Source organism: Peromyscus californicus, unplaced genomic scaffold (assembly GCF_007827085.1).
Source record: "Peromyscus californicus insignis strain IS unplaced genomic scaffold, ASM782708v3 Scaffold_13__1_contigs__length_99412109, whole genome shotgun sequence".
In the NCBI taxonomy this organism is placed as follows: Eukaryota; Metazoa; Chordata; class Mammalia; order Rodentia; family Cricetidae; genus Peromyscus; species Peromyscus californicus.
In genome coordinates, this window is record NW_026294424.1 from 85,189,060 (window position 1) to 85,260,083 (window position 71,024).

General features: G+C 44.9%; 3 protein-coding genes and 1 non-coding gene across 5 annotated transcripts in view; 2 read left to right on the forward strand and 2 right to left on the reverse strand.

Annotated features, from left to right (window-relative positions):
• The first annotated feature begins 2,397 nt into the window (after positions 1-2,397).
• On the forward strand, positions 2,398-39,075 carry Art3 (ADP-ribosyltransferase 3 (inactive)). Its single transcript, XM_052735837.1, has 12 exons — positions 2,398-2,482; positions 8,710-8,789; positions 9,928-10,005; positions 15,564-16,272; positions 27,251-27,283; positions 28,883-28,915; positions 29,642-29,671; positions 33,110-33,142; positions 33,681-33,713; positions 34,777-34,830; positions 35,909-35,941; positions 37,787-39,075. The coding sequence occupies exons 1-12, from the start codon at positions 2,398-2,400 to the stop codon at positions 37,918-37,920; spliced, it is 1,335 nt and encodes a 444-aa protein (XP_052591797.1). The 3' UTR covers positions 37,921-39,075.
• Positions 39,076-39,186: 111 nt separating this feature from the next.
• On the reverse strand, positions 39,187-59,159 carry Nup54 (nucleoporin 54). Of its 2 annotated transcripts, XM_052735375.1 has the most exons (13): positions 58,984-59,159; positions 58,215-58,376; positions 55,296-55,379; positions 55,067-55,216; positions 52,066-52,292; positions 49,301-49,488; positions 48,166-48,362; positions 46,718-46,772; positions 46,241-46,334; positions 43,441-43,548; positions 41,634-41,753; positions 41,236-41,346; positions 39,187-39,974 (listed from the first exon to the last, which is right to left on the reverse strand). In XM_052735375.1, the coding sequence occupies exons 1-13, from the start codon at positions 59,048-59,050 to the stop codon at positions 39,846-39,848; spliced, it is 1,692 nt and encodes a 563-aa protein (XP_052591335.1). In that variant the 5' UTR covers positions 59,051-59,159; the 3' UTR covers positions 39,187-39,845. The 2 variants fall into 2 exon arrangements, with proteins under 2 accessions (XP_052591335.1, XP_052591336.1); XM_052735376.1 differs by lacking the exon at positions 58,215-58,376.
• On the forward strand, positions 54,123-54,262 carry LOC128109188 (small Cajal body-specific RNA 4). Its single transcript, XR_008217728.1, has one exon. It is a non-coding gene; the product is annotated as a small Cajal body-specific RNA 4 (non-coding RNA).
• A 5,809-nt stretch (positions 59,160-64,968) lies between the features above and the next one.
• Positions 64,969-71,024, reverse strand: part of Scarb2 (scavenger receptor class B member 2) — a 57,145-nt gene continuing 51,089 nt past the window's right edge. The window contains exons 11-12 of the mRNA XM_052735378.1: positions 70,122-70,280; positions 64,969-68,170 (exon numbers count right to left, since the gene is read on the reverse strand). Coding sequence (XP_052591338.1) covers positions 68,132-68,170; positions 70,122-70,280 — 198 coding nt within the window. The 3' untranslated portion in view covers positions 64,969-68,131. The remainder of the gene's footprint in view (positions 68,171-70,121; positions 70,281-71,024) is intronic.

Below are 71,024 nucleotides of genomic sequence, written 5' to 3' on the forward strand. Positions count from 1 at the left end.
TTTATTGAGACTTGTTTTGTGTCCAAGTATGTGGTCAGGTTTGGAGAAAGGTCCATGAGGTGCTGAGAAAACAGTATATTCTTTTGTGTGGGTTACCTGTTCTGTAAGTATGTTAGGTCCATTTGGTTTATCACACTGGTTAACTCCAGCGTTTCTCTGTTTAGTTTTTTTCTGGATGACCTGTCTATTGGCAAGATTGCGGTAGTGAAGTCTCCCACTATCAGTGTGCGAGGGACAATATGTGATTTTTAGCTGTAGTAGTAGTGTTTTTTGTTTGTTTGTTGTTTTTTTATTGACATGGATGCCCTTGCGTTTGGTGCATCCAGGTTGAAAATTCACTGTCCTCTTGGTGGATTTTTTATTTGAGGAGTATGTAGAGTCCTTTCTCATTACTTCTGATTACTTTTGGTTTGAAGTCTATTTTGTTAGATATTAAAATGGCTACACCAATGTGTTTCTTGGGTTTGTTTGTTAGGATTATCTTTTTCCATCCTTTTACGCTGATGACCTGTCCTTGATGTTAAGGTTTTGTATCTTGGATGCAGCAGAAGGAAGGGTCCTGTTTGAATCCAGTCTGTTAGTCTGTGTCTTTTCATTGGGGCATTGAGACAGCGATGGTGAGTTGTCAGTGTTTTCTAACTTCTCTTGCTTTGTTGTGGTGGTGTGGATTTTCCTCTCTTTCTTTTGGCTTGCCAGTCTGAGATTATTTATTCCTTGTGCTTTCTTGGGTGTGGTTAGCCTCTTCAGGTTGAAGTTTTCACTCTAGTGTCTTTTGTAGGCCTGGATTTGTAGATAAATACTGCTTAAATTTGGTTTTGTCTTGGAATATTTTTCTTTCTCCATCTATTGTGATTGAAAGTTTTCCTGGATATAGTAGCTTGGGTTGGCATCTGTGGTCTCTTAGAGTCTATAGAACATCTGTCCAGGCTCTCCTGGCTTTTAGAGTCTCCAGTGAGAGGCCAGGTGTCTCTCTAAGAGGTCTGCCTACATATGTTACTTGGTCTTTTTCCTTGCAGCTTTAAATATTCTTTCTTTGTTCTGTACATCTAATGTTTTGGTTATTTATGTGACAAGAGGAATTTATTTTCTGGTTTAGTCTATTTGGTGTTCTCTATATCTCTTGTATCTCAATAGGCATCTCCTTCTTTATGTTGGGGAAATTTTCTTCTACGATTTTGTTGAAAATATTTTCCTGTGCCTCTGACCTGAGTTTCTTCTCCTTCCTCTCTCTCTGTTATCCTTAGATTTGTCTTTTCATGGTTTCCCAAATTTCCTAGATGTTTACTGCCAGGAGTTTTTACAGTTTAACATTTTCTTTGACTGAAGTATCCATGTCTCCTACCTTGTCTTCAAAGTCTGAGATTTTCTCTTCCATCCCTTGTTTTTGTTGGCGAGGCTTGCCTCTGAGGTTCCTGTTCAAATTCCTGAAGTTTTCGTGTCCGGTTTTCCCTCAGTTTGGGTTGTCTTTATTGAACTCTGTCTCCCTTGCAGGTCTTACACTGTTCTCCTCATTCTGTGGCAGTGCTCGTTTGTGTTTTCATGGAGTTCTCTAAGGGATTCGTTCCCTCTTCTCTAAGGACCTCTAACATATTCCTGAAGGCTCTTTTGAAGTCCGTGTCCGGTTCTTCAGCTAATCAGCCCTTCCCAGGACCTCCTGTGAGTTGCCTGGCTCTAGTGGAGACGTATTGTCCTGAGTGATTTACCCTGGAGTCTAGGCATCTGGGTTTGGGAAGATGGCAATTCTAGTGCCACTGTCTGCCCTTGTCCTTGTTGGGTGTGTGCTCTGTTCCCTGGTTTCTGTTGCCCTCTCCAGGTCTTAGGAGAGTGTGGTGGCTGTGGGCTGCCTGGTAGGGAGTGCTTCTGAGGCCTTGCCAGGTGTGGCCACTGGGGGTTCCAGTTAGAATGTGTTTCTTGATATTGGGAGCTGACACTTAGGAATGGCTATGAGCTAGAAGGAGGTGGCTGAGGGTGTCAATAGGAAGGGAGAGAGCAGGGGGTGCCATCAGGATCTGCTAATTCCCCTGGGTTTGGGGGCAGGAAGGAAGGAGAGGCCACAGCTGGTAGTCTGCTACAGAGCTGGGGATGAGACTGGGGGATTGGGTTTGGAGGAGTGGAGGGACAGTGAAGACAAGAATATTGCCTAACTGCTTTCCTGGCTGGTGTGGCTAGCTGTTGAGGCTGGCTGGTGTGGCTGGCTGGTATGACTGGCTGGTGTGGCTGATTGATGTGCTGGCTGGTGTGGCTGGCTGGTGTGGCTGGCTGCTATGGCTGGCTGGTTCCCAGAGAATTCTTGCAGGAGTTAGCAGTTGAGACAAAGGGATGGGGTGATGGCGGCGAGGGAGCCTGTAGGAGAAGATCTGTGTGATCTGCTGGCAGCAAGCAGGGGGAGGCCATAACATGGTCTGCTACAGAGCTGGCTTGAGACTGGGGGATCAGAAGGAGAGTGAAGATTGCCAGCCTGTTTCCATGGTCAGCGTGGCTGGTGGGTTCCCAGGGAGTCTCTGTGAGAGTGAGCCTAGGAAAGCTGACCGGCAGAGCCAGCTTCCAATCTTCTGTGAGAAGACGGCCAGCAAGGGAAGGGAACTGCATAGAGCTCGTGGGAAAGCCACCTGATAATGAGGTTGAGGGGAACGTGAGAGACGGTTTCACTTCGAGTTCCCAGTGGGGGAGGCTGTGATGAGGGGACGTACAGGAGGGTGTCCATGAATCTGTAGAAACATTAAGACGTTGAGCCGTCCATTAAACATCACCAGTGCAGAGATAGGCTAACATTCCAACTACCAGGAAACAAAGTACCGTTTTCCCTGTATCAGAGATGTGCAGGGTGATGGGGGAGCTCTTATGCAAAATGGCAACTGTTTCTCCCTGTTGAAATGAGCTCAGTTCAGAAGCCTCCCCGTCCACTCATGCTAAAAAACATGCATTTTTACAACGAAAATGGAGTTTGGTGAAGCAACCTTCTTTGACTATGACTTAACTTCAGAGTTCTTTTCTGCCCTAAGAGTAGAGCCTAAGAGTCCAGCCACTGGAGTGGAGAGAGTGTGTTCTGGTGCTGCCTTCTGGTGGCCACAGGTCTTCACAGCGCCATTTGGTCTGGCACGCTCTTCCCAGGAGGAACTTCCTTTCTTCAGGGCAGCGTTCTGCTTTGCCATCTCTTAGATTGGTGTGTTCTTCGGTCACCTCATCATAACCGCAGGGTCCCCCAGGTCCCCCAGGCTCTTCTCTGGGCTACTGCAGTATTGCAGGTGCCTGACTGGGGTAGTGTTTTGTGTATCTGTGTGGGTACCAAAGGAATTTCAAGGAGTACCCGAGCAAGACCTTGGCTTTTTTGTTGTTCTTGTCTGTTTAAAAGGATCTGAGCCGGGCGGTGGTGGCGCACGCCTTTAATCCCAGCACTCGGGAGGCAGAGCCAGGCGGATCTCTGTGAGTTCGAGGCCAGCCTGGGCTACCAAGTGAGTTCCAGGAAAAGGCGCAAAGCTACACAGAGAAACCCTGTCTCGAAAAACCAAAAAAAAAAAAAAAAAAAAAAAAAAGGATCTGAATTTGGATTTGCTCTGCATCAGTAAAATTCATAAGTTGATTGTAAGCTCTACGACTTTTGACAAATGCATATTATTGTGTAGCCGCCACTGGAGTTATGATTTAAACATGGCGGAGAGAATCTAACGCTTCTCTCCTTACCAGCCCTTAAAAGTAAAACCAATATAACATGCCAGGGAGATGTGTCAGTAAGTAAAGTACTTGGTGGGTAAGTCTGACACCCCAAGTTCAGTCCCCAGAATCCACAGAAGAAGCCAGATGTGATGGGTGCATCTGTAATCCTCAAACTTCTACAGCAAGATGAAATTCCAGAGACAGGACAGCCATATGGAAGCTCCCAGGCCAGTCAGCCGGGAGAATACAGACATCGGCACAAACAACAGAGACCCCACGTCAACAACTCCCCAGAGTTGTCCTTGAACTGACGTAGGTACATGCCACGACATACCCATGTGTGTGTGCTCACACACTAATACTAAATAAAATAAGTACAGATTTTATTTTAAACATCTTTTTATTTGAGATAGTATTCACATACCATAAAATTTACCTAATTAAAATGCATAGTTCTTAGCTGGGCATAGCTGGGCATTTGCCTGTAAACCCAGCACTCAGGGGATCGAGGCAGGAGGATTATGAATTTGAGGCCAGCCTGGGCTACAAAGTGCATTTGAGACCATTGCTGCCGTCATTTTTAGAGGCACATGACGTGTGCATTTCAAAGCATTATGTGTGCTAGGAAGCCAATCACCACAGACCACACACTGGTCCTGTGATCATATTTGACACAGAGAAAGGCAAGGCTGTGATGACAGGAAGGAGGTGAGTGATTGGCAGGCCGAGGTGGAGGGAGGGGGCAGAGGGAGGAGGTGGATGCAGAGTTCCTGGAACTTCTTCCATGCTGCTTCCTTGCTCTGGAAAGGAAGCCGCATCAACAGCAGTCTCACGCCTTTAGAAACAGTGTCTTCCCGTCTCTCTGCTTGGTTACTGCAGCACACAGTGTGAATATATCAGTACTTCCTATTTTTAACAGTAGAATAATACTCTATTTATCCATTCATTAGAGGATGGATGTGGAGCTGAAATCTAGAATTATAAATAACATTTATTATAAATAACTGCTATTAAGAGAGGGGAATGAGGGTGAATAGGAATGAGGTACATTATGTACACTTAGGAATGTGTCATAGTGAAGCCAGTTATTTTGTGTAGTTCATATAGCTACAAAAATAGTCTGAACATTTTTTTAAAGCCTATGTAACATTTTACTACCCCCTAGATTTTGAATAAAGCCCACCAAGAAAAGCCCAACTGGTGTGTGCATGTGCGTGCGTGTGCATGTGTGTGTGTGTGTGTGTGTGTGTGTGTGTGTGTGTGTGTGTGTGTGTCAAGGGGAGAGAGAGAGAGAGAGAGAGAGAGAGAGAGAGAGAGAGAGAGAGAGAGATTTTATTGGCCTCAGCAACCGTCTTTTGAAGAGCCTGCCTTCCCCCTGAGTGCGTACTTTAGTTTACAGCAAAGACCCTCCTCTCTGGGCACGGTGGCTCATCGTATTTGTACATGTGTCTCTCCAGCATCCCTCTCACATAACCATCTTCACACATGCCTCATTTGGGAGCCGAGGGCTTATTATTGTAATGTCCTTAGTGTTTGCAGGCTGAGGTGCGCCCTTTGGTTTCTGGACAAGGTCTGAAGTTACACCAAATGTGGGACTGGCGGGTGACAGAGATTTGTCCTGACCGTGTGCCAGGCAGGACCAGGAAAACTCTAGCTACAGTGTGTTGTTGGCATCTTCTTTTGAACTGATACCTTAGCCTGTGTAGAGTGTTATGGTATGAATCATCCCATTTTAATAGCAGCAAAAGCTATTTGAACATTAGATTTACAGAACACACAGCTAATTAAATTCCTCAGTGAAAAAGAAATCAACTGTGAAGGACTTAGAGTTGGCTCAAGAGGTCCCCCTGCAGGTCACAGTCGGAAGCAGGCAGAGGCCCCTTTGCTCTGCGCTGCGTGAGCCCTACCTTTCCTAAATTGCTCCTAGGGACAGCCCTCAAGTTTCTGAAAGTAAGTCTATGTTCTAACCAGAATACCAATCACACCATGGACAAAAGAGCTCAGACGTACCCTGGTGCCACAGATGAGCAGAGCAGTTTGTATGTGGTCACAGGTCACAAATCAGGAATAGGAAATTAAGGTAGCAAGCGTACAAAGTCTGAATCAGTGCATGAGGAAAAAAGCTAACATCAAATAAAAAGCAGGGTGCAAATTTAGTGCCATTATATACTCCTCAATTTTCCTGTGCTCTAGACAAAACTAAGTAATAAAACTATAAATAATAGTGCTGATCAGTAATTTAAAGACCAATTTTTGGTTGTTTTTTTTCCCCATTTTTTCTTTTATGTGTATGGATGTTTTGCTCGCATGTATGACTGTGTAACACATGTGTGCAGTGCCCTTGGAGGCCAAAAGAGGGTGTCAGATGCCCTGACTTGAGTTACAAATGGTTGTGAGCATCTATCTTAGTTACATTTTTACTACAGTAACAAGACATCATGACCTGGGCAACTTACAAAACATTTAATCTGGGGCTCATGGTTCCAGAGGGCTAGAGATGACGGCAGCAGGCAGGCATGACATGGGAGCAGTAGCTAAGAGCTTATAGCTGATCCACCAGCATGAAACAGGCAGAGAGACTGGGCCTAGTGTGGGCTTTTGAAACCTCAAAGCCTATCCCCAGTGACACACCTCCTCCAATAAGGCCACACCTCCTAGTCCTTCCCAAACAGTTCCACCAACTGGGGACCAAGCATATTTATTTTTATTTTATGTGTATTGGTGTCTCACCTGTCTGTGTGTCTGTGTGAGGGTGTCAGATCCCCTAGAACTGGAGTTACAGACAGTTGTGAGCTGCCATTTGGGTACTGAGAATTGAACCTGGGTCCTCTGGAAGAGCAGCCAGTGCTCTTAACCACTGAGCCATCTCTCCAGCCCGAGACATATTTTCTAACCAAGCACTTGAAGAACATGTCATGATAATTCTTAGTGTTTCATTGAAGTAGCATGTATGTTACAGAAAAATACATGTAAGCATATAACCTGGTAATTTTCACAAACTGAATAATAATGCAGTATGATTTGTTCCCAGAACTAAACCCAAAACCTAGCTATCACACCAGAAAACATCTATGCCATTAGAAGTCAGATATCTTCTTTGATTTTTTTAAATTAAGAAATATTGTCTAGCTGGGCAATGGTGGTGCATGCCTTTAATCCCAGCACAGAGGCAAGTGGGTCTCTGAGTTCGAGGTCAGCCTGGTCTACAGAGTGAGTTCCATCACAGCTGGGACTACACAGAGAAACCCTGTCTCAAAAAACACAAAACAAAACAAAACAGAAGGAAGGAAGGAAGAAATATTGTCTCTATGTCCGCAATTTTCACAGCCAATGTGAATTGCACTGATTTTTTTAAAGAATTTTTTATGTATATGTGTGTGTAACCAAGTATATGTATGTGCACCACATACTTACAGGAACCCACAGAGGTCAGAAGAAGGCATTAGATCCCCCGGAACTGCATTGTACAGGCAGTTTTGAGCCACCATATGGGTGCTGGGAATTGAACTTGGGTCCTCTGCAAGAGCAGTAAGAACCCTTAACCACTGAGCCATCTTTCCAGACTAGTTCCCCCTGACTTTTGAACTCTATATAAGTCATATAATGTGTACATGCTTGTGTCTCATTTAAAATTTTGTTTGTGAGATTTACCCTTATAGTTATATAATGTTAGAGTTTATTCATTTTGAATACTAAGTAAAATTTCAGCATATAAACATATTTCACAGTTTATTCCATTTGGAGATATTCTGAGTAGTTATTATCAGCTTTCTATTCATGTATCTTGATGTAAATATACAATAATGTCTAGTGATATCTGTATTGGATGGTTTTATGCCAACTTGACACAAGCATTTCCTCAATTAGTGATACCAGTGTAGGTGGGGCCACCCCTGGTTTCAACCTGCTTTCTTATAGAACCCAAGAACACCAGCCTAGGGATGGCAACACTCCCCCATCAATCACTCATTAAGAAAATGCCCTAGAGCAGGATTTTATACAGGCATTTTCTCACTTGGGGTTCCCTCCTCTCATATGACTATCGCTTGTGTCAAGGTGACAGAAATCTTTCCAGCACCCGTGCCTTACTCAAGAGTTATAGATGCAGGCATTTCCAGCATTCCCAGCTCCCTTCTGTAATCAGACATTTCCTGTCCCAACAGCCCAGTCCCAAATAAACACACAGAGGCTTGTATGAATTATAAATGCTTGACCAATAGCTCAGGCTTATTACTAACTAGCTCTTACATTTTAAGTTAACCCATATTCCTTATTTACGTTCTGCCATGTGGCGGTACCTTTATTAGTGAGGCACGTTCATCTCCTGCTCCCTCTGCATCTGGCCGGCGACTCCTGACTCCGCCCTTCTCCTTCCCATCATCCTTAGTTTGGTCACCCTGCCTATACTTCCTGCCTGGCTACTGGCCAATCAGCGTTTTATTAAACCAATTTGAGTGACAAATCTTTCCAGTGTACAAGAGGATTGTTCCACAGCACCCTTCCTCCTCATCATTCCTGTTGGACTTTCACTGGACTTGTTTTATTCTGAGCAGTTCTTTCCTAGTTGTGTTTGGTACATCCACATGCTGGTTTATTTTATTAGATTGTGAACGTTCTTCAGTACTTTGCTTGTTTGTATACCTCAGCACCTGGCACAGTCCCTGAAATATAGTCAGCTAGTTGAGTGAGTGGTGCCAGCCATCACCGTTGACAGTGTTTAACAAACAAGCCCTCTTCATTATGGGTATCATCTAATAGAGGCCAGTCAAGCCTTCGCTCTGACACACGAGTGTCAAAAGTCAGTGTTGGGAAGTGACTCTTTCTGAAGGGAGTCCATGGCTTCATGCTCCGTGGCAGGGGCATTGCTGTGGGTTCTCAGGCCTCTTGCAGGTTTAAAGCGTTAACAGCAGTGGTTCCAGGGCAGAGCTGGGGACCAGATATAAATAGCAGGACACAAGTGGGGTAATGTGCCACTGCCAAGCTACCGCTAGGGGTGTTATAAAAAGAAAAGCATTCCCAGGCAGCCCTCACTGTCAACAACATCTTATCCTGAAGGGACTATCGCCACAGCTGAGAGTGGGAATCAGCGTGAGCCGGGGCATCATTCAAACCTCCTGCAAAGGCACAAACGCCAGGTAAACATTTTGATTTCTTTGCACCCAGACTGCTGAAATGAAGACCAGGAAAACCCTGGCCCACAGCTGACTCGGCACATGCTGCCTGTGTTCTATTCCTTATACTTTTTTGAGAGGGAAGTTTGATACAGAGTAGCATTTTAAAATAACTACAGATATATTAATAGTGCTAGACAAAAGAACTGCTTTTGAAGAAAGACAGGAACCCGGGGCCAAAATGAGTTACAAAAAGAAAGGCTGTCTACCCTTCCTTCCCCTATGCCATTCATTTCCTCTTTTAGAATCCAGGCTAAGATGACTGGCAAAAGAGAGGGAAGTAGGGTTTCATCTGAGTTACAGGAACGGCAGCTTTGGTGAAGCATATGTATGTGAGAGACGGGAGGCCAACAGCCTGCAGCACTTAGTTGAGTTGGCTAATGGCTCTGGATAGCTTCGGCCATGAGGATTCTTTCCCTCCTATCTACCCCTTATGCTGCCACACACACCGGAATGGGTCCTGGGCACTCAGCTAGATGACTGATGGGATCTAGTTAGAATCACTGCCTTCCCGGGGCTCCTTAGTCGATCCCCAACTCCAGAACGTTACACACTTGCTCAACCTCTGGCTTCTGTTGGTTGTGAGGAGTTGGAGGAAGGAGGTCACCTCGGGTAGCCCACTCTGTCCTGCTGCTGACCTCGTCTCTTCCCTCCCACCCTAATGGGCATGCTCTAACTTGCAAAGCAGCTGGAAGAATGGAAGCTGTCCATGGGAAATTTTCTAGACAGCTCTTAGAAACTGGGAGCTAGGGGAGCAGTTTGAGAGCATGGTGGTGTTCGTATGTGTTTCCTGTGTGGCCTCAGGGGAGATTTAGAGATGGGAAACTTGTGCCTTGGGGCGGCTCTGGTGGGAGAGACGTCGTGTCTAGAGTTGTGTGGAGGTGGACGGATTTGATCTTGGAAGCACTGCAGTTTCTTAAGGTTTTGTTAGACCTCTCGATAAAATCAAATTGCTCTTGCAGCCGTAGGAATGTATTTGATAATCTCCTCTACCATCACAGTGTCTGCCCAGAATGAAACTATATATAGCACGTTATCTTGCTCTTTTTTCCTAAAACTCTTTGTTAACCCAACTGAAACAAAATTTTTCATTCAAATTTAGAAGAGAAAACTGAAGATGGGACATTTCGAAATGGTCACCACGCTGCTGGCAGCCGTGACTCTAGTGGACATCTTCCAGGTAATGTTGGGAATGGGAAGCATGTGCTCACTGGGACGGGAGCCTGTAACATTGCCTGCGGTGTCTCTGTGGACTGAGAGAGGCCAGACTAGGCATTAGCTTGTAAGTAGCTTTTCCTTCATTTTGCAGGTGACACATATGTTAAGTGTAGAAAGTTATATATAATTATAATTAAATGAAGAGAACAGGGAAATTCAGCCACTGAGAGAGAGTCTTAGGGGGCAGTGTAGATAGCCTATGTGGCTCCTCTCTCTGTGTGTATAATTTATTTAAAAAGTAGATTAATGCTGTATGTAGAGTACTTTTAACCTTGTCTTCAAGCAATACTGCACAGCATTTCCAAGTCAATAAATATTCAGGGAATATCGTGTGTTCTCCAAACAATGCCGCAGTGTTTGATTCCATGTTTGTTATTAAACTACATAATGACTGTTTCCTTGTTGTCTTTTTACTGATAGAAATTTTATGATTTTGTTTGCCATTCAATATTTAAAAACTAATATACTTTATGTATGTATTGTAGGAAACAGGGATCTATCTCACTTGCCTTCTTTAAGATACCTGAAATTTGCCGGGCAGTGGTGGTACACGCCTTTAATCCCAGCACTCGGGAGGCAGAGCCAGGCGGATCTCTGTGAGTTCAAGGCCAGCCTGGTCTCCAAAGCGAGTTCCAGGAAAGGCGCAAAGCTACACAGAGAAACCCTGTCTAGAAAAACCAAAAAAAAAAAAAGATACCTTAAATTTTAAAAACTGGCCGGGCAGTGGTGGCGCACGCCTTTAATCCCAGCACTCGGGAGGCAGAGGCAGGCGGATCTCTGTGAGTTCGAGGCCAGCCTGGTCTACGGCGCGAGATCCAGGAAAGGCGCAAAGCTACACAGAGAAACCCTGTCTCAAAAAACCAAAAAAAAAAAAAAAAAAAAACAAACTGTATCCATTTTTAGAGCTTTGACCCACTTTCTAGAGCATTATCGTATGTTTTGTTTCCTGCACATTCTGTTGTTTACTTTTTAACTTGAGACATTATGGTGGTTGAAAGAAAATGGCCCCCGAAGGGAGTGGCACTCTTACGAGGTGTGGCTTTGTTGGAGGAAGTGTGTCACTGTGGAGGTGGGCTTAGAAGTCTCATATGCTCAAGCCACACCCACTGAGACAGTCTACTTCCTGTTGCCTGCATATCAGCATGTAGCAGCTCCTTTTCCAGCACCATGTCTGTGTCTGCCAGCTGCCATACTCCCTGCCATGATAATAATGGACTGAACCTCTGAAACAGCCACTACCTCAATTAAATGTTTTCCATTATAAGAGTTGCCATGGTCATGGTGTCTCTTCACAGCAACAGAAACCCTAACAAAGACAGAAGTTGGTACCAGAGACTGGGGTATTGCTGTGATAGGCTGACGATACTTTTGTTTGAAGGAATATGGACCTTGGGACTATGGATTAGAAAAGCAGTTGAGCACTTTAAGTGCTGCTTAATGGGCCATCCTGGTAGGAGTATGGAAGACAGTGGCGCTGAGAGACATTTGGACTGGGTGGGTGGGTGGGGGGCGGCTGGCTCAAGAGGTTTCAGAGGGGAAGAATTCTTAGTATGTTGCCTAGAAATCATTCTTGTGGTATTTTGGTGAAGAACGTGGTTGCACTTTGCCTTTGTCTGAAGAGTCTGCCTAAGGCTAAAGTGAAGAGTTTGGGATTAATTCTGTTGGCAGAGGAAATCTCAAAACAAAGACTCTGTTGTGTGGTTACTAGTGTTAACTCTAATGAAGATATATAATGAAAAGGATCAGCTGAACAAGGAAAAATATTTGAGGAGAAAGGGAGTACCAGAAAATGGAATAGAGCTAAGTTCTGTATTCAAGGAGATAAACAGATTAAGAAATGGAATAAAGGGAATGGTGATCTCAGAGCAAGATCCCACCCCATTGGTGATCTTAGAGCTGGGTGTGGTGGGGCACACCTTTAATCCCAGCACTGGGAAGGCAGAGGCTGGTGAATCTCTGAGTTTGAGGCCAGCCTGGTCTGCAGATCCAGTTTTTGGGACAGCCAACCTTAGGCAGTGAAGTAAGGAAAGCTGATGAAATGTAATTGAACAAAGGTGGCAGCCATGTTCCAGCCCAAGCAAGCAGCAGAACTTGGCATCTTTGGTCAGGTGGTTCTAGCTTTAGAATCAAGGATAGAAGAAAGGCATTATGGAACCTTCCTCGCTGGCAAAGGAAAGCCAATGAGGCCAGGCATGTGTCAGGGGTGTCCCTGGAGGCCTAGAGAGGCCATTGCATGAAGCTGTAAAGTTGAAACCTGGATTGCCTTGGAGAACCCAAGATGTTGGAGATGCCAGAGCTGTGGGATACCTGCCAAGGAGAGCTGCTAATAGTGAGTGGAAACATCCCAGTAGGAAGAAGTGTGTTGCAGTCAACAAAGCTGAAAGGAATTGGAGATCTGAAGATCGTTTTGACATTAGACATGGAGATGCAGAGTTTGGAGTTTGCCCAGCTGGTTTTCAGTCTTGCTTTGGTCCAATATTTCCTCACTGTGCTCCCTTCCCTACATTTTGGAATGGAAATGAATATCCTGTGCCATTGTATGTTGGAAGTATGTGATCTGTTTTTTGATTTTTATAGGGGATTACAGTTAAGAGATTGCATGAATCTCAGAAGAGACTTTGAACTTTAGACTTTTAAATAAGTTTGAAACTGTTTATAGACTATGGGGACTTTTGAAGTTGGACTGAATGCATTTTTGCGTTTTGAATTGGCTACAAGCCTTTGGGGGTCAGGGAATAGAATGTGGTGGTTTGAAAGAAAATGGCCCCCAAAGGGAGTGGCACTAATGGGAGGTGTGGCCTTGTTGCAGTAAGTGTGGTCTTGTTAGAGGAAGTGTGGAGGTGGGCTTTAAGGTCTCATATATGCTCAAGCCATGACCAATGAGACAGTCTACTTCTTGTTGCCTGCATATCAACATGTAGCAGCTCCTTCTCCAGCACCAGATCTGCCTGCATGCTGCCATGCCCCCCTCCTGCCATGATGATAATGGACTAAACCTCTGAAACTGTAAGGTGCCACCTCAATTATATGTTTTCCTTTATTTGCCTTAGTCATGGCGTCTCTTCATAGCAATAGAAACCCTAACAAGACAGACATATAATTGAGATACCCTAACAAACATTTTCAACCACACCCGTCATTGATTTCTAGTGTCTTTATGATGTTGTCCCACAGTAGCTGTGGGGTCTTTCATTCCTCTCTAAAGAAGCACTTTGCTTATTGGAAGTCAATGCCACTCCCGCCTCCCCCATTCTCTGGCAACCAGTGAGAGTTACGGACGTTTCAGCAGAGTGGAATCTTGCAGACTCTGGTCATTTGTGCTTGGTTTCTTTTGCTTAGGATACTATTTTTAAAGCCCATTCTTGGTGTGTCATATATTAGTGTCTTCTTCTTGTCATCTATGAACACTAATGCCATCATGACTGGCCAAAGTTTATCATTCAGGCATTTGGCTCTTGCCACTTTATGGTAACTATGGATAGTGTTGCCAAGAACAGCTGTGTATGGGTTTCTGTATGAATGTTTTCAATTCTTTTATATAATTATTATTCTCTGGGAATTCATCCAAGCACTGTTGCTAGCCTTATGCAGTATTTACTTGAATACCTGGTTTTACCTATGTAAGTGAACGTGAATTAGCCAGGACTGTGCTACAGTGCATGGCGGAATTGTGCATTATTGTGAACATATGCTTCACTTGGGTGTGTGTCTAGAGTGGAGTCACTGGGTCACACTACATCTTCATGTTTCATCCCTTGAGGTGCTGCTGCAGTACCTTCCACGTTGGCTGGGCTCCACAGCACTCCCTTCAGAATGGATCAGGGCTCCGATCGGCTGCCTCCTCTTTGCTTGGATTTTCCTGTTTTGCCCTTGTTTGTGTTATCATTTTCTTTTAGTGGGTATGAAGTGGTGCCTTGTGTGGTCTTAATGTGCCTTTCAAGTACTGGTTTGCAGCACATCATTTTAACATACTTTGGTTAATGTTTTTCCATTTCATTTGTTTCTCTTCTGAAACACAAAGGTCATTTCCACATATGTGAAATGAATTGTTGGTAGTGGAATGGCATCGCTCTGAGCTTTGGTTCAGGTAGAGACGTCAGAGGAAGAAAGCATTATCAGCTCATCCACCCAGTCTTCCGTCCCTGCTCCTTAGTGTCCGTTCCTCTGTCCTGAATGGCGAGGGCATTTAGGGGCTTTGCCACCGCAAGGCACGCACTGTACGGAACACACAATCAGCTGTGGTGTCTGGCCAGGAAGCCTTGCTGTCTAAAATTAGACATGTGAAGCCTGCTCTGAGGCCGAGGGAAAAGACAGGAGCCCATTGGATCAACTCTGATACGGTGTGTGGAATGTGGGAGTTGGTTTCGGGTCTGATGGCTTCTGTTGCAGTCTTCAAGATAAATCATGCTTTGGTGCTCAGGCTGACTTCTGGTACATTCTGTGCCACAGAGCAAAGTGCATCCCTTAACCATGAAACCGAAGGGACTTGTTCTCTGAAGCTCAAATCCCCATGTCAAGAAACTGACCGACAGACCCCGGAGTGCTGGGGCCTCGGTGACTCCCAGCTCTAAGTACTATGGTTAGGCCACAGTTTTTGGTACTGGACCACTTACTTATCTCAGTGGTAAAATGTTTTCTTTTGTTTAGCAAAATTAAACTCTTTTAAAGGTGTTACCTAATAAATGTCAGTGGGCCTCATCACTGGAACATGCTAATGATTTAGAAGCAACAGAACACTTTGCTTAAGAAGGTAGAACTCTGGAACCAGAGTGTCTGGGGGTAAATACCAATACCATGTCTCAATATCTTAGTTTCCTTGCCTTTAAAGAAAAAGGTGGAAGGGAGGCTTGGGGCTGGAGAGACGACTTGGTGGCTGTGAGCACTTGCTGTGCATTACAGAGACTCTGGGACCAGTTGCCAGCACCCACATAGCTCACCTGTAACTCTAGTTACACTGTCTTCTGATTTCCTTGGTTTTGGGGGGTTTCCTGATTTTTTGTTTTGTTTTGTTTTGGAGAGGGGTGTTCTGATTTCTGGGCCTTGAGCACCTGCTTTTACTTGGCTGGAGGTGCCAACCCAGTCCTCCCCATGTGATAGGAATGAGGGAGTGTGTCCAGAGGGCAAGGTAATATTTGACACCTTGTATTTCCCACCACGCGCAGTATTTTATACATGATACTTCCAATGATCCAAACCAGTCCTGAGAGGTCTCAGGAACGAAGGTAAGGACTGTTCAGCCTGGACTGCCACTGGGGTCTTTAGTCTCTCGTGCACCACAGAGCTCAGACAAACGAGTTGCAGGCAGAATTCCTACCCATATCTTGCCTCTGACATTTACTCTTTCATAGGAACATGTCAGCGCCGGGAAGAGCTGCCCACAGCCGTGGGGTGTGACTCGCAGTTAAAGGGGGCGGGGGCGGAGGCGGGGGGTGGGGGGGAGAGTGGGCATCGTGCTGTAAGAGAAAATGAGATCAAATAAAAAGTTGATGGCAAGAGCACTCCTTTCCTTTTGCTTTGAAGGTGAAGGCAGAAGTGTTAGACATGGCGGAGAATTCGTTTGACGATGAATACCTGAAGTGCAGCAGCAGGATGGAGGCGAAGTACATTCCACAGCTGTTCAGGGATGAAAAGGCGAACTCTGACCTCCTGGAGACTGTGTGGGACAATGCAGAGATCTTGTGGGAAGCTCGGAAGGCTAAGATCTCTCCCCCAATGAACTTCAAGGATCCCTATGGAATAACCCTGATGGCGTTTGTAACCGAGGCTCGAGAGCAGACTCCCTTTTACCACGAGTTCAACAGAGCTGTGAAGATGGCCGGCCAGTCCCGAAAAGAATACATCTATAACTTTCCATTCAAAGCTTTTCATTTTTACCTGGTGAGAGCCCTGCAGCTGCTGAGAAGACCTTGTGAGGAGAGTTATAAGGACGTGGTGTACCTCACAAGTCAAGACATTTCCTTCACATTCGGAGGGCCAAACCAAGCCAGGCTGGGCAACTTCACACTGGCATATCCAGCCAAACCCCCCACAGCTAACAACCAACCAGTGCTAGCCATCCACACCTGCTTTGGGGTTGCCGTGGAAAGGTTTTTGGACAAAACAAGTGAGAGAGTTGTTTTAATACCTCTGAGTGAGGTTTTTCAAGTGTCCCGGGAAGGAACCAGCAATGACCTTATTCTTGAGAGCATAAACAAGACCTGCAGCTACTACAAGTGTGCATTCCTCGGGGGTGAGTGTCTCAGTCACGATCTGGGTTTGTCTGAGAGGAGAGGAGGGGGTGCAGGCCCTGAGGGGTGTCTGGGAGAAGAGGAGTAGGGTTCAGGCCCAGGGGAATGATGTGTGTTTGCAAAGAGAGATAACACCAGCAGTTTTCAGTCTCACACCTTTTCTTTATCCACAACTCAGGTGTTGTCAAACACAGTACCTAGTTACTAAAGCTAAGAACAAAAGCAGTACTGTGAAATAGAAGCCATTTGCCCTGCAGGGTTTGGCAATGGTCAGAAATCCTTTTGGTTGTCACAACTCAGGAAGAGGTGGGGTTGCTATTGGCCAGGACTGGCTAAACAGTTCTTAGGACCCTGTCAAAACAAAGAATTATCTGATCTAAAATGTCAGGAGTACTGGTGTTGAGAAATCCCATTACAAGTCATTCAGTAAGAAGAGTCCCATCCCATTTCCAAGCCTCACTGGCATCCACTCTAAATCATTTTAGCTGGTTTTTTGTTTTTTGTTTTTTTTTTTTTTCCGGGTATACACCATCATGTTTGTAAGTGAATAGCATGCTTTTATTGTTTCAGGATTTAAATTTTTTTAGACGTGGTCTAAGTATTTCCGGAATTCAGTTTTCTTGCACCGTGTATCATTTAGGATTTCTTTGTTGTTGTTGGGCCAGTGATGCAGGCTTGTAACCCCAGGCACTCAGAAAGGAGGCTAAGGCAGAAGGATCCTAGTACCTGGAGTACAGATTGAATTCAAGGCCAGCCTGAGCTACTTAGTGAGACCCTGTCTCAGACAACAGTAGGTCAGTGACAGAGTGCCGACCTTGCATACACAAGACCCTGGGTCGGATCCCAAGGAGTCTAAAGATTCATCTTTCTGTCAGCTTTAGCAGAAAACCTCTCATTGCTACAACCAGGCTGTTGGGTACCACGGCTCCTCCATGGCATTAGTAACTCAGGCTGCCTTTCTGTCCCACTGGTTTGGGAATTCAGATTTGCCTTGTGGTCTGCATCCAGGCATCAGTTTACATCCCAGACAGAAACAGAAGGGGGACCGACCCACCGGATCTACCTGTTTCTCAGGAAAGTGAAAGCTAGCCTAACCACTTAGTAGAACTGTTTCTTGGTCACTTATAGCTGCAGGAAAGGCCTAGAAAGGAGGAAATCATTTTTGCAGGCTCTGTCGCTCAGGAAGAAAGGGAATCAAAGTGGCCTGGGATGCTGCTGCATATTTGTGATCCCAGCATGCAGGAAAAGGATGAGGATCTTGAGTTTTGGTCTAGCCTGGGATACTTAAAGAGATCATGTCTCAAAAAAAAAAAAAAAGAGAGACAGAGTTGTTAGGCCAGTAACCACGGTGTCCGATGACTACTGTCTCCTTCCCTCATAGTCTGGTGACTCACCTTCCCTCACGTGTGCTCGTGGTCCAGTTGCGATGTGTTTCTGTTGTTGGTTTTGGTTTTTTACCCCATGTAGTACTTCCTTTGCTGGGGTGATTTTATGACTTCATTTTTAAATGTCGTATTAATAATTCACCCCAGATCCTTTGACAGAAACAGCAATCTCTCCGTACATTCGTCTTCCCACCCCTGGATATACCCTCCCGGATACTGCTCTGGGCTGTGCTCCTAGGCTCACTGAAGGTCCCGCAGTGTCTCCACACCACCAGCCCGAGGCTGAGATTCTCCCCACAGCCCTGTTCTGGATTGGCACATCTTCCCCGAGTTACTCCTTTGTTTGGGGTGAGGCCAAGTGCTGACCAGTTTTCTGAGAAATGGTACCTTGCGGCAAATTTTCTAGGACCGCAGGTGTGAAAGATCTGCCTTTAAGCTCAAGTTACAGTTTTTCTAGCCTGCCTCGTCCTTCCTTGCATGGCCCTTGGAACCTGAACCTGACTGGGAGGTGGTGAGGGAATGAGACAAGACAGGTAGACAGGCAGACAGACAGGCAGACAGACAGACCCAGATAAATAGCTAGAATGGAGTGGTCTGGCTCTCAATGGAGAAACCTCAGCACCCCAGACACTCTGCATGTTTAGTATATAGATTGAACAGAGGGGTGGGGGTACTGCATGCAGCTGAACCAGGAGGCAGGGTTATTAAATGCTGGTAAACAAGGAGCTGGGGTTTGTGGTGTACAGCTGGATCAAGGGGGCAGGCATAGCTAAGCTCAGCTGGAGTGGTCTCTGTGGGAAGTAAACATAGGAGGGGAGGAAGCTGTGGGGACCCTTTTCTGCACACTGTTAACGCTCACACTGGGTCCTCGGGGAAGGCTTTGCCATCCCTTCCGGCTGAGGCTGTGGGGCCCTTGCCATGGCTGTGCAGAAACCACTCTGATGATTCCAACTTTGGATGAATCCTGGTGTGGGTTTTGTGATGTTTGGGTTTTTGCTGTTATTGTTTTTGTTTCATTTTGGTTTTCTGCTGCTGGGGATGAATCCTAGAGACCAGAACATGCTGGGCAAGTCCTTTAGCACTCAGCTACATGTATCCCAGCCTGCGAGCTGATGGCTTCATTTTGCAAGTCTTAGGACGTAGTCTTTATTTGCAGGGTTCTGAAATGCTAAGGTTTTGTGCCTTGCTCTATGTGAATACAGGGTTAATAAAAACCCATTCTCCCTCCTCCTATGGAAATGACTGCAGCGTTTCTTTGTAATGGGCTAAGGGCAGCTGCCGGAGCTGCACCCGACGCTGCCTGTGGTAAACAAAGCCCTAGATGGTGAAGTACATGTGCAGCAGCGCAGGATTAGGACGGGACCTAAGTTCCTGGGGCAGAACGCCATGGTTTCAAACTTCCTCAAAGTGGTGCGACATGTCCAAGTTCTCCCCATGTAGGGGCTGGAGGCAGCAGGGGACTCTGGTACCGATCTGCCCGACAGTGGTCTGTCTGTTCAGGAGTTACTGTGTCTTCTCTTGTGTTCTCCTAATTAAGGAGGGTGGGGCTAAAGACCACTTAGAGGACTTCCCTTAGAAGACATTGACTGCTCCTGTTGTGTGCACGGTCTTGCATTCTCCTACAAAACACAGTTAGAGAGGAGCTGGCCTTTGGGTCTGCATGATTGCTGACTGAACCCAAACCCACTACTGCTGGGTCCAGCAGTGACTGCTACAGTTGGCCTCAGACCTAGGGGAAACTTCCGACCTTGACTCAGTGTGCCCAGTGTACAGAGGTAAATGGGTGGGTCGGACAGTCGGGATGCTGACATTCTTGCTGACTGAAGCCAGGCAGTCCTTGCTGTGCCAAGGTTACAGACTTTCTTTCAGGAAGTGTTCGCAGGGCCTTACGATTTGACCTCCTGCACTTCCTTGATGTTGAGAGTGAACGACTCCTTAATCACCCTAGGCACCTGTCTGCCACACTCCTGACCGGCACTGGAGTCACATCTGATTCCGAGCATTCTTCTTGAGGTGATGTCAACACAAATGAACAGATTATGTTAAAAAAGCATCCATCCCCGTCACCCCCTATCTATTGGCCATGACCCCAACCAGGACAGGCCAAGCCAGCTTAGACCAGAGTTGCATCTTTTTCCTGTTCCTCCTACATCACAGTGGCTTAAAATTGGCCACAGTTGAGTTGTTATTTCTCCCTTATGCATGGGGGTGATGTGTTCCAAGACTCCCAGTAGTTGTCTGAAACCATGGATAATATCAAACCCTGCATGTACTGGGTATCTTTCTATACACACATACTTACGAGAAAGTTTAATTTATAAATTAGGTACAGTAAGAGTTTAATAATAATAGAATAATTACAAGTGTGTACTTGAGGAATATTTGCAGACATCAGTTGACCACTGGTGACTGAGCCCATAGACGGTTAAACTGTGGAGAAAGAGGGAACGTGGAGATAAGCAAACTATAAACCACGGTCTCCCTTCCTCCCCCCACCGAGTGTGTTTAACTTCTCAAGAACATCACAGTGAGAAACCTAGTCTCAGCTGGACTGTAGAAATCATACCTATTTTGGTGCCCCTGATGCATTCAGGCAAATGCCATTTAAGGAGGCCTTGGTTATATAAAAGGTCTGGATACCAACCATATTTAGCACTAGTACCTAGCTAATGGGCTGTGGAGGGCAGTGAAACCCACAGATTCCATGTCTGTGAGTTGAGTTGTGATACAACTAAATATATAAGGAGAAGTGAGCTAGTGGACTGATTCTGAGGGAGCCAGGGGCTGGAACCTCTCATGGCGCATTAGGAGCCTGTCTGTATAGGAGGAGCATGAGGCTGAGGGTAGGCCATTTCACAGGTTAATGTTCACCCCAGCTAAAGGAGACATTTGTGGGGGCTCACAAGGACCATGTTTGCAGAGCTCTGACCAAGTCAGCTACTGCTTTTGCGTGATTGAAAGCAAGGCTGAGCGCAGGATTTGACCACAAACTGGAGTTCTCTGCTGCCACCTAGAGAGAACCAATGGGAATGCACGGTCAAAAACTTCTAAGGCTGACTTAGGTGTGGCTCAGTGGTCGCACACTTGCTAGCAAGCCAGAGGCCCTTGGGTACCACCATCCTCCAACACTGGGGGTGGGGGGCGGCGGTGTGCAGACAAACAAACACACAACTGTAGTCATTCTGGATGGGAAAGGGCAATGTTTCTAGAAGGTATTTAAATTTACTAAACTCAGCATGCTAGCATAGTCCCTTGTTACTGTTGAGAACTTACCCGTGATTTCTAACGTAAAAGTAGAGTATGGATCTTACAAAAACTGGCTAGCCAAACAAACAAACAAACCAAAAACCCAGTTCCAGTTGTTAGGAAACAGAGAGACCAATTCCTGCTTAGTCTTGCTGTCAATCCAAGGAAGGAATAAACTCCTCCTCCTTCCTGAAGAGAGCCTACAGCACGTCAACCAGTGTAGATTTTTTTCTGGAATTTTTGGTAACGATGGGATGTCAGCTGTGTAGTCATCCAAAATGACGCCATCGGATAACTGTGACTGGATTTGGAGGGCTGTGTGTGGGTCAGTTATGAAGTTCTAAGAGAAAGCCCCAGCCGCAGGATTCCTCGTGGCCCTGCAGTGCAAACGCAACAGGTCTACAGAGGATTCACAAGCAGAGAAACGGCATGCGCCATCCCCCAACCGAACCAATCGCCTTAACCAGTACGTAGATGGCCTGGGTTTCAGCCATGTTTCTGTTGGCGGGGGGGGGGGGGGGGGACGGGGACGGGGACGGGGACGGGGATGGGGACGGGGGGACGACGGGACGGACACACGGACACGGGATGACACGGAGTCTGTATAATGCTTTGCATACTTACAGAGTCAGGGGATCAGGACATAACAAGTGTTCCCTAGTTGAAATGGGCCTTGTTAGGAAAGAGGAGCTCCTGGACCCTGGTCGCTGCCGCCATAAGCCCATTTTTGAACTCACTGAGGCGTGCTGAGCCAGATCCCTGCTAAGCGATTAAAAGAGGAAGAGGAGTTTGTTGGACTGTTCAGACTTATTTCTTACTCATCCACCCCGAGGCTGGGGATATAGGCAAAGGGTTCGCCGCCGGGCATGGCTAAGGTTCATGTTCCCTCTGTGCTGAGAAAACACACACACAGTTCCGCCCAGACCAGAGTGGTTATTAAATGCTCGTGTTTCATTGTTTCTAACTGATTCCTGTTAGCATTTCCTGGGAGTCTGGAAGTTTCTGTTTGAAACGATCTGGGATTGGGCAGCCGTTCATGTAGTGAGGACAGGTGGGAAGTGACCCATAACTCACCATTGTGACTTGACACCCAGAACCATTTAGAAGAAAAGAACCCTGTGCACCAGATCCTCATCCACCAGGTTTTGATTCACTGCTGTCTCCATCAAGGTGAAGCATCAGGGCTGAGAGCCAGAAGGAAATGCATATTTGAATGATTCCTGCAAGGAGTCGGTTGCCCTGTTAGGGGTCTGGCCAGGCAGGTCTGGAGTCCACAGCTTGGGCTGTGAAGCGCTGTAGCAGGAGTTCAGAACATGACCTTGAGATGTCCTTCACAGGCAGAATTCCTTTCAGGAAGTCCCAGCTCCCCTCTTAGCCTTTCTACTGATTAAAGGCTGCCCAGAATGTTCTGGATAATTTCCATTACTTATAGTTAACTGCATATAGACTTCGATCTTGTATATAAAATATAACTTCATAGCAGTAGGTAATTCGGTGTTTCAGTGAATAGCTGAGGACTGGCTGGATCCAACCATAAAATTATTTTGTTGCTACTTCATAACTGTAATTTTGCTACTATTATGAATCATAATGTAAATATCTGTGTTTTCTGATGATCTTAGGCGATCCCCAAAGGGCTCACGACCCACAGGGTGAGAACCACAGTTTACCTTGCAGTTGCTGTGGGTAGGCTGTCCAGGTGCAGCTTGCCGGGTCCTTTGAGTAAGCTTCTCTTAGCTCTTCAGTCAGGTTTGACTGGAAGAGATCTGTCTCTTGGTTCATTCGCATGGCTATGGGTAGGACATGGTCTTTCCTGAGTTATTCAACGAAGGTACGGTTCTCGTCAGCAGCTGGCTGCAGGCCTCCCTTGGTTCCTAGCCACATGGGCCTCTCAGGCTCACAACCACGCAATCAGTCTGTAGAGAGCAGTAAGTTAGTGACCTCATGGTTGAAGGGAGCACCCACTATTCAGCACACACTCCAAGGGAGTCACACAAGAGTGTGAACAAGGAGGAGCTTCAGGAGCTATGTCAAAGCTGACTGCCATAATCCAGCCCATTATATCGACACCTCCTTTGGGGATGATCCACTGTGTCCTTTACCCATAACAATGAGTTCTATCTATCTGGGAGAAAAGAACTGTCTTAGTCAGGGTTTCTATTGCTGTGAGGAGTCACCATGACCATGGCAACTCTTATAAAGGAAAACATTTAATTGGTGGCTTACAGTTCAGAGGTTTAGCCCATTATCATCACGATGGGACATGGCACCTGCAGGCAGACATGGTGCTGGAGCAGGAGCTGAGAATTCTAGCATCTTTGATCCACATGCAACAGGAAGTGAACTGAGACACTGGGCATAGAAGGCCTCAGAGCCCACCTCCACAGTGACACACTGTAGCTAGAGTTTTCCTGCCTGGCCCACAGTCAGGACAAATCTCTATCACCTGCCAGTCCCACAGCCTCTCAGACCCGACCAAGTAAACACAGAGACTTATATTGGTTACAAACTGTATGGCCGTGGCAGGCTTCTTGCTAACTGTTCTTACAGCTTAAATTAATCCATTTCCATTAATCTATACCTTGCCACATGGCTCATGGCTTACCGGCATCTTCACATGCTGCTTGTCATCGTGGCGGCTGGCAGTGTCTCTCTGACTCAGCCTTCCACTTCCCAGCTTCATTCTCCTCCTTGTCCCGCCTATACTTCCTGCCTGGCCACTGGCCAATCAGTGATTTATTTATTGACCAATCAGCAACACATTTGACAAACAGACCATCCCACAGCAACACACTTCCTCTAACAAGGCTACACCTACTTCAACAAGGCCATACCTTCTAATAGTGCCATTCCCTATGAGCTTATGGTTGCTGATTACATTCAAACTGTAAGAGTATTTACCATAGAACTGTCAGATGTCATGTTTATGAACAGGTGTTTCTGGCCTGGTTACTGTGACTGTCTGAGGCCATGTGAAATGCGTTTTCATTCACTGAATTAAAAGCAGGCATTATCTGAATGGCCAGTGTACTCACGCCAATGGCCCAAAGCAAGTATGCCCACAGCAGCATGTTCTTCCTCCAGTTACCCTCCAACTCCTGACGCCCAGGAGCCTGGGGACTCAGCCAAGGCAGAAGTTAGCTTGGATGAATTCAGGTTACAAACAGCTGAGGACAGCCTTCAACTCCAAAGAGAGAGATTCCTTGGGAGGCTGGTACAGTTGGGGTTTTCTTGTAGTGTTTTTTGTTGTGTGTGTTTTGTTTTGAGATGGGGTCTCATCATGTAAGGAGGGAGGAGGCATCCTCCTTCATGCCGGGGCTGCATGTGTGTGTCCCCAGATGCAGCCGGGTGGGTGACAGTAGTCGGAATTTCCATTTGGCAGCCCGGTCCTTTACAAATGACCTCCTCCCTGAGATCTGCTTCTAGATCCACCAGCTGTAGTAGACAGTGGCACTCACTTCACGTGCCTCGTCAGTCTCCAAGGGACTTCTTCAGATGCGGTCATGCATACCCACCGGGCGCACAAGTGTGTCTGCTGCATGTGTCCACGGAGAAACACTAAATGTGGATTTCTCTTCGGGAACGCAGTTCTGAGTGTCTCAGGAGACTGATCGTCCAGTGAGGGCATCCGGGTGCCAGATGACACTGTATGCCGCTGTGATGGTATAGTCTCCTCCAGGACCACCATTTGTAGTCCAGCCCGGCACACTCTAAGGCAAAGAACAATTAGTACCATTGCAACACATGGCTGCAGGATTGTTTTTACTCACTCTGAAGACTGGCTGTTTTATCATCGGACCGTGTTATTCTTTTCAGATACCAAGCTTTGTAGCGGGGATCCCACTGAGCTAGTTGTTGGGCGAACTGGGAGGTAAGGATGGTGCCATGTCTGCTAGCCCAGGGATCCTCAGTTTGTAGTGCCCCTTCACGTCTTAACTTTATTCACAGGAATCCCTAGGCTGGAAGGAGTACCTGGTAGTTTTATTTATTTTAAGTGGTATCAGGCAAATTAGATATGCCTAACATTTGAGTAATTATTTGAAAAGATAATGCAGAGGTCATACAAAGATGTGTTTTTATCATGAGCATGATCACTAGGTATAAACTGACAAATCTCTCTTGCCTGCCTATTCCTGAATAACCACTCAGAGGCTTATATTAACTATAAATGTTTGGCCAATGGCTCAGGCTTATTACTAGCTAGCTCTTACAACTTAAATTGACCCATTTCTATTAATCTATGTATTGCCACGTGGTCGTGGCGTTACCGGTCTGCTGGCATGTTGCTCCTTGGGCGGCTGACTGGCGTCTGCCTCGACTTTCCCCCCTCTCTTCAGTTTGGCTTTCCCACCTAGCTGTATTCTGTCTGGCTATTGGCCGGATCAGCTTTATTTATCAACCAACGAGATCAACACATATTCACAACATACAGAAAGGCATCCTACAGCAACTAGGCATCTTTTAAAATTATTACTGTATGTCTGTGCATGACTGGGGGGACATGCATGTCACAGCTGTGCCAAGAAGGCCAGAAGACTACCTCCAGAGTGGCCTTTCTCCTTCTGTCTTTACATGGGTTCCGGAGATTGACCTCAGGCCTCTGTGTCAAGTATCTTTACCCTGTGAGCCATGTGTCTAGCCAACCAGCTGTCTTAATAGTCTTGTTCATGGTAGGTTCGTGTAGTTTCTGTGTAGCATATGATCTAGTCAGCAGTGTTGAAGCCTTTGACTCAGTAAACAGAAGATGTAAGGTGAGTCCATGTAGGCGACAATGAGAATCTCGCTCCCTTTCCATTTCCATATCTTCAGCCTTTTCCTCTTTCCCTACTCGGCTTCCCCTGCAGTGACTAGAAAGTCTAGAATTGTACCATCTCCATTTTCCTAATTCTTAGTTAACCCCTAGGGGAGGCATGGCCCACCACCTCCTGCTTAAGTCCGGATGGTGCGGTAGTCTCTGGAACTGTTTTCAGCTTTATCTTAGTTGGTTTTAGACAAGTGAGTGAGCTTTGCATTGCAGTGTTGCTGAGATTCTTACCCATGGTGACAAAATACTCTGACAGAAGCAGAGTAAGTGGGAAGGGGTATTTCAGCTCACAGTTCCGGGCTGCAGTCACAGGGGAAGTGAGGGCAGAGGGGCTTGAAGCAGCTGGTCACGTGACATCCTTTGGTTCCTTTTCCCCGTTTATACAGTTTGAGACGCTAGCCAGGGAATGGTACCACCCACAGTGGATGGGTCTTCCCATCTCAACTGACAGAGTTAAGATAACCCACTACAGAAAAGCCCAGAGGCCCACCTCCCAGGTTGTTCTGGGTTCAGTGGAGTTGACAGCACCGTCATAGGCATCAGCCAGATTCTAACAGACCTGTTATTTCCTGGACAAGTGGAAATAGACCAAGTTACCTGGATGTCTGGTTCAAATTCTACACTATGAGATGGAATTTGAGAGGAGACTGTACATCTGTCATTGTGGAGCAGGTCTCTCCGGGCTTATCCTTGGGGAACTAGACTTCAACATTAAGTCAGTGAATCAGATACAGAGAGACCAAGGCATTCAGACCTCCATGGGCACCTGGGCAGACCTCCACGGCTCACACAGACACATGTCCATGGGGCATCTGGACAGCCCTCCATGTCCCACACTGAAATCTCCCTATTTTCTCACCGACCTACAGCTCTTAGGCAGACCGGCAGAGCCCTGTGCTGTCTTGTCTCGAGGTGAGGGGGAGCATGGGAACATTGGTGAGAACTTCCTGTGGCATTACCAGCCCAAGTGTCTAGAGCCATTAGAAGAAGCATTGACTGTCAAATGCCATGCTCCTGTTCTCCCGGGATTGTAGATTTTTTTTTTTCACATACAGAAGTTGTTTGGGAAGATACCAACTATCTTTTGATGTGAATATGAGAATCTTTGCTCATATGTTAAAATATCTTGAGAATATGATTGCGATCCCTTTTCTCCAAAGGGTAGGAATTGTCCGGTGGAAGACTGAGTAATGCTTGTTATCTGCAGAGAATTGAGTTAGACAAGTACATTCCTCTCTACCTTTTGTAACTAGCCATAGATATAGCCTAGAAAGTCAAGTGTTAGCCTTGTAAGGGCCTGCCACAGTCTTTATATGTAATTTCTGAGTAAAATTGAACACCTCAGAAGGTATGCATTTTGTCAAAATTCATACCATTGATTCATGGCGGTTCTGTGAATACAAAAACTATGTTCTTGGAATTTTGCATCCCACTAAAGCATGGGTCTGATAAACTAGGACTTTACAGACTAGATTGCCAGTAGCCATAGACCATTTGAAACTTACGAGGGTAGGTTATGTCTAAAATTTTATCTTTGTGTTTCAGGTCTAAAAACTGAAAATTGCATTGCAAACCCAGGTAAGACATGTTTAAATGATCATCTCTGTCATGAGAATTTTATTAGGTTGTTTTTTTTTTTCTTTCTCACGAGTATGGGTCAAAGGCCACTATTGCCGCTCCCTCCCTCCCCCCTCCCCCCACCCCTGCCCTACACCACTGTACTGTCATACTGCCGCCGCCTTCATCTCTCAAGGCTAAATTTTGCTTTGTTAGTGGCTCTGAGTCCATTCGCTGCCCACCCCGAAACCAACACTCAGGAATTAAGAGTTATTAGAAAGAAAACCAGGTCATACAAAAAGGTCGGCACCCTGAGAAGATGGGGAGCACAGTTGTTTGGGGGGCCGTCTCAGGTACACAAAGAGACTTCACCAGAAGGGGAGGCGCAGGGGATAGGAAGGCCAAGTGATGAGTGAGTCATACAGAGGGCTGACAGCCATTACGTCTCACAGTGTGCCTTCCCCGTTTCTGCTGGGGTATCCTTGACATGAACACAGACTTTCCGTTTCCTAGGCTAGTGCCTGTGGCCCTTTTACTAACACATCATTTCTCTGAACATTAAACATGATCCCACTTTTAATTAAAGAATAATACCACCAAGCCCTTGTCCTGCATTTTGAGGTTATCTGAAGAGCACCACGCAGACCAGGCAACAGGAAACTCTGGAAGGATAATGGCCTAGGACCTTCCAGGACAAGTGTCTTTCTGTCTCCTTTTCCCACAGTAACTAGGTGACTCCAGCAGCTGTGTCTGGGTCATTTACACGTAGTTTTCTTGAGAATTTATAGTGCTGGGTAGAGGGGAACTACGGAGCCACCTCACACAGGGCACGTCGCAAAGTGAGTCAGTCCAGAACAGGGCAGTTCAAGATGCGTGGCATAGCCAGATTACGGTCACACTGTCATTGCTATGTCCTGTGGGGAGCTGTCTCCACCCCATCCTGATCTTCTTGTCCTGGGCAGCCCAGGGCATGCCACTCTAACTCCGTCCCACCTTATAGGACTTACGGCTTTAGCCATTTCCCACCCGGCTCCCGTGCAAAGAGCTAGACTCCAGTTCCTGCATTTTGGTATCTCAGGAAATAAGATTGGGGAGAGGAATGGAGGAATGGAGGGAATGCGGCGTAAAGGAGAAAAGAGGCCTGGTGGAACCGTGATGGGCCCGCTTCCGCTTCCTTGGGGGAAATGGGGAGATGTAACAATAAGTACTGTCTGCTAGAGAGGGTGGGAGGGTTGGGAAGGTACACCCGGGGAACTCTACGTATGCGGAGGCTCGGCATCGTCGTGTGGGTCGCATGCTGTCAAAGTGCCAAAAATGCTTCAACTGGCTCATGCTGTCAGGGAATCGTCTGGAAGACTTCCTCACTGAAGTGTTTGGAAACAAGCGTCCATTTCTAGCTGTCTTCCTGACTAGCTTTTCTATGCGTTGTTTTTTGGGTTAAAAAAAAATCCGTATCTCCATATTTTTGAATTGAAATTTTATGGTTTTTGTAACCATGCTTTGTATATTTTTTGAAAGTAGGTCAGCTCAAATCCTCATGATTAGTAAGTATTTAAAAATAGACTGGCCTTGGCATGGCATCTGGGCACAGTAACATGGATGGAAATGTTTGTATTTCAGAATATATGGAACCTGTGTATGTCTACAACCCTGGTGAGTATGCACTTTTACAAACAGTCCAGCAAGCATGTTTAATAGCTCTTTCCTGTGGGGCAAATGCACTTCCTACCCGAGTGAAGGTGGTCCCTGGCAGATCCAAGAGGAAGGGAACCAGTGTATTCTGGGAAATGCCCTCCTTCCCTGCAGTTGGTCGCTCTGTGGCCCTCTGAGCAGCCAATGTTCTGGGGGGTAAGGACAGGGGTACCCGAGGAGCTCACTCAAGGCCAGTCTGTGGGGCATGCATAGCCCTATACTCCTCTGTTGGAATTAGCATAGGCAAGTGACACCCACCTTCAAGTGGAAATTAAAATTCTCAGCATATGTGCCACCCCCAAGAAGCCAGATGTTTGATGTGTCCATCGAGCATCTTGAGCTAATTAGGATTACCACATAGGAAAACACGAAAGTGTGCTCTGAGGTGTTACAACCTGTCCCCACAGAGGCAAAGCTGCTGGCTGGCCCACACCCTGGGGACGTGCCTACAGTGCCCCCTACTGGCCCTTTGCATTCACAAAATTCTGACCCTTGCCCAGGACCTCGGCCAGCTCTTGACACTCCCAGGACACTAGTTGTGTGGAGGCGCCAGAGAAGGGCCCCGCCCGTTGCCCACATGCACGGAGACTCTAGGTGGTACTTGTACTCAGCGATGCGCCTCCAGGTCCTTTACAGTTCTTCTGCTCCCTTGGTAAAACTGATGCATTTTGCTTGTTTGTGACGTAGATCTGGAAAGTCAGAAGCTTGAAGACTCTGGTAAGACACTCTTGTAAACTCGGGGACTTCACATTTGCAAGCTATGAGCCGGTGGGGAGAAGTGGGGAGAAGCAAGAGCCCATCTTGGCTTACTAGTTTGATCCATCAGAGTGAATTCTTTGTAAAAAACTATACAGCACCCATGCCTGTAGTCATCCCAGAAAGCAGAGGACAGTGTGGCTGATTATTCTGCAAACTCTTGTGACCCAGAGTTGTTGACAAAACAAATAGCATTTATTTTTCCTAAGTTAAAATGATAATTGTTTGAATGTGCATCTGAGTAACATGTGTACTCATGTTCATTTGATGAGTTCATTCCAAAGTATAACTTACTCCAAGGTTTTTAATTAGAAAGGAAGGAAGGGAAGGAAGGAGGAAAGGAAGGAAGAAAGAAAAGAAAAAACTATGGGCTGGAGAGATGGCTTGCTGCTCTTTTAGAGGATCCAGGTTCAGTTCCTAGCATCCACAGCAGGTGGCTCACAGAACTGTAATTCCAGTTCAGCAGATCTGATGCCTTCCGGCCTCCACAGGTACCTGTGAACAAGTGGAACACATATACCCACTCACGCACACACATATACACATAGAAATAAATAAATGTTTTTCTGTGTGAGTGTGCGTGTGCGTGTGTGTGTGCACAGGCCTGTGGAGGCCAGAGGTTGATACCAGGTGTCTCCCTAGATCACTCTGTGTACTGAGGCAGGGTCTGTGAACAGGAAGCCCTCCGATTCTGCTAATCTGGCTAGCCAGCATGTTTCGGAGCTCCCATTTCCACCTCCCACACGCAAGGGTTATAGGCTGGCCACGACACCCACCCGGCTAAGCTGTGGGTTCTGGGGACCCAAACTGTGGTGCTCAGGCTTGTGGTGTACGGCAAGCACTTTATCCAGCAAGCCATATCCAGCTTCCAAGTTTCTCTTTTTTAAACTTGTTCGTGTCTTCAAGTGCTAGGGTAGGAAAGTTTAAAGTTACTGAAGAAATTATTGGAACACTTTTCTATTTCCTTTCTTTTCCATGGTGCCTGGAATCAAACCCTGGGCCCCCTGCAAGCTAGGTAAGCACACTCTTGCTGAGATATACCCCCTGCCCTTGGAACCAATTTTCTAACGGTTGATCCAAGAGTATGTGTCACTAACCTTAAACATGACTCTCCCCTTAACCGGTTATAACTTGGAAACTAGGACAGCATAGAAACGCAAGTGTAAAGCTGTAGCTCCCTGTCTCGGCCTCGGCGGCGGCGGTGTGTTTAAAAAGGACAGCAGAGCCAGCAGAGGCCGGTCTTTCAGGACGAGGCTTCCTGCATGCGAGATGACTGCCGTATCACTGAGCTGTCTCAGCCCTCTGGATGTTTTAATTTTAAGACAGAGTCTGAGCTGAGCACGACAGTGTGTTGGTTATGCAGCTCATTATTTTGTACAATCAGTATAAAACAAAAAAGTGTGGTGGTACAACTTATAATCCTAGCACTTGGAAAGGTTGGCAAGTTTGAGGGTAGCCTGGGAAACAGAAATACCCTGTCTCAAAATTATAAAAACTCAAACCAAAAACTTGGATTTGATCCCCAGTACCATATTTTTTTTTTAAAAGATATATAGCCGGGTGATGGGGCCAGCCTGGTCTACAAAGCTAGCTTCAGGACAGCCAGAGCTACACAGAGAAACCATGTTTTGAAAAACAAACAAACAAAAAGATATAAATAACACAAAGTATCTATAATTAAAAAATATATATGTATATATATGCAAAAAGATTCAAAGTAAATATACCAAAAAATGTTACAAATTAATATTTGCGATGTGAGCTTTTTAATTAATTTAATCCTCAATTTTCCATATTTTTCACTTCTACAGTTATCATGTATTATGTATATGACCAGAAAATATTATATAAAACATCATATAGAAGATAATGTATACATAATACATATAACACACACATATACACACACACACATACAATACAAAATGAAAACTGTGTCAGAGACTTTGGACAGATTTTCATACTACCATTTCTGTGTGTGTGTGTGTGTGTGTGTGTGTGTGTGTGTGTGTGTGTGTGTGTGTGTGTGTGTGATGGGGGCACCCCCATGCTGTAACACACACGTGGAGGTCAGAGGACAACTTGCAGAAGTTTTCTCTCTTCACTGTGTGGGTTCCAGGGTTGAGCCTCAGGTCGGCCGTGGGTGGCACGTGTCTGAGCCTGCTGAACCGTCCTGCTGGCCCTGGACTGATTGATTGATCTTAATGAAGAATTGTCCGCTTACCGGAGGCGCTCTCCCGAGTGGCGAGCCATAGTCCTCCCTGTGAATTAAGCTTCAGTGTCTAATGACTCTGCCCTTCTCTTGTCATTTTGTACCGTTGTTCCTCAAAGCTTTCTGAGCTTTTCACTACGAAGAGTCCAACATACACCTAAATTTATTTGGAAGCTGAGTACTTCGCCTCACTTTGTAACTGGATCTCATGTAGCCCAGGCTGCCCTCTGACTTGCTATGTAGTAGAGAATGGCCCTGAACTCCTGATCTTCCTGCCTCCACCTCTCAAGACTGGGATTCCAGGCACCAGCTCCCACTGACTCTACCCTCATCCCCACCCCCTAACACACATACAAGAAAGCTCTTATGCTTAGCTTTAGAAATAAAAAACTAGGGCTAACCTGGTAAATGAATTCTCTTTTTCTCTGTCAGATTAGCTACCAGGTCAAGTAATTAAATTCCAAATTAATTTAGGTTTATGTTGGACTCTTTGTAGTGAAAAGCTCAGAAAGCTTTGAGAAACAACGGTACCAGATTAAGCCACTATAGGTGGGACATTTATCACTTTCGAGAGTTTTTTGTTTGTTGGTTGGTTGGTTTTTTTCTTCGAGACAAGGTTTCTCTGTGTAGCTTTGTGCTTTTCCTGGAACTCACTCTGTAGCCCAGGCTGGCCTGGAACTCACAGAGATCCACCTGCCTCTGCCTCCCGAGTGCTGGGATTAAAGGCATGCGCCACCACCGCCCGGGCTGGAGAGATGGCTCAGCCATTAAAGGCTAGCCTCACAACCAAAAATGTGAGTTTTTTTTTAATGCTCTGTGCAGCAAGCCAAGCATTTGATGTAATATTTTCCATTAATTCTCACTTCTTATAATATGCAAGCTATTTCTTTTGCATACTCAGAGACTTCAAAGTCAGAGCTAGTACCTACAGTGAGATGGGCATACAAGCAGAGACTTCAGCCCAGTACTGTTTCATTTAAAAACGATGGATCACTTAGCTAAACATGGAGTGATGAGAACTACATCGTAGATGCTCCTGAAATCTTGCTTAATGGATTTGAATTCTTATTGTTGTTGCTGTTACATTTCTGACTTACCTATTTAAAGTTTGGAGATGGGAGGCAAAGGGGGAATGTTAGCAGTGCCACTAACTGATAAACACCAACAGCATTTATTTCTGCCTTTAGGTAGGAAAAGCTTCGAATCCACTGGAATACCAGGTAAGGTTGTTTTCTCTTTACTAAGAGCCGGTCTGAGCATTACAGCCGATGCCAGGGATGATACTCAAGGTTTCACTTAAGCCTTGTGCTGGTCACCTCTACAGCTTTCTCTGGGGAAGACCATAGACTGTGCCCACCCAGCCTTCCTAGGTTGCTGGGGCACTGGCTCTGGGCAGGACAGCTAAGCTGTTTGGAACATGGTTCAGGGCCAGCTTGCTGGGACCTGCCTGCAGGGGTCCAGGCCTTCCTGAAGCTCTGTAGACACTCTTGGACAGGCCAAGCATCCAGGCTCACGGCTGTTCTGGGACCTGCAAGTAACAAAACACGGTACTCTGATGGTGCAGACACAGCTCAGTGAGGTGCTGTTCACAAGATCCCCAAGTCTGCTGTGGATGTGCCCAGTGAGGGCTCATGGACCCAGAGCTGTGCCATCACAAGCCTGAAGCCATAGTGCAGTGGGACCCGGGGGTGGCGTCAAGTGCTCATGACACAGAGCTCAGGAGCAACCAGAGGCCACTTAAGCTCTTTTCTTGTTTAGGAAAGAAAACTTCAGGACCTTTTCTACTTCCTGGTGAGCAAGAAATGCGAGCGCAGGGATAGAGACATAACTGTCATCATTACACGTGCCAGGAAGTCTTTGCACATGATCGCATGCGAGTGAAGGACCGGGGTCTTTTACTGTTCCTTCCTCAATGCTTGATTTCCTTGGTGTTTTCCACTGTATTTACCATGACAGATGCCACCTGCCTTCCACAGCTGCCATGAACAAGTGTGGTTTTAAAAGTGTGAGGGCTAGCCGGGGGGTGGGGGGGTGGGACGCAAGCACTGAGGGGCTGAGCGACTGTGATCAGAGAAATGGAGCTGAGACTCCAGTAAGAGTCCTCAGAAGTCCCTCAGTCACGGGAATATCAGTAAGGAATATCAAACAACCAATGCTTAATATCCTTCCCCTGGGTTCATTCAGTGATTTGAAAGATTTTTTTGCTGTGGATTTTGTTAATTATGGGCATGATCATCTGTTAATTATGGGCATGATCATCTGTTAATTATGGGCATGATTATTTAGTGGGATTGAACCTAAGGCTTATGCATACTAGGCGAGTACCCTACCACTGAGCTACATTCCCAGCAAAATTTAGCCTGTGCTAAAATCACATCCATGGTTCTGACCATTCTGGACACTGCTGTCTATTTTAAACAGTAGGCCATGTAGAAACAGCATGTCACAGCTAACTCATAGAACAGACACACAAAGCAGGTCCAGCAACTGTTTCGTACTGATCCAGATCGGCATTGTTCCCCTTACATCACTTCCAGTCTTGGGATCTGAGTTTGCACAGTGCCCTCCCAGGGGTCTTCACAGTCTACTCTGTGGCCATGTGAAAAGCACCTTCTAAGCGGAGTGTGGAGGACACATGTGAGCTGTGCGGACAGACCTGGCATTGAGTCCCCCTCTGCCGCCTGCCTCTGGTAACTGTGCAATGACTCACTTTATCCCAGCATCCTCCATTGTAAGGTGCAGACGGTTCTACCTTTCAGTGCTGAGGATCTGATGTCACAAACCATCCGACAGTAGTAAAACAGTGCATAGAAGCTGCCTTTTTTATTAACTGAAAACCTTTTTTTTCATTTAGAAATTAAAGTGCTACAACCAGATGAAAACCTTCTCCGGCCAGATGAAAAGCCTGGTAATTCTTCATGGGGCGAGGCGCACGAAGTTCTAAGTTCTTTACCATCATCATTCAGATAGCTCGGGGTCTGGGGGAAGAACTGGGCTGTACAGTTCTGACATCCCATCCTGACGTTAGAAGGGGGAAGTGCTGAGAACTCATCTCTGTGTGTGCAGGTAGCTAAAGCCCAGAAAAGGGTAGGTGGCCTGATTCTGGACAACGGTGTCCAGCTGCACCTTTATTCCAGAGCGAGTCAGGAACTGGGTCCAGGGTGTCTGTAGATACAAGAATACACTGTGCAAAGTGGAAATGAGACCCTCACAGCCATGCAGGACCAGCTCTTCTGTGTCAGCATGCCTTCTCTTTCCTCAACAGCCAGATTTTGTGAGGAGACGATGCCTTGTGTCTCTCCCGTAAAGATGCGTTGTAGTGCAGGCTTTTTAAGGCTTGACTCATCTAATCCAGCAAAGTAGATGCTGTCGTTGCACAGCAAGATTAGGAATCTGGTGAGGTCAGAAAGAGACAGCTAGGCTGACACCCATCTATTCTGGACTCCTAAGACACAGCATTTAGATTTAAGATTATGAAAATGTGAGTATCAGTATTCCAAGGCTAGCCACGTACCTGGTGGTGGCAGACCACAGCAATGGAGCAGAGGTCAGTCACTGATCCCATGGATGCATCAGCTCTGATTCCATGCACACTGTGTCTCAGACAGTGCAGATGGCTGCAGTGTCCTTGAGGTGCTAGCTGTGCCCAGTAGGATGATAATGTGCTGATCTCATAATGCACTGGTACTCAGTAAGTGGGAGACGGGATGGCTTGTACTTGGCAATCTGAGTTCAATATATAGAAAAGGGTTCTTTTTGGTAAACACACTTCACATTTATTTTAATGAAAACACACATTCATGAGGGAAACTTTTCAGAGAGAAGATAGGTCAAATGAAAGCCTTCTCTAGCCTCACACATGTCCCTGGACCAGTTTACCTTGGCCCCAGGCCCACACCCAAGGGGAGAACAAGCCTGTTCCAGCTTTATGAGATCTTTCTGGAGAAATATATAATACAGTAACCCAGAATCTCTTTATGTTCTAGAAGGCAAAAGTCAAAGAAATGCGGACAATCCTAGTAAGAAATACCTTCTTTTCTTCAGATGATAAATGCTGTGAAATATAAAAATGTGAAGTCAATTTTTTTCTTATTAAAAGTTGCATGCGCTTATGTGCATGCCTAAGAGGCCCCACCACCACCCATCTGTTTACTTTAAATGACCATTAGCTGTCTAGAGACTGTATTTACAACATTTTCAGTTCTCTTAAGCCATCCTTTAAAAAAAAATTTTTTTCATAAAACCATCATAGCATCCTGAAATAAGATTAGCGGTAAGATGTACCTTACCCGTAAAAGAATTGGCATGTTCCGACAATATTTGTAGTTATATGCCTCAATGCATAAATGCTAAATTCATAAAGTAGACATACCCTCCATGAAAATTTGGGTGAGGGGCATACTGGAAGCTATTCCTTGTACGATCAAAGTGAAGCAGCAGCAGACAGTAGATGAACTGTTTAGTGTTAATTAAAACTATCACAACAGCAGGTGGTAGTGGCGGCCCAAGCCTTTAACCCAGCACTCAGGAGGCAGAGGCAGGTGGATCTCTGTAAATTCAAGGCCAGCCTGGTCTACAGAGTGAGTTCCAGGACAGCCAGGGCTACAAAGAGAAACCCTGTCTTGAAAAAACCAATCAGGGGGCTGGAGAGATGGCTCAGAGGTTAAGAGCACTGACTGTTCTTCCAGAGGTCCTGAGTTCAATTCCCAGCAACCACATGGTGGCTCACAACCATCTCTAATGAGATCTGGTGCCCTCTTCTGGCCTGCAGTCATACATGCTGTATACATAATAAATAAATAAATCTTAAAAAAACAAACAAACAAACAACTCTGCTAAGCTTTAAAAAAAATGTTTAAAAAAAAAGAAAAAAACAATCGGAAATGGCTTACATGGCAAGCTGCTCCAGGTTGTGTGAGCACTGGAAGCAATTTTTGATTTACATGTGTCCGGCAGCATACTTGCAAACTGCAGAGGGTAGGTCCATGCTTCTTTGTGGAAGGCTATCCCGAGCATTTCAGATCTAGCTCCCAACAGTAAAAAGTTTCCTTCAGTGGCAGAGCTAGTACCTGTAAGGCCCAAGTTCAGTCGTTAGCACCTCCATTCTACCCTGGACAGCTTCTAGATTGCTTCTCAGGTGCAGTACTGCCCACTTGTGAACGATTGTCTGTAGAGCATCCTGGTGCACGGGTGACCGACATTCCACCTCTAGCCACGTGACTGCCATGTCTGCAACTCTGGCAAGCAAACTGACAGGAAGCCCTAGAAAACTACTGTTTCTCTTGGCTTCATGGATGAAAGCTGACTGGTTCATTCATAAACTCCGTGAGAACGCTCCCTTCCCTATGCACTCTGCTTAAACAAAAAGTGTAAGCAAGTTACCTGGGTTTAAAGCAGAGTAAAACAAGCTAGTTTTCCCCAAAGCCATGTCCGTGTGGAGGAAACTTTTTTTTCCCCATTTGTAGGCTGTGTTTTTAAAACGCAGATATATCCAGCTACACTGATATCCGTATGAATGTGCACACACAGTCATGTTTGAAACAAGACACTTGATAAACTTTACAATTCTGGTGCACTCGAACAAGAAATAATTGTCTTGGTTGCCTAGATAGACTTAAAAACCCTATGAAATCTGAGAAAACAAAAAACAAAAACAAAAACCCTCAAACAGTATGCCCTGATGACACATGTAGAAATGTAGCTTGAAGCTTCGAAGCTGTGTGTATGTGCAACGTTACCTGACTTGTTTCAATGGGCTTCTAACACAGCCGGCCGCAGTTCACAGTTGTGCTGTCTGTGGCAGGTGGCCAACACTCAAGACATACCACAAAGTGATGTGTCCATGACTCTGTTCTCTCCAACAGCTCCAGGTCCACGTCCAGTTCCACGTCCCAAGACCCATCCTTCTGCATCCTCTGGCAGAAGGCTCCTCCCGCCAGTCACAGCATCCATCGTTTTAGTCGTGGCTTCTGCTGTAAACATCCTCACTGCTCTATAGCTTGAGACGATATCTTAACCTTTATTTGAAAGGCGCTAAGGGGATCCCACAGGAGGTCACGAGAAGAGATGTGACAGACAGACTCACTGCATAAAATAGGAACTGTGTATCTCTTCCCTGTTTTACAGTTTAAAAAGCTGGTCCAAATAGTGTCATAGAATTAACTTTTCATCTCTGATTAATTTTAGGATTGAAAAAATCCCAAAGCTGTATACTTTTGATTGGACTCAATAAAACTTTTAAGTTTATTAAATGTCTTCCTACAGAATTTCCAACTATTAAATTACTCATGTGATTAACATGAATTTAATGCCAGAAACAAAATGCAAATGATGCTTGTTTCTTTCTGAAGAATCAAACTTCAAATAAATAGGCAGACAGGGAAAGTGAGTGAGCTCCTAAGACAGCGGGCAGCCTCGTGTTCCCAGGGACAAAGCCCTCGAGAACAGCAGGCAGGAAGCAGCCCCTTGGGGACCCTGTAAGACTTCCCACAGGGAGCTGTTACCTTCTGTCTCCCCTTCTCAGCAAACCCCGCTTCTCCTGGCAGTGTGCACACGTGCTCCAGCAGAGGTGGGACGAGTGAGAGCCTTGACTAGCTACCCACTGCTGAGCCTGAACTCAGCAGTCATCGTTTAGGTCTACGAAGGGTACACAGAGCAGCAGACCCTCCTTTCTGCACTTGGCTCCAAAGACGGGAATGGACCTACCCTCTGAGCCAAAGTGAGAACGAGTTCATGCAGAGAAAACCCTCTCCCCAAACCACTGCCATTGCAACAAGCATGAAATTAAGATCAAAACCCCAGGGGAGAGCGGTGTTACGTAAGCATGCCATGCTCAGCGGCAGCGACTGCTAGCAGCCAACTTGGAAAGAAGTTTTGAAGCGTCTGGTCTTTACGGTGTAACCGCCTCTGCGTCAGTAGGATTCTAGACCCAGCACTTTCCCTACCCTCCACGTTGGTACAACAGCAAGATTCACGGTGTTCTCTCATAATGTCCCCCAGTATAAGCCAAAGCACCACACAGAAGCGTAACGTCGTTACAGCATTTGGGAAGGTGTCAACAGCGGCAGCCCAGGTGAGTCCTGCAGTCAGAAGTCGTATTTAAAAGCGGTGTTCTGTGGAAGAATTACATTGTCTACTCAGCCACTGTTTCAGATGCTGACATAAGAGGGAACTCTTCATCCTAGATGATTTCATTTATTATACTCTAGCCAAAATGTCAGCACTGACAAGTCCTTAAACAAAACACCACAGGACAGACACTACATGAAATTGCAAATTAATAATTTATTTTAAAGATTTCATTTTTAGAAATAAAAAGTTAAAAAAAAGTTTGCAAAAACGGTGATTTTGTTAAATCCTAATTGGTTAGGTATGTTCTGTAAGTTCCAAATAAGTAAAATAATATAAAAATATATCTTCAAGTCTTCATAGAACAAAAGGAAAACCACACAAATCATGAAATACTTGGGATTCTCTTTACTCTCCACCGATGATTTCACAGCTATAGAAGCTGAAATGCATTTACACTCCGGAGCATAGTCTCCAACAGCCACGTAATTACAGTTACTTTGTTAGGTAGGAAGCAGCCATGTTTCATTCTGTGCTATGGAAAGAGAATGGAGACTAACCAGAAAACACTGTGACTACGCCTAATGCTGTTGTAAAATGTACAAACAGTGCAGACACTTTGGGTAACTGTGTACTTTTTTTTAAAGTAAATATAGCTTTTAGATATAAATTTTTCAAAGATTCCCTTTGAAGAGCTTTGTGGTGTCCATTTCCGATTTAATGTACAGTAATTTCTCAAGAACCTCAAACATCCCAGTGAGGAAAAGGATTCTTTTTCCCGTCCATGTGGTCATCATAAGGAAGGGCTGATGGACAAGATGCACTTGCTGAACCTCTGAACAAGTCTGTCAATGGTCAGCTAAAGACACCACCTCTGCTGTGGATGGTTTCACTCAATCCATGTTCTACCAGTTTTATGTCTTCTAGGTCATCTTTTATGATGCTGATCAAGTGGCTGAGGCCTTCCTGTTGTTGTTTCAAATGCTAGAATGAATTAAAGAAAATATAAGATGAGTGTACTGTTCTGTTAAACTGAAGGTTACTCACAAAGTACTCACAATACAGCTCTTAGTGACTAAACACAAGCAGCATGCACAGTGGGACAGTGATCATCAGCACAAGATCACTCTAAAACCAGGTAGACCAGACAAGTATGCATCGACAGTATCTTTAAAATGTGTCGTCTGTATTTTTACAGACAGAGCCTTGAACCAGTGCTCCTGCCTCCCGAATGCTGGGACTGTGGGTGTGCACTACCACAGTGTGTGTCTGTGGTGCTGGGGACTGAACCCACAGTTCCATGCACAGTAGGCAAGCACTCTCTCTACCAGCTGAGCCAAATCCCTAGTCCCAGCTTCTCAATTTCACACACATACCGACCATCTAGACTGTTATAAAACGCAGCTGAGAGGATTTGGAGGAAGCCTGAGATTTACCTTCCCAGTGACCTGAGTTCTGCAGCTGTCTACCCTTTGGCACTTCTATTACATAGATATTTGGCTCTTTGCTGTGGCATAACAATACATGGACCATTTTCAGTGTGAAGGATGTTGTGTACATGCACATCATTGGTCACTGCTTCACAGAAGGGCAATCATACAATACTTGTCCTTGTATGACCACATATTTCAAGATCTATCCATGTTGTTGCATGTGTCAGAATTTCCTCCTCTTTAGGAGGGAGTAATACTCTACTATATGTGTGTGCACACAGGTGTGTAAGTGTCTGTGCAGATTGCTGCCTTCAACTTCCTGGGGTGTATATATCCAGAGATAGAGCTGGTTGGGCATGGTGGCACACACCTTGAATCTCAGCACTCAAGTGGCAGGGCAGTCAGATCTCTGAGTTCAAGACCAACCAGGGTTACATAGTGAGACCTTGTCTTTCAAAAATAAACAGAACTGCCAGATGATACGGTAATTCTACTTTTAATTTTGTTTTTTGTTTTTTTTTTTCCGAGACAGGGTTTGTGTATCCGTGGCTGTCCTGAACTTGCTCTGTAGACCAGGGTGTTCTCAAATTCACAGAGATCCACCTGCCACTGCCTCCCAAGTGCTGGGATTAAAGGTGTGCGCCACCATTGCCAGCCTACTTTTAATTTTTTGAGGAAGCAATTTTTTTTTAAATTTTATATTACTTAAATGTGCCTGAAGGTTACAATTTCTCCACATTCCAATGGATGAGTATTTCTGCTGTTGACCAGCACCCACCCTGATGGCTATGAAGCTGTGAGCTGACACTTACCTGCTTGATTTCTCTTAAGAGGTCTGCATCTATGTAATATCTTTCTTCAGATTTCACAGCTCCAAAATGATTCTGCATCCTGATCTGGGACATCAGTTCATTTAGGCGACCCTAAAGATGAGTCAGAAACAAGCGTTAACAATCACAGCTACTCCTAAAGACGATGGCTGTTTTTGAAAAGATAGCTTCAAAACCATTAGTTACAACTCCCAGGTCTTTGATGTGAAGCACTAATGCAAGCCAAAAGTACCATGACTGAGCATTTATTTTAGGAAGTTTTAATTAGTGTGAACAAATGCTTAAGACACACAATGCTCCACGTTCCTCTGTGATGGCTACTCAACTCTGTTTAGATCACCTCAAACAACCTCTAGCTGGATCGACTTCCAAGTGCTTACTTTGAACTGAGTAGGTGCATTGAGTTCACCCTGGATAGTATCTAGCTGGACCCGCAACTGTTCTTCATCAGCCTGGATGGCATAGCCACTCTTCCTTTGGATTTCCTGTTTGATTAGAACCTATAAAAGACAAGATATCAAACGAGCTAGTAGAATGCTCTTTAAAATCGATTATGGACTTGCTGATAAAAAACTGGCTAAGAACTAATATAGGGGTGCTTTGAAATGCTAGCACTTGGGAGGCTAAGTAAGGCATGAGGACAAGTCTGAGGCTGGCCTGAGGAACAGGAGAGTTCCAGGGCAGCCTAGGCTGCAGAGCTGAGACCCTGCCTCAGACAGTAAAAACCCAAACATTAAACAAACAAACAAGTGTTTTACGCTTACTCTGAAGTGTTTTAGGACAGCTGCCTACATTCCAATTAGATTTTCTTATTAAAGAAAATATCTTTGTATAAATTGTAACACTGCTAAAATCAATGCTGTTTGTAAATTTACCATTTTTGAACTCAAAGACTATAGAAAAAAATAAAAATCATTTCTGTGTTTTGAGACAGGGCTCATGTAGCCCAGGGTGGCCTTAAACTTGACTTGTGCATAACCTTAACTACTCATCCACTGTCCTATCCAAAGGGCAGGATTACAGGCATGCACCACAACATCCAGATTTGGTCAGTCCACTGTAGCCTCCAACCTCCTGGTCAGGTGAGCATCTCGCCACTCTCTGAGCTATACGGGCAGTCAAGCACTGGCAAAAGGCTGCCCAGCAGGAGTAGCTGTGGCCTAAATGGGTGAGTGGCTCCCACTCACTGAGAGGCATGGACATTCTCTGTAGCATGATAAAAATATCCTAAAACTCATCACTGGAATGGCTGCATGGGACTGTAAACACTGAAAACAGACTACTCACTCACAGATGGTATATCCTTTAAGTGAGGTAAGTGTATGGTATATGAATTATATCCCAATGAAATTGTTCAAAAAGGAAAAAAGGAAGCCATCAATGTAAAATAACACAAGAATTAGCCTTTTATTAGCTCGACAGAACTCAACAATGAAATCAGCTACACTGGGGGTTTTCCACATGGACTTGAGTGACTCTCCCTCTGCTTTCTGGGCGGGTACCAGTTTCCTCACTTGGCTGCCCTTACCTTCGGTAATTTTTATTTGTTAGAAAATCACCTATCTCCCCTAGGAGAAATGTGTACCATCTTTTATTATTTAGGTCTATGTGTGTGGCACTGTCCCTCTGATTCTGGATGTTTCTCTCCCTCTGAGAAGGTTCTGTTCTGTTTCAGGTCTGTCCACTGTTATTCTGAACGTATTGCTGGTTCCTCAGCTCTCTCTCTTACAGGTTTCAAGCTTACTTCAGTATCTCTAAAATCTAACAGTGAGCTCCTATTTTAACTGGTGTTTTTGACGCAGGCTTTTGCTCGTGTCCCATCGAATCTGGTACGCAGCACTTGTTTTTATGAGGATTTATGGTTTCACCTTTTGTTGCTGTTCCGTTCCGTCTGTTAAACTGGGAATTGGTTTTAATCATTACTACACGGCCACATTCCTTTTCCTGCACTCAAAAATGTTTTCCGCTTTATGGAACCAGGAGTCATCGATTTTATACCTTCCCTTGTACCCAAACTGTTTCTGTCACCTGTCACTAAGATGAACTTTATACTATTTTTACTCTTATCTCCCACCCTAGAGGATCCTCCGACTTTTGGGTCTTCTTCCTATTTAAAATCACTTCCTGATTTGGCATACATTTCACATATAACCCCGTCTAAACATTGAGGGAATTCCAAATTATTACCTGTAAGGTTCTGTGGGAGAGATCCATGAGTTTTCGCTTGTATTGTGCTATTTTGGCCATAGTTGTAGTTTGATTCTTTTGTAGTTCACTAATATCTTCAGATATGATCTGTTGAAAGAAATGTTTCTGAGGATAAATCCAGTAGGACATAGCAGCTGTTTAACAGGTCCACCTACATGGACAAGCCTGATTCTCGGATAACCTCTCAAAACATTATCTTTAATTTTATTATTTCTACATTTCCTTTTCTTTGTATATGTGTGTATGTCATGTCTGTGTAGGTGCACCAGAGTCCAGAGAGGGTACTGGATCCCCTAGAGGTGGAGTTAGTTACAGGCGGCTCTGAGCTGCTTGATATGGGTATCTGGAACCCAACTTAGGCCCTTTGAGGCAGTACAAGCTTTTAACTGCTGAGCCATTATCCAGCCTCATAATTCTGTATTTTGTTTCCTTCTTTACATATCTATTCCAAGATTTCTTTACAGCTTTAAGATATTTAGTAATGAGGCAACACACAGGGAAAACAGTAACTTTTCAGAAGTAAGGAATTTTAAATAGTACATCAGAATAGATCCAATAACCAGGCCTGAATGGAAAAAGTTAAGATCTATGAACACTGTTGGGCTTAGGGTTCACAGATGACCAGTCTGAGTTGGTAGAGCTGGGAAGACCAGTAGACTCCATATCCTGGTACAGAATACCTGGCTAGGGTAATCCGAGCAGAGAGAAAAAGGAATGATAGAAATCCTAAAAGTGAATACATTTCCTTGTATCCTCTGGCTAGTGATGTTTTCTGTCTGCCCTAGGCTATCTTAATCTTAACAGGGTGGGCTTCATATGTGTGCACACGGTTGTGTTCTGAGAGTACAATGCATATGCTTGTATGGAAGCCAGAGGACAACCTCAGGTGTCCTCAGAGATGGAGGGTCTCTCAGTGACCTGGAATTTGTCCAGGAAGCTGAGCTGGCTGGGCAGTAAGCTTCAGAGATCTGCCTGTCTCTGCCTGCCTAGCAGCATTATCATGCCTGGGTTTTTTCATATGGGCTCTGAGGACTTAAATCAGGTCATAATGCTCAGCACTTTAACAACAGCACTACCACCCAGCCAAAAACATATTACATTCTCTCCATTACATTGAAGCATTCCAACCCTATCATAATTCATTTCTACGCCACTGAGTGTTAAAGAGGACAAAACTGTTGTATAGGCTATTTTACTGCGCCCACCTATGTGGGTCACCTTTGTTTGGGGTGAACTGAACCGAAGGCCTAGCATATGGGACACTACCACTAAGCTACAGCCATCAGCCCCCTTTCCACATTTTACTTTGAGACAAGACCTCACTACACTGCCCAGACAGGTGGGCCTTGAATTCACTCTGCAGCCAATGTGGTCTTGAACTTGAGATCCTCCTGCCTCAACCTCCCAAGCAGCTTCGATTACAGGCCGGTACCACCAGGTGTGGCCTCCATTACTTTTAGTGAAACACCAGGACATTATGAAGGGTCAAAGGACAAAATTGGGTGGTTGTGTTCATCATACAAATTTATTAAAAATTTGGTAATCAGCCAAAAAAGGATGTCTAAGATTTTTGAAGAGAATATCTAAAAACTAGTTTAAAGGACAGAGACGGGCCTAATGGTAAAGGCTGTGCCATAGTCAAGGATAAAATGATTTAATATTAGGAGTCAATTCTCACCAGGTGTAGTGATGTGCACACACCAGCAATCTCAGTACTTGGGAGGCAGAGGCAGGGGAATCAGAAGTTCAAGGTCATCCTTGGCTACATAATGAGTTTGAAGCTAACAATTCATTTTTTAAAATTATTTATTTTTATTTTATGTACATTGGTGTTTTGCCTGCATGTATGTCTGTGTGAGGGTGTGGGATTCCCTGGAGCTGGAGTTACAGACAGTTGTGAGCTGTCATGTGGGTGCTGGGAATTGAACCCAGGTCCTCTGGAAGAGCAGCCATCTCTCCAGACCTGACTCATGAACTCATTGTGTCCAGGCTAACATAATAAAGGGTCTGGAAATTAGGCCACAAGAGTAATCATGCCGGAATTTCTGGACAAAGAAACACTGAAAAGGAAAAATAATTACATGTAAATATTTGTAGGGCTTTTCCGGGACACAGTGGCTACACACACAGAAATGCTGGATCAGTGGAGGAGAACTACATTCACAGAACTGGCCAACAGTTAGAGGGACCACGCTATAAACAGTGAGCTCGCTCCTCTGTCTAATGAAATTGGAATTGCATATAAGAGAACATGGAGGTAAATCCATAGTCAGAACACCCAGATCTTGTTTGATTTTAGAAGTTAATCAGAATTGGGCTTGCTAAATCCTTGAATTAAAAAAAAGAAAGAAACAAAAAAAGGAAAAAAAAAGAGATGACTTTAGATGAATCTAAACTCATAAAATATGTCAAATCCAATTTATGGGGCTAGAGAGTTGGTTCAGATGTTCAGAGCACTGGCTGCTCTTCCAGAGGACCCAGGTTCAATTCCACGTTCACATCAGTCTGTAATTCCAGTTCCAGGGGATCTGACGCCCTCTTCCGGCTTCCAAGCGTACTGCACAATCTGTGGTGTATAGACCATGTATACACAGTCATACACATAAAATTAAAGAAAAAAAGTGTATGTGCAGGGGCTACTACCATAAAGACAGCAGGTGCATGAAGCTGTCACTGTTGATCTCCGGCACACCAGCTCCCCATCAGAAAAGCTAGCAGAGATGGTAAAGACATCTGGACTTCCCACTGTCAGGACAGAGAACGCAAACGGAATGCTTACATCTAATCTGGTCTGGTGCTGCTTAGTCATCTGGTCTTGAACCTTCAGTCTTCGAAGCAGTTCTTTGAAACCCACCATCGGTACAGGAATTAACCTAAAATGCAAGGCCACTTTTCAGAACCTATTACTAAAGCCAACAAGACATAGCTCATTATAGACCTCATGCAATTTTACAATGAATTTCTAAATCCACAGCATTGAGATCAACAGTTACCACGCTGTTTTCAACCTCCCTATTTTACCAATGAGGAAATATAGTTCAGTTAAAACTTTCATTATAAATGAAAATGTAATAGCTGACTAGGAATCCTTCCTAGTTTCACCTCATCCTGCTGCCTTACCATGGTAGAACTGTTTTAAAAAGCAATGAAACTAACTCTTCAAACGTGAGAATACAACTGAGAGTCTGCATTTGTCTGCCTCCTCCTTTCTGCTAAGTGTCAGTTTGTGTATAAAGTAAGATGGTGAAACACTTACTTTTCAGAATCGGGGTTATCCACCTTGGCTTGTTCCCAAATAATAGGATCAACACCTACCACAAACAAAGATATTCTTTTAAAACATGATTTTCTGTGTTTATATTTGTATGGGAAACGTTTTCTTAAAACTAGACACTGAGTTCAGAAGCCATAATGAGGAATTACTTTTAAAAAATGATCATTGCAAAACTAATTTTATAAATATAGATTGAAAGGAAGTATCTGCAACAGACAGGTTAACACATCTACCTCTAGAACACAGAAGAGCCCACATAACAAAGAGCGTAATGAACTGAACAGGAAATGAGCAAAGACATAACAAGGCGATTCTCAAGTATGAAAAGATACTCAACCTGCTCATCAGGGAAATACAGACTAACTAGTAATTCTTTAACTTCCTGCTACAGCAGGTAGGGGAGACAATACATTACAACTGCAAATATAATTGGCAGAAAGTTCCTTGACAGGCACTTTGCCAGTACACCTAACACGCATAACCCAGTGATTCAAGCCTCCTTGTCAGAACTGTACTCTAGTGGACTTCCTGGTGTGGAGGAGAGCATGGGTGCCACTGTGTTGCCTTGGCTGCCTTCTAATTTACTATGCAGTCCAGGTTATGGCCTCAAACTCATGATCTTCTGCATTCCATCTCCCAAAGGCTGAGAGTCCAGGTACCAGAGAGCTTATTCTAAAAAACTATATACACATGTGTTCTAAGATACATTTCTACAGATATTAGCTGCTGCTTAGTTTGGAATGGTGAATGCACAGAAACAATACTGAATTAAGTAAAGTAAGGTATATCTATAGAATACTATAGAGTGTCTAAACAGAACAAAGTTCATCTTCAAGAATGAACGTGAGACATGCTAAGAAACCCTGTAAGTGTAAAGGCAGGCTGCAGCAATGTACGATGCAGAACCCTTTTTCTACTACATGCACATATGCCTACATTTCAAACCACAGGCACAGGATCAGTGGGGTCCAGTGCTATTAACAGTTACCTCTAGGGAAGGGAGACAAGCTAGAATTATCAGGCTCCTTCATTAGGATATATAGACTTTTTTCCCCCGAGATAGGGTTTCTTCGTGTAGTTTCGGTGCCTGTCCTGATCTTGCTCTGTAGACCAGGCTGGCCTTGAACTCATGGAGATCCGCCTGGCTCTGCCTCCTGAGTGCTGGGATTAAAGGCATGCGCCACTGCCGCCTGGCTTAGACTTTTTTTTTTTTAAGTGCAAACATTTAAGTTTTACTTAAATAGTTAAAACAACCCCCAAACATTTCAAGTGAATTATCTACAAGCAGATGGATTATGAATTATTTTTATTACCTCCCCAAATTTCTAATAAATGTATTAGCTGTATAATTTAGATTTACAACTGACTAAAAGACAATATTCAAGAACACCTTCCAAATAAGCAGATGTGTGACAAACCCCAGCACCTACCAGCAGGAGGGTTCTGCAAGAGCTGTTTGATCTGCGCAGGGGACAGTTCCGTTCTGGTCATAGAAAGCGTCACCCCGAGCTGCTGCAGCTGTGTCTTAATGTTGGCTTGCTCAAAGTGGGCATACAGTGTTGTCGCTGGGACCCTTCTCGAGGTGCCATTTGGAGACCGCTCAACGACATAAATGACAACTTCTGTCCTAGAGGAAAACAACCGATTTATCACACACCGACTTCATGACCCCCAGCCACAAATACAAACACAGCACAACGATGTTTTAAAAGACTGCTGTCAGAAACAGTTTTTTGTTTTTTACAAGAAGTCTTTTTTTTTTTTTTTAATTTTTTTATCTTGAAAGCAAACCTCTATGTTAGGCTCATTTGTAAATCAACTTTAATGACAAAAACCAAAACGAGGTGGCTAAATAAGAATTTATCTTTTGAGAAGATCTGCTCAGCAGTATATTCTATATCAAATGTCTCTTACTGTTCCCCGCCCCTATTTACTCTCATGGTTCTGCCAAAATTTAAGGGCTGCTGGCTGCAGACAAGACCCCAGAAGTACAACCTGAGTCAGTCACCGGATATTGCTAGAATAGCAATGACATAACCCATCCAACCTTAAATATCCAAAGTACCCACCACGAGAAGAAAAGAGAAAGGACAGGACGAGAGCCGTCACATGTCCATGAGTGAGCAGTGGCCGGGCTGGACACGGCACTGCCCTTCTCTAACTCCAGCACGTAGAAGAGGCAGGAGAAACAAACACTCCAAGGGCTAGCCTGGGCTACAGAACGCATTTCTGGATAACCAGCACTACACAGCAAGACCATCTCAAACCCACCAAAAACAACAGCAACAAAATCCAACACAAGCAAAAGGAGTCAGTTATTAAAATGCTCCGTTCAATCTGCGTACAGCCACAATGCATCCTGCTGCTCCTGAATGGAAATCTACATGCTAAGTTATCTACAAGCTACAAGCTAGCATCTGATAGGAAATCCAAACTAAAGGAAAAAACTTTTCAACATTTTTGTAGATACGTACTAATCACCAACTAGAGAAAACAGTCCACTGAGATTTATGTTTCAGCAGCAACAAAACCCACAAGGGAACAAGCCACACGCTGTATACTTACTGATCATCTGGCAGTGTCTTAATGCCCTCCACATTGACAGTAAGGGTCTGGTTTCCGCCCAAAACCTTATGCAAGGATTCTACCAGCTGCTGTTGCTGGCTTCTAATATCGGCTTCTTTTTTGTTGAAAACTAAAACCACGAGTCCGTCTTCGTCTTTATTATTGGGCATACAACTATAACCTACAGCCTGTGAAATAAACCAAAGGATCAAAAATCAATGCAGATTTTATACCAAATGTTTAATAGATAGCTTCGTATCTGCTAAAATGATGGAAATGGTAACCAATCTGTGGGACATCACATATTATAAATAAGCTTCATTCCCCTAAACATAAGCAGTGAAATTTCCGTTTCCTCTCCACCATAGTAACTGAAGAATTTCCTCTGAGAGACTTCGGTAGTTATTCATTTCGGAGGTTCTGATACACTGGAGCAACTCCTATGTCATAACCTAACTGCAGAATTAATGGACTGCATGTCCTTACTTCACTATAGAGCAGACTCAGGAGTGTTGAACTAATTTTAAAGAAACAGTTTACAAATAAATTATGTTTAAAGTACAATCACACTGTCTAGATACTAATGATATAAAGAATGTCTATTGTTTATGATTACATATAATAAAACTTTATGAAACAAGTTATTAGTGTACTATTAAATGAGTCAGAGTTAGGCTACATAATATTAAATACAAGGAATTACACATTGCTAAAAACAGCTTACATCTAGGAATATTTTGTCCTTTGTTACCACTTACATGCAACTTTAATAAAAGTATTTAAGTTCATTCATGTGTACATTTATACATTTTACTATGTACATTATATAGCAACTTTTTAAAGAAAAGTTAAAACACTTAAACTGCTACTTCTACCTGTGTTTACTATTGCGTATCTTATTGCTAAACAATATTAAAAATTTCAACTAATGCACTCAGATGACACAGAAATTAAATAACCCTCGTGTGCAAAAGTAAACCACAAAGTGCCCCAAATTCTGAAACTTTCTGGTGCCAATGATGTCCCAAGTCAAAAACTCTACAGCTGACCTTGTATGATGGGTCGCAGCACACAAACATACTAAAAATATTGTATAAAATTGCCTTTATGCTATATGTACAAGCTAAAGCTACATAAATTAATTTCCTGTTTAGAAGAGTTCCCCAAGGTATGTCATTATGTATATAAATACTCCAAAAATCTGAAAAGTCTAACATCTACACTACTTCTCTGGTCCTGAGGTGCTGGAGAGAAGTTCAGCATACACGTGACTAGCATACATGAGGTTCTGGGTTTGATTCCCAAGCATCACCCCTCCCCCCCAAAAAAAAGGCAGGATGAAGTATAAACTTGATTGTAATATATTGATTTGTTATGTGGAAAACACACTGCCAGCTGGGTGTGGTGGTGTAGCCCTACCATCTCAATACTCAAGAGGCTGAGGCAGGAGGATCATTATGGAGGTCCACAAAGGTTCCTAGTGAGATCTGACTTGCTTTATCCGGCAGATCTGTATTAGAGGATTGCTGGACCATGTGCATGGTTTCTAGGTGATTGGAAGGGTCTGCACTGGGCTGAGCTGGGGGGGGGGGTCTTTTGCTCCATCCCTTGGCGTTCCTCTAAAAAAGAGACAGAAGGGGCTGGTGGATCAGGATCCAGGTCCTCCAGAGGCCATCCTGTGTTCTATCCGTTTCTCTCCCCTCTGTCCTTCTATCTAAATTTCTTATCCCTTTCTCAAAAGTACCCTGGGGTAAAATGTGGGAGGCGGTCTCCCAGCTGGCCTCCCACAGATCATGAGTTTGAGGCCAACCGTGGTTACTACATAATGAGTTCAAGGTCAGCCTGGACTATCACTGCACAAGCCCCTCTTCTGGAAAGGAAAAAAAAAGGGGGGGGGGGGGGGAGAGACCACACATATACAAAAAGCAAAAACAAAGAAGGAAATAAACAGTCAAGGAGACACTCCACTGTCTAAAGCGCAGACCACCTGGAGTCCAATTTCAGTGAGACGGTTGTTACAGACAATGGAACGGGGCCAAGCAAGCAGCCCGCATTCTTCTCTTGCCTTTGGCATCCAACTCTAAGAGTAACGGGGTTCTACATGCCAAGGAGAATCCCCTGCACTGGCTGGGAGGCACTTCCCTGACCACTAAGGGACACAACCCTTACAAGTCCAGTACCTTTAAAGTGACGGGCAGACCATGCCTTCTTTTGGTTTCTGTTCGTTTTCATTTACTGAAGGGGGCATGCCCTGGCACACACAGGGAGGTCAGTCTCCTGCCATGTGCTCTGGGGAAGAGTGTCAAACTCAGGTCATCAGCTCGGTGGCAAGCACCTTCCTCCACTGAGTCAGCTGCCGGCCCTGGGTTGTTTGTTTGTTTGTTTTGAGACAGGGTCTACTGTAGCCGGGGCTGGCTTCCACCTTGCTCAGCAGCTGAGGAGGCCTGACTTCCGGTCCCTCTCTGTCCACCCGAGCTGAGGATCAGGTGTGCATCACCACAGGCAGCTTGCCACTGTTCCTCTTCTGCCAACACCTTCCTCGCTCCTACTCTGGTGGCTGTGTGGTCACACTCCGAACGACACATAACACTTTTTCAAACATCACTTTAATTTTACAGTTTTTGTTTAAAATAAAAAGTGTAACCACACCATTCTCAAGAAATACTAAGGAACCATGAAAACACTTTTAAATGTCATTTTCATCTGAAAGTTACTGTCTCTCTTATAGTCACTCTTTAAATGAAGACCAAAGAAACAACTGGTACCTTAAATCGGCAAAAGGGATTTTCCTGTGTAAACTCCACGGGAGGAATATTGTTGTTGAAATATCCTTTTCCTGTTCCCCAGAAGGCCTGAAGCTGGTTCCACTTTGCCAAGATGGCATCTCTCTCATCTCCCAGTAACGTCGGGGCAGAAAGAGCACTGGCAGTGTTGATGAGCTGGTTGGACTGGGCGGGAGCTTGTGCAGGCTGACTGAAGAGCCCGCCCAGAGCTGAACAAGGAAAACAAAACAACACACAAACAAGCCAGAACACTTAGATTCAGGTATGGTGAGCAAATCCCTCCCCAGCTGTCCACCTTAGGAACTGATTTCTGTATTTTCTTACATATGGGGGGGGTGTGCAGCCAAGACAGGACAGAACCGAGAGGAAAAGCAAGCGAGCGTCAGCTGTCCAAAGCCTGAGATGTCAAAGAGGACCACAGTGGAAACAGCCAAAAGGCACACTAAACGATCAACAGCTTGTGGGAAGCTCGCCTGAGATACTGTCAGGGTCTCAAGTGTAACGGACCCTCTGGAGTGCAGGGCAGAGGACACGGTTATCTGAGTAAACAGCTCTACAGATGCCCCAGATAACTCAAACGGATGGCGTAGTTAGGAAAAAGGCCAGACTGCTGAGAGCAGACGCTTCAGAGACGCAGCCGACAGCACCTCAGACCAGCAGAGCTGTGAAACAAGCCGGCAGTGGTGGCCACGCCTTTAATCCCAGCACTCGGGAGGCAGAGGCAGGCGAACCCCTGTGAGTTTGAGGCCAGCCTGGTCTACAGAGTGAGTTCCAGGACAGCCAGGGCTGCACAGAAAAACCCTGCCTAAGGAGGAGGGAGACAAAACAACAAAATAAATAAATAAAAATAAAACGATAGTGCCACAATCCACAAATGAAATTCAAATCCTTTAAAATAGCAATTAAGACCCTTAATAATCTGGAAATTTTCTCTTCAAGTTTTATATCTGAGAGGGTTAAACAGAACACAGTATGTTCAATCATGTGTGGTAGCTCATAGCTCTAATACCAGCACTTGAAAAACAGGCCAGCAGTTTGTGGCCAGCCTGGGCTACATAGTGAATTCCAGGTCAGCCTGGGCTACAGAGTGAGACCCTGTCTTTCGAAAAGGAGAAAGAAAAGAAAAACAAGCAAACACACACTATGTTCAAGGACAACCGGATCTCACTTAAGGCAAGCGTTGAGCATGCTCAGTGGCCAGCAAAGAGCCAGGGCACTGGACAGACCTCGCTAGAACCATTGAGTGAGACTCGGGAGCAACTGAACAGCAAAGACCCAGGGCACTGGACAGACCTCGCTAGAACCGATGAGTGAGACCCGAGAGCAACTGAACATTCAGCAAACAGAGCTCAGCCAGCATGTAACTAACGTCAGTAAGGACATAAATGTAAACAGTCTTCTCTCTCTCCTCAAGGCAGATGCAGACAAGGCCGAGGGGCTGCTGCAGAGTAAGTGCTACCATAGCAGCATAGGGACCCGAGGGATAAGCAGGAAGAGCACGCACCAGTGGTCACAGTGCTGGGGAAGGGGCGGACCGCGCACGGATCCCAGGAACTAGCTGACCAGTTGGTCTAACCAAACCAGCACATTCCAGCTCCAGTGAGAGAGACTTGATCTCAAAAAAATAAGACAGAGAATGACAGAGGAAGACATCCAGTGTTGACCTCTGACCTCCACATGTATATACACGCATGTACACACATACACATAAACATTGACAAGTGAGATTATGTGACATTGAGAAGCTTCTGTATAGCAAAAATAATAATTACAAGAGTGAAGATAACCTACAAAATAGGAGAAAATCTTTGACAATTGATCCAATAAAGGAATCACATCTAAAAATATACAAAAAAACCTCATAACATTAAATAAAAATCAAACAAATAATCCAATCAGTAAATGAGTGAAAGAACTAAGACAGACAGATCTCAACAGTTAAGAGTGCCTGCTGCTCTTCCAGAGAGCCCATGTTTGACTCACAGCGGACCAAAGTAAATAAATAAAGTTTAAATGCTTGGCAGCCTAATTTTTAAAAAACAGAGGACCAAGAAGGCTGAGCCTGATGAAGCAATACTTTGCTGATCCACTCCCAGGAAAAAAGGGTTGGAGAGACAAGCCCTATTGGAGAGGGGAAGAAAGAAAAAAATCACAGGGCTAACTGTATCACCCAACATTTAAAAAAGATCAGAACCAAGGAAGTGAGGTGAAGTTCTTTACAGATGAATTGAGATCAACATTACTTCTGAACCCATAAAAAATGAACTGATCTAAGGAATGATTACCAAAAACAATTAGACATTACACCTCTTGATAAAGGCTATCCTATGATAGTTTGACAAATAAAACAACCAATCTATCTATATAAATAAGCCCCTGGATCCCATTCAACAACTGAGATACAGATGACAAGCACTACGTTAAACTAGGTAAGAATGACCAGTAAAGAACCGACTGAAAACCTCTGAAGGACAGAAGACTGGATTTCTTCGGGAATCGGTAACAGGAAAGGAAGTCTGCAGAGATCTAAGAACGCAGAGCTGAAGAGTTACGTTCACACACGTGAGCGACAGAACCACAGAGGATGAAGCCGGTTGTAAAGGATGGGACAAGAGTTCTTCCAATGGAGCAGTGCCTAGAAGGAGTCTGCTCAGGGTCTGTCCTGACACGTCAAGGGTGTGCCTGCCCCTTATGTATAATATAATAAATTATACCACCTTACATAGATTTCTCCATTTGTACGTATTACTTTTAGAAACAACAAAACTTATAATGGAATGACCTCAAACACAGGGCCTTACAGTTCTAATCATGCCATCAGGCTTTTCTCTAATTCCTATCAAGCGTAAGTATGAAAAGCAGCTTTTGGAATTCTTCGGAACCTATTTACAGTCCTTAAAACAGACAATCTGCATCTGAAGCAATGGTGCTGGCTGTTACTGCTACAGTTTTACATCTCAAGATAAATAAAAATCCCACTTACTAGTTTGCTGCTGCTGCTGCGGCTGCGTATTAAATCCTCCAAATCCCAGGCCGGTTCCCAAACCAGTACCTAAACCAGTACCAGTTCCCGTCGCTGTGCCAAAACCAGTACCGAAGCCAAAACCTTTGTTCTGAGTGCCACCGAGAAGGCCTTTCAATGAGAAAGCAGAGCTGCGTAAGCTAAGAACAGCACTTTTACCGGCTCCCGATGACTTCAGACAGCCTCTTACCTGTACTGCCTGTGTTTGTTGGGGCAGAAAAGCTGAATGCAGAGCCTGTACTTGTAGTGGTTGTTCCAAAGCCTCCAAACCCACCTAATTAAGAAAAAGGATAAAACATAAAGGTTCTTTTGTGTATGCACATAGAGGGAGTTTCATCTTCAAATGCTTTTGTAAGTAGTTGCTAAATACAAAGAACATACTAATCTAAATTTTCCCTTTTTTCAACATCATTAAAAAAATTCTACACTATTACTAATACACTGCAAGAAACAAATGATGAAGTATTTTAAATAGAAATAACACAATACAATACATAGTCCTTTAACTAAATGGGTAACATGATTGAAAAAAAATACATTAAGACTTTGGTCCTACCTCTAAAATGATATGTATGTGCCTTTAGACTAGCTATTACAAATTCAAGTGTCTCTATGATTTAGACTAATCAAGTTAATGAGACTAGGTGTTTACTGACAGGGGAGCTGGTCAAAGTGAATTCTGTTTAAAAAGTAGCTCCGAGTCAGGTGGTGGCGCACACCTTTAGTCCCAGCACGCAGAGGCAGAGGCAGGCAGATGTCTGTGAGTTTGAGACTCTGGAAAAACAAACAAAAAGAAAAAAACAAAAAAAGTAGCACCAGGCATGTTATTGCAGAGGATGGCTTTGCCAGCTTGCAACCTTAATTTTCATGAATCAAGTACATGTACATTAGCTTACATTTCTTTTCAGTCTGTGTGAAGAAGCTTTTCAAAGGAAACACACCGATAGGCTTACCTCGGTAAAGAAAGAATGTCTTTCTTGAAGGAGGAAAAGGGAAAAAAAGTGGAGTGGCAGGAAAGGTAGCCGAGGATACCATGGGCCTCGGGAGCACACTGGGGCAACTCTGACAGATTTTATTTTTAAGTAAGTCTAGAAACAAAGTTAATCTTAACATATCTAACACTATATGAATAGAATGAAATGCTAACCCAATTTTTAAAGAGTATTGGTAGTAGTTACCTATTTATAAATATGCTGTCAAAGACTCTGAAAACATTTGAGCCATAAATGCTGAGTTATACTTCAGGTTGTCTGAGATTCTAAATCAAACCTTGTATATTCCTTGTAATCAGATAGCCTCATCAAGATTGTAACATAGGATGGGCGCGGTAGTGCCTGCTTGTAAAGCCTTTGAGAGAGAAGCTGATGCAGGATTACAACTTCTAAATGAGCATGAGCTACACAGTGAAAAGTCATCTCAAAAAAAATAGTTTTAATCATTTTTGTGGTGCTGGGTATTGAATCCAGGACCTTGCACATGCTAGGCAGGCAAGTACTCTAATTCTAGTCTATAATGTAGATTTGGAAAATTAGTGCATAGGTATTGCACACATGTAACTTATAGATTCTACCGCGATACTGCCAGCTAAACATTTGGATGAAACACCTAAGATAAGAAGTACTGTCTTTAGTCCCCTTTTAACTTCCTACTTTCAAAGAAAAACTATGTTATCTGAATTGGCTACACAATAAAAACACTAGTCAGTATCTTATCTTGTTTCAAATTACCAAAAGTGCTTTATTAGTAATAGTAGACCTGCATGGATACAAAAAAAAAAAAAAAAAACAAAAAAAAAACAGTAATTTCTAAAGCTCTTTGCTGAGGCTGCTGATTAACATATCTGAAAGCAAGCAAAACACAATCATATCCGTACAACTCAAAACTCAACAGTGACAACTTCCAATGGACATGGAGTCAAGCAAATACGAACAGGTTTATTTGTTGCTGTGGAACTATGTGGTTTGCTTTATTCTGAAACATAAATTTCAAAATAAGGTTTATTTTGCCCAGTGCCAATTTTAAGCAAAGTAGGAAAAGCAAATACACCAAGGGCAGGGATACGTAAACACTTCTTAACGAGTCACTTTACCTTTGGAATTTTTGAGTATATTTCACATTATTTTCAACTCAGAGAATAAGGTGACTTAAGAATAAGGCTTCATAAACAATGCATAACCAAGTGAATGGACAAAAGACCTGACTTTCCAAGTAAGTCCAGGATGTAATGTTTACCAGATGCATATAATTGGCATGGGCAGAAGTGGTATAACATAGACTATGGACGATAAATTCATATACGAGCAGCTGAGGGTCAAGATTTCTCCAAGGGTCATTTTATGTTGAGCTCACAGAAGCCTATTTTAAATTGGGACATACACATCCATTGTATTTGTGTTCTGAAAAAATTTAATGATCTTCAAACAAACTGCAGATTAAAAAAAAAAACCCTTGTAATTCTCTTCTTGAATGCAAAGATGTCTAGCCTACTTTTTAGAACTCAATGTCATCTGGTAAATTAAACTGCTCATCGAGAATTTTCCAAAAATGCAGCAAAGGATTGGAGAGTCTACAATTACATCTCTCACAGAAATACATACTAACGTGTGGAAGTTGATGGAAGAAAAACATTGTCATACAGACTGAAAACCAAGACAGGTCACCGCTGTTCGTATAAGACTTGTTTCTCTTGGAAACACAAGGACAATAAGATGAAATCTCGATGAAATATGTATAAAAAATGAAAAATGACTGCAGGAGTCCAAGAATCCCAGGGGAACGCTGAGCTTATACTACAGCTAATAATTTGAAAAAACGTTCTATTTAAAATTCCATTCCAAATTCTTATCATTTTGAAGCTGTACTCTGTATGATTAAATGCAAACCCAACAAATGAGTATTCTAACTCTCCAGGCTTTCCAAAAAACCCCATCTTTTAAGACAATCAAAACTTGATATACACTTAATTTGACCTCAGGAAACGAATCCCTTTCGTTATTAGACAAGTGTCATTCTCCCCCCCCCCCCCCCCCCCCCCAAACTCTAGGAACATCGGAACATTCTTGGACTCCAGCCCCCGACCCTCGTCACACACATGACCCGCAGTATCTACCTGCACTCGTCAGACTGTTACCAAAATTGAACGGAGTCGCCGAGGTGGTAGAAACACCGAAATTCCCAATATTAAAGTTCACTGCAGGGTTAGCAGTTAATCCGAAACCCCCAAAATTAAACCCAGTGGCGGTGGAGTTGGCAGTCTCAAGCCCACCAAATCCTGATAGACATGGAGGCAGAGAAACAAAAATTTGAAAAGGTGAGAGGAGGGGAAGAGAAAAGGAAAAGAAAGCAAGATAAGAAATTACAAGAATCAGCAAGAGGTTTCACAGCGTGAATAAACCTGACGGGCGCCGGAACCGGTTAAGAAAGCGGAGGAGGTGGGGACAGGGAGAGGAGCTAAGGGCACGAGGGGCCGGGGTCGAGCACCCACCCCACCCCACCCCGGCCTGGGGAGGGGACGGAGGGAGCTGCGGGTAGCCTGGCTCCAGCCTTAGCCCTCTGGGCCGGGAGACCGAGGCGGACGAGGGGTCGCGGGGTCCCGGGGAAGGGAGAGGGGCGTAGCCTCCGGCCTCTCCCGGGCGGAGTCCCCGGTGGCGGGAAGCGACGCGGCGGCCGGGCCACGCGGGATGCACGCGCCGTGCGAGCCCCAGGGCGAGCCTGAGCAGCCCGCGGCCCTCCCGCCGTCGCCCGCCCTTTCCAAATGCCCCCCGAGGTGTCCCGCGTGCCAGGGCAAGCCGGGATCCCCAGCCGGAGGGGATCGGACCGAGAGGGGCGGGCCCAAGGCTTCCGTTCCCCGGAGGAAGAAGGCCCAGGGGCTGACTCACCCGCGGGTGCCGCGGTAGCTGCAGAGGTGCCAGAGGTGCCCGAAGGAGCCCCAAAATTGAAAGCCATGTCGCGGGAGCAGCGCTGAGGTTGGCCCGGGCTCCCGCGGCGCGACGCTCAGTGCTCACCGCTCTTCCGTCCGGCCGGGAAACGTCGGCCCGGACCATTAGTTCCGCCTCCTGTCTGGCCTAAGCGGAGGAGGTGTAGGAACCAGCCAAGGCTGGAGTGGGAGGGGTAGAACGGGAACGCCTCTCGTCCCGCTCACTTCCGGGGGTGTGTGGCGGCTTCACGTGGCGTGGGGCGTCACAACAAAGCGGAGATGAGGGGCAACTGGGCGTGGAGGGTCTCCTGCCGGCTCTGAGAAGCCGTCTTAGCGAGGGGACCCGCTGCTTGCACTAGGGTGTGACGGTGCGACCCTGGCCACCGAGGAGTGGCGCTTCCCGGAGGACGTGAGGCTGGGGTAGATGAAGCTGCTGGGAAAGAGGCTTTTCGGAGTGATGGGCAGGTGATGGGGCTAGCAGTCACACGTGTGGTTACTCTGTGGCACGCACTCCACTCCGCGTTTTTGCATAGTTTAAACTTAATCCCCGGCTGTATTTTCAGTTTGCCACCATCGCCATTGAACGAGAGGGAGGGCTGACCCCAATGAAGCCAATGAGCCCTCTAACTGCCCACGTCTGTGCCCTGCGTCGCATTTCTCGGGAATATTTAATTCTCAGCCCCACAGAGAAGATTCTGTTATTGACTAATTTGCACCGTCTTGAGATGGAATTATCCCCAAAGTTCATGTCGCCGGTGCGTCCTGGAATCTAGTTTGGAACAAGATTTTCTCGACTTGGTTCGGATCCTTTTTTTTCTTCTAAAAATGTGTGTTGTGCACGGTACTGTGTTACACCAGGGCATTTTCATACAAGTATACATCGTATTTTGAACATATATTTCTACACCCTAAGTTTTTCTTACCCCCACCCCTCCCATTAGTTTCCTTTGTCCCCCTAGCAGTTTTATTAAATATATGATTTTATGTATATATTTAAACTTAGGAGTCATAAATGAGAGAAAACATTTGTCCTTTTGTGACTGGCTTAATTTATTTAATACGATTATCTCCAGTCATCTCATTTTTGTTTAAATGACTTAACTTTTATTCCTTGTGGTTGAAAATTCCTTTGTGTACGCATCCCTCCGTTGTTGGGCAGTTGGGTTTGTTAACTATTGTGACTAGTGCCACAGTAGACATTGATGGGTATAAACATCTAGTTTATATATAAACTGAGTCTCGTGGTACATCTAGTTTTACTTTTTGTGAGGAACCTCTTTTCCCCAATTTATTTTCGTGTGTGTGTGTGTGTGTGTGTGTGTGTGTGTGTGTGTGTGTGTATATGCGTGTGTGGGGGTGTGCATGTATGTTGGGAGAGTGCATGTATACATATGTGCACATATGTGTGGACACCAGAGATTGACGTGGGTGTCCTCCTAATTTACTCTTGTTTTTTGAGACGAGATCTCTCACTGAATCTAGAGTTCATCGATTTGGCAAGAGTGGCAGGCCAACAATCCCCAGGGGACTTGTGACTCTGCATGCCCAGGGCCAGGTTATAGGGGACTACCACTGTGCTAGTGCTAGGCTTGGCTTTAAATCTGGACCTGAAGGTTGAGCTTCCACCCTCAAGCTTGCACAGCCAGCACTGGACTGCCTGAGCTGTCTCCCAAGCCCCAGTTTTGAAAAACTACCATTACATTTTGTTTCCCTGTAGATGATGGTCAGGATTTCATATTCTTCCCTGGGAGCGATAAGAAAATCTTTGAAGAGGTTTTAGACCAAAGAATGTTATGATCTGAATTTAATTTTTAATTTAGGGAATTAAAAACAACCAAACAGCCATGTCTATAATCTCAGCATTCAAGAGGCACAGGCAGGAAGGAGGACTGAGTTGGGGGCCAGCCCAGGATACACAGTGGAAGTATCTCACACACTTTTGATGTGCATGTGAATGTGGTGTATGCATGTGTGTACCTTCGTGCACAGGTGTGTGTGCTCATGCATATAGGTGGAGGCCGCAGGAGGGCATCTGGTGTTTTCTTCTCTTACTCTCCACTTTCGTCCCTGGATACAGCGTCCCTCACTGAACGTGGAGTGTGTGGCTTTTCCGTCAGTAGGTCCCGGGGATCTTCCACTCTGTCTGCCCACCAGCACTGTTGTTAGACACATGCATGACCACACCCAGCTTTTTACATGCGATCCAAACTCAGTCCTTATGTTTGAATAGGAAGTGCTCTTTCTTACTAAATCATCTCCTCAGTCCCCCCAAATAATTTTAAAATGCTTAGGTTTATTTTGTTTTTAATTGTGTGTATGTGTGGGTATGTCCCCGTGTGAGTGCCGGTGCCCTCAGAATACAGAGAAGCAGGTATTGGATCCCGGGAGGTGGAGTTACAGTAAGTCGTGAGCCCCATGGTGTGGATGCTGAGAACTGAGCTTGGGTCCTCTGCAAGAGCAGCGCTTATTCTTAATTGCTGAGCCTTCTCTCCAGCTAATCCTACTGCAATGGATGTTCATAAGATCCCTTTTGACTATCAAGGGAAGCTAAAGGGATCTGCAAATCTGGAGGAAACAGAGCTTTCAGGGGTGTTGAAGGATAATGAAGAGATGGCAGAGACTTGATTACGGCTCTGGCAAGTGATGATGCGAGGTGAACAAATTCCAGAGAGAGAATAAACCGCATAGGTTCATCTGCTGCTCTACTGCTTCGGGACTGAGAAGGGAGGACACAAGGACCCTCCCTGGTTCCTGTGTGAGTAGATGGGTGAGTGGTGGGCTGCTGTCTACTCCCTGCATGCTGACCATGCCCGATGACGACGCCCGATGACCGCTGCACCACTGTTACTCTGTAAGCTTAAATACGTTGGCAGAAATGAAAAAGTCTATAGGAGAGCTGGCATATAAAGGTTAGGAACTCACCAAGTGCCGGGCAGTGGTGGCACACGCGTTTAATCCCGGCACTTGGGAGGCAGAGGCTGGGGGCGGATCTCAGTGAGTTAGAGGCCAGCCTGGTCTACAAATTGAGTTCCAGGACAGCCAGGGCTACACAGAGAAACCCTGTCTTAAAAAACAAACAGACAAAAAACAACTCACCAAGTAAAAGTTTAAAATAACAAAGAACTCTCCTAGAAAAAGGTGGACTTAGCAGAGCAGCCTCCTAACTGATGTCACAGAGTTTATGTCAACTCTGTCAGTTCATTCTTCACCTCACAGCTGGGCCTTCTCTCACCCACCCTCCCAGGACACTTCTATTTACAGCCTTCTGTAGCTAGAGTTTTCCTGCCTTGCCCACAGTCAGGACAAATCTCTGTCACCCGCCAGTCCCACAGCTGCTCAGACCCGACCAAGTAAACACAGAGACTTATATTGCTTACAAACTGTATGGCCGTGGCAGGCTTCTTCCTAACTGTTCTTATATTTTAAATTAATCCATTTCTATAAATCTATACCTTGCCACTTGGCTCGTGGCTTACCGGCGTTTTTACATGCTGCTTGTCATGGCAGCGACTGGCAGTGTCTCCCCCAACCTTCCTGTTTTCTCTATTCTCCCCTGTTAGTCCCACCTATACTTCCTGCCTGGCCACTGGCCAATCAGTGTTTTATTTATTGACCAATCAGAGCAATTTGACATACAGACCATCCCACAGTAGCCTTCAATAATTTCTCACTGGTTTTGAAATAAGACAGAACACCAAAACCTTTAAAGTGGCCTAATAAGCCCCAACATAAATGTTTCTTCCTAGCCTCAGTGCCCACTGTTCTTTCCTTCCTGAGTCCCAGGCAAATACCATAGTATTTGTTGTAATACATAGTGTCGTGTTGTAACTACTGTTCTAGTGCTCTGAAGAGTCACCCTCACCAAAGCAACTTATATAAGGAAGCATTTAACTGGGGGCTTGTTCACCCTGTCTCATTCAGAGGGTTAGTCTATTATTATCACGGCAGGCAGGCATGATGTTGGAACAGTAGCAGAGAGTTTGCATCTGATCTACAGGCAGAGAGAGAGAGAGAGACAGACACTGGGCTTGGTTGGGCTTTTAAAACTTCAACCCCCACCCCCACTAACAGGTCTACTCCTACAAGGCCACACCTCCTAATCTTTCTTAAACAGTCCACTAACTGGGAACCAAACATCCAAATAGATGAGCCTATGGGGCCATTCTCATTCAAACCACCACATGTAGTAAACCTGTTCCCTCCTGCTCCTGGGCTTGTCCCACTCCCTCTATCTGAAATGCTCTGCTGTGCCCAAGGCCAGCTGCTAGTCACATCCTCAGAGCATTATGAGTCATGGCTGGTTGCCACTTCCTTGTATGGCTCTTCAATCACTCTTCCCCACTAGACTGTAATTCCATGTGCGTCTTTTATGTGGATGGTATGTGGTATAAAGTAGGTACTTTTTAAACAAATGCACCGTTGTGAACTTGTAGGTACCACATAGCTAGTGCAGGCCGTGGCATCACAGTATAATTACATGAAATGTCTGGGAAGGCAAATCTCTACACATAGAATGTAGATTAGTAGTCGACAGGACTATGGGATGGGGAGTGTCTACAAACCAGCCCAGACCTCAATGGACTATGGGTGGGGAGTGTCTACAAACCAGCCCAGACCTCACTGAGATGACGGAAATGTACAGTTCAGTCAGTTGACTAAAGCCATTGCATTGTACATGTCAAATGAGTGAATTTTATAGTGTGTATAGTGTATCTTAAAGGAGTTTAAAATCTTTTTATATTTCATAAGTGAAGAAATGAGGTTATTACTGGAAATGAGACTTTTATCTTCTGCTAAAGCTATGTACATGTTTCTATATTACTCTATAATACTCGGTATTTTGTGGCTCTTATTCTAGACTATTCTTTAAATACTGTTCCTAGGCATATTTTAACACTTTATTGGTCTTTTGAATATATTTTCTGGATTCTTTTTTTTTTTCCCCCCGAGACACGGTTTCTCTGTGTAGCTTTGGTGCCTGTCCTGAATCTCGCTCTATAGACCAGGCTGGCCTCAAACTCACAGAGATCCACCTGGCTCTGCTTCCCAAGTGCTGGGATTAAAGACGTGCGCCTCACCACCTGGTTTCTGGATTCTTATAATCCTAGATTTGAAACATTTGCGCTAGGTATGGTACATAGGTCTACGTGTCTCTGTATAGCTTTAGGTAAGAAGTCAGTCAGTATGAGGAGCTTCCCTTGAGATACAAGCAGCTAAAACTGGGTCTAGGGTTCCTAGAAAGGACATATACTAGGGACCAAGGTCCTTCACATATAAGAACATCTATAACACTAACCAGGAAACTTTAGGATGGCCCTGGCTCTGCTCCGATTTCAGGAGGAAGGTGTAATATTGGGATGGGAAGTTTTAAAGGTAATCGGAATTTTAGGATTAATAGCTTCAATCTAAATGTTCCCAGAACCAAAATAGTGTCTGATCTTCTAGCCCCCTTCCTGGTGCGCTGTGAGCATTTCAGCTGGTGTGGTTGGAGGCAGCCCAAGGTGAGGACATTAGTGGAGGTATATGGTGTGGTGGGAAGAAACAGTCCTGGAAACTGGCAGGAAAGACCAGGAAATGAATAACAGCTAAGAGAAAGCAGTTCCCAGCTGGGGAAGGAGGGAAGGAGGGAGGGAGGGGGAGAGAGAGAGATCCTCCTCGGTCCTGCTAGAGAGCAGTCCTAGACCATGGACCCTGAGATGACCCTGAGGCTGGGACACTGATCAGAAAGCTGCTGGCCCTTCAGTTTAGGCTTGCCTTGGTGTTTGTTATGAACTCTCCCTCCATTATCAGGGGCTTCCAATTCTGAAGAAAACCCTGCAGCAGAAAAGCAAGGCAAAGGATCTGCTTGGAGTGAGCGGGCCCCAAACCTGTGAATTGGGGATGTATCAGCAGAGGCAAATTTCTCAAATGAAAACTCCATCCAATGAGAGACAGTTCACACAGCAACTTCCTATAAACTTTTTATTATTATTATTATTATTATTAGTGAAACATTTCAGTGCTATGGGTAGAAATAAAACCAGGTCAAGAATCACAAGAAATGAGCCAACGGTGTAAAAAGAACATAACGAAAGAACATAACAATCATCCTTGTTAAAATCCGACACAAGCAATCTACACCAGTAACAATGCTCAGGGGGCCTTTTGAAGAATTCATACTGCAAACAAGTTAAAAATCAGCCGCCCCCCCCCCCCCCGTAAGTGAAGACCCCAATAGGGGTTAGTTGTGCGGTGCTTGTTCCATTTGATATTAGTGATCTCTGTAGAACACGAGGAAGTAAGGTCTACTGGGCAGAGCCTGGCGCCTACCCGGAAATGCCCAGACCCTTCTTGCCCTGTGCGTTCCTACTTCCCTGCCATCCTGTGGTGTGAGAATGCTGATGGCCCCACAGCCTTTGGGACCCTTCCAGGGTGACAGTCTCAAGAGAACACAGAGAACAGCTTGCTATTTCCAACCCCACACAAAAGGGGTACATTTGTTGTTAGTCAACCTATAATCCCGAGTGCGGCTTGTGGGTTTGCCATGGACCTTTTAGAAGGAAATACCAAACGTGATTTGAGCCATCACTGTTAGTAACCACGGCACTAATGAAGGATTAATCCGGTTTTGGTCTTCTTTTCTATGTGAGGTTCAGTCTACTATGTACATCATTAACTGCCGTCACGTCTGTGTTTAAAAAAATCTCCTCAGAGATGATTATATCCTGAAAATAGGAATGAACCAACTAGTATGCACTGGCTTACCAGTTTATTAGTGTGGATAAGTAGTTGCATAAAGACAGTCGGGGGTAGTGCACAGCTGTAATCTCAGCTCCCGGGAGGCCGAGACAGGAGGCTCACCATAAGTTCAAGGTCAACCTGTGCTACGTAGTGAGTTCTAAACCAGCCTGAGCTACAGAGTGAGACCCCGCCTCAACGCATGAAGACCAGGATATGCGAATTACCTAGTTAAATATTGATAAGGTCTAAAGATATTTGTCGTTATTAAGGATCAAGTATTTTCAATTTAGTTTTCACATTTTGGTGGTTTGGGGTATTTAATGTTTCTACCTTGATTGGTTGGAAAGGTGAAAGTTTAACAAATTGTCCCTTCAAAAGGGGACACAGTAGCCAAGCATGGTGGCTCACTGATCCAGCACTCAGGAGGCAGAGGCAGGAGGATCTCTGTGAGTTCAGTGCCATCCTGGTCTACACAGTGAGTTCCAGAACAGCCAGGGCTACATAGAGAGACTCTGTCTCAAAACCCCAAAATAAAAAAGAAGGGAAACATCACATATTGCTTTAGTGTCAAGAAAGGAAAATTTGGGCCTGTATATTAAAGCAACATTTTTACCTCCAAATATGTATGTGAGATCTCAGGTTTTTTTAAAAATTTTTTGTTTACATTGAAATTCAGTTTTCATGAAATTATATCAAAGGTTGGCCAGCCAACATACAGGGTTCCTCATTAAAAACCAATGGTGGGCCGGGCGGTGGTGGCGCACGCCTTTAATCCCAGCACTCGGGAGGCAGAGCCAGGCGGATCGCTGTGAGTTCGAGGCCAGCCTGGGCTACCAAGTGAGTTCCAGGAAAGGCGCAAAGCTACACAGAGAAACCCTGTCTCAAAAAAAAACCAAAAAAAAAAAAAAAAAAAACCAATGGTGGAGCTGGGCGGTGGTGGCGCACGCCTTTAATCCCAGCACTCGGGAGGCAGAGCCAGGCAGATCTCTGTGAGTTCGAGGCCAGCCTGGGCTACCAAGTGAGTCCCAGGAAAGGCGCAAAGCTACACAGAGAAACCCTGTCTCGAAAAACCAAAAAAAAAAAAAAAAAAAAAAAAAAAAAACCAATGGTGGGCTCTGAGAATCAAAGACAGTGCCCTCCACAATGGCTGAGGCCTGAGCGCTGTGACGCCGCTGTCCTTCAGCGACCTTCTGAAGAGAAGTAGCTGGCTCCTTTGCAGACACCTCATCTGAAGGACTTTCTGTCTAGCACTGTAAACACTTGTTAGAAAAATGATTGTCCCAGGAAGCAGAGAGCACTTAGTGAGTGACGGTGGGGGGGGGGGGGGGGGGGCACACAAAACACTGGCTGGGCCTAAATCTAAGGAATGAATTTAAAATTTTCAAAGTCCTGTCCAGACGAAATGCCTTCCTGGATCTGTATGTAACGTAAGCTATGGGCAGAGAGACTTTGCAACATTTATAATTTTACAAATACAAATTCAGTATTTGGCAGTCATCCTATTTGGTAAAGATACCGGCGGGTGGGGGGTGGGGTACGTGATATTGATTCCATTCTCCCAGAAGCATCTACATCAAAACAGCTTCGACGGAAAATGACAGTTAACCTATAAATGCTATAACTCACACTGAACTCTATTCTAAAGGGACCATCTGTCTTACCCTCACCAACGTTGCTGGGACATCCGCTTGCTCTACAAAAGCAAAACTTCAAAATCCTCAGGAGCTCAAAGCTATCTCCTTACAGACACCGCCCCACCCACGCCCTGTCCCGAGTGACTCCCACCCACTCTAGACTAGTCCAAAGACAGTTATTTTCCTGAAGGGATGACACATTGGAGGACAGAGCGAAATGCAGCATGTGATGTCTCCAAGAGGGGAAGTGGACACGTTTGTGTGGTGCATCATATGAAGCTATCATTTTATCCTGGTGCTACACACTTCCTCCTGTGGAAGGAGTTGAACGGAGAAGAACAGGAAGCCATACATAGATATATATTTTGAACACAGTTTGGAGAATGAAGCATACTGAATCAGGTCAGGTCAACAACTAACGTTAACAAGCGATGCAGACTTTGTATCTACAATGGGGGTCACAAAATCCCACAGTTCCCAGAGCCCAACCACAAAGTTTCTACACAAGTTTATTAGATACTTCCTAGACACATTAGGACAATTTCAGAGACATGATTCTATAAAGCATCCCGGTCGGCCATGTCACCCTGCTCACTACCCTCCGTCCAGGAAGCCCTCCTCACTTGCCAGCATTTCAGCTTCTCCCTCTTCTTGACAGGCCAGGAGCCTGAGAGGATTCAGGGTTTTCCCTGTCCTGGTCCAGATCAGGGCAGTTCACACGTTCTCTCACCAAACTCAGGCGACAGGTAAGTTCGTTTAGGTTCGTATGAGGGGCGCTCTTTCATCTGCCGTTCCCTGTGACAGGCAACAGAGATGCAGAGGTTAAACGTTCACGTCGGAACGTCTGTCCTGGTGTGAAAAGTTGAGGCGAGGTGGGGATGGAGGAGGTGGGAGGAGAAGCCGGTTCCGGCCAGTTCCCTCCACCCTCAGCTGCCTTTGCTCTTTACGGCTCTAACCTGACCTTGCTGGAGGACGGCTCTTCCTCTCCAGCCCCTAACACCAGACCTGCGCTCTCCTCTCTGCTCAGGACTCCAACCCTTAGCGTCCTGGACCGAAACAGCCTCCTTCCTGATTTGTAACCTACCTGGGAGCCGTGTCTCAGAAGCTGTAGATGTTCACTAACACTCAGGAAAGACCTGAAGATGGCTAATGACTGCTAATTAACATTGCTAGGTCTGTTTATATCTAGGAAAATTCCCTGGTAGATCCATAGATGGCAATGGTAAGCGTTTGCCTTATCGCTAATTCAGGCTTGCCTGACGAGCATGAGTGAAAGTGACGTACCGGCTGGGTTATCCAAGCCAGTATCACTCACACGGTTTCAACCAGTTTAATTCATCTCCTACTTCACATTGCTCAGACAGTTTAGCAGGATAATGGAGGGAGAAATAGGTTCTAAAAGCAGAAGTTGCTGAGCATTTTTAAGAAGGGTGCCCAGGCCAGGCCTGGAGGTTCAGGTCTGTAATCCCAGTCACCAAGGAGGCTGAAACATGAGATTCACAAGTTCAAAGCCTGGCTGGACCACAAAGCAAGTTCAAGGCCAGCCTGAGCAGCTCAGAGCGACTCATCTCAAAAATGCGCTTGTTTTTAAGGACTAGGCATATGTTTCAGGGCTAGAGTGTTTGCCCGGTGTGTGTGAGGCCCTTGCTTCAACCTTTAGTTCCACAGAAAAGAAAGGCTTCTACAGAAGAGCATCATGAGGAATTCAGACTCCTGGTCACTTGAGGGGCTGATCTGAGCCAGTTTGTCCTATTCCTTCTGGAAATAAATGATTCTCATGTAGCCTCCTGTTACCACTGCTATGGGATCTCAACCATAGCACCTTCAGATACAGCAGGGATTCTTAACAAGCATGCCACTGCCCCTTTGCTCTACAATATTAGAATTATTTTATCATATATAATAACAAAGTTTACTGAGTAACACTGAGCCTCCTCTGTGCTTTCTACATTGTCTGATCGTCTCCAGAAACTCACAAGGAGACCCTATCATCATTCTATTTTACAGATAATAAATTGAGGCCATTCCAATGTTTAATGGCAGAACTGGGATTTGAACCCAGGCAGTCTAGCACTAAAGCATTATTCTTCTTTCAAATTATTGTTTTCAAAGATGTGAAGTTACCTCCTCTGGAATATATCCAGGAATTCCAAACCCACCAAGAAAGCCTCAAATACCAAATGGCACCCTTCTATCACCCTGTCTTTCTCAACACACACCAGCCCTGCCTACAACTTGGTTCATTGGTAATACAACCACAAAAATCAGTGTTCCATAAAACCCCCAAATCCACCCAAAGGAGCCAGCTGACAGCCCTTCAGTAAAAATTATTGAGGAATTCCTCAGGTAAACTTATCAATAAGTGTGGAATATTCCTTTATACTATGTGAATATATGTTGCTGTGATTGGTTTAATAAAGAAGCTGACTGGCCAATAGCTGGACAGGATAAGGTTAGGCAGAAGAGCCAAAGAGAATGATGGGAAGACAAAGGGCCAAGTCTTGAGCAGATGCAGAGAGAAACAAGATGGGCATGCCATACTAAGAAAAGGTACCAAGCCATGTGGCAAAGCATAGATAAGAAATATGGGTCAATTTAAGTGTACAAGTTAGCTAGTAACAAGCCTGAGCTATTGGCCAAGCATTTATAATTAATATTGAGTCTCCCTGTTGGTTATTTGGGAACTGGTGGGCAGGAAAGAAAAGTCTGCCTCCAGACAAGAGAAATTCTCCCAGCCAGCACTTACCTCATCCATGGACCCCTGTCCTCGGCATGCAAGCCACGTGAACACCAAGCCAAAGAACACGCCCAGTGCCATGATGATGTAGGGTATGTTGGTGACTATCAGAGTTGTGTTAGTCACGGACTTCAATCGACTTGCAGTCTCTTTGTCAATGAGAACACTCTGAAGGGGTAAGAAATAGTATTATCTTGAGAACTAGATAGCCTCTGTGTATGTGTGCATTTCAAACAATATAATACAATTTGATTTTATAAATATATATATAAGCAAGCCAGATATACTGAAAAATCACTTAAAATTAGAATAACGAAAGAGGGAATTTACTCATATATTTTCTCTTGAAGACAACTATAACTCTTAGTATCTTTTCTCTCTTTTCCAATTTATGTTGAGAAATGTTGAGATAATGTGCATTATGGTTAGAGTATGAAATGTCCCTACAAGCTCATGTTTTAAATGTTGATCACCATCTTGTAGTACTGTTTTTGTTTGTTTGGATTTTATTTTGAGATAGGATCTCATTCTGTAGCCCTGGCTAGCCTCGAACTCACTATGTAGACCAGTCTGGCCTTGAACTTGTGGCACTACCTCTGGAGTGCTGGGGTTACAGGTGTGTGCTGCCACGCTGCACTTCTTTTGAAGATCATGGAGGCTTTAGGAGAGGGAGGCCTGGCTGGAGAAGTAGCTTCCTGATTCACTGTGATGTGAGGAATTCAGCCACGTGCCCCTGCTGCCAACCACGCCCATCAACATGGCCTCCTTGTCACCATGGACTGAAGTCCTTCTGAAATCATGAGCCGTTATAAACCTTTCTGTTGCAGGGACACACAAGTAAATAATATAATAATACCCTTTGCTTGGCATCAGGCGGTTACTACAACATTCACCTCAGCATTACCTCATTCT

Bases quoted from the DNA above. Each gene is read 5' to 3' on its own strand.
- Art3 (XM_052735837.1), top strand. From the start codon at position 2,398: ATGGTCTGCTACAGAGCTGGCTTGAGACTGGGGGATCAGAAGGAGAGT. The intron at 10,006-15,563 runs GTAATGTTGGGA...TTTGCTTTGAAG, and splicing joins CTCTAGTGGACATCTTCCAG to GTGAAGGCAGAAGTGTTAGA. The intron at 33,714-34,776 runs GTGAGCAAGAAA...TTTTTCATTTAG, and splicing joins AGGACCTTTTCTACTTCCTG to AAATTAAAGTGCTACAACCA.
- Nup54 (XM_052735375.1), bottom strand. From the start codon at position 59,050: ATGGCTTTCAATTTTGGGGCTCCTTCGGGCACCTCTGGCACCTCTGCA. The intron at 49,489-52,065 runs GTACCAGTTGTT...TTTATTTCACAG, and splicing joins ATCCCTTTTGCCGATTTAAG to GCTGTAGGTTATAGTTGTAT. The intron at 39,975-41,235 runs GTAAGTGTCAGC...AATTCATTCTAG, and splicing joins TCTTAAGAGAAATCAAGCAG to CATTTGAAACAACAACAGGA.